At 44.4% G+C, this 60,948-nt stretch overlaps 2 protein-coding genes across 2 annotated transcripts; both read right to left on the reverse strand.

Moving 5' to 3' along the window:
- Nucleotides 1–38,750: 38,750 nt before the first annotated feature.
- Nucleotides 38,751–40,139, reverse strand: LOC311120721 (transmembrane protein 200A-like; the record flags this gene model as incomplete). Its single annotated transcript, XM_084195299.1, has 1 exon — nucleotides 38,751–40,139. The coding sequence occupies one exon, from the start codon at nucleotides 40,137–40,139 to the stop codon at nucleotides 38,751–38,753; it is 1,389 nt and encodes a 462-aa protein (XP_084051425.1).
- Nucleotides 40,140–50,376: 10,237 nt separating this feature from the next.
- On the reverse strand, nucleotides 50,377–57,110 carry LOC311120727 (uncharacterized protein). Its single transcript, XM_084195304.1, has 6 exons — nucleotides 56,920–57,110; nucleotides 55,490–55,656; nucleotides 53,484–53,596; nucleotides 52,286–52,503; nucleotides 51,757–51,828; nucleotides 50,377–51,298 (listed from the first exon to the last, which is right to left on the reverse strand). The coding sequence occupies exons 1-6, from the start codon at nucleotides 57,024–57,026 to the stop codon at nucleotides 50,800–50,802; spliced, it is 1,176 nt and encodes a 391-aa protein (XP_084051430.1). The 5' UTR covers nucleotides 57,027–57,110; the 3' UTR covers nucleotides 50,377–50,799.
- Between the last annotated feature and the right edge of the window lie 3,838 nt (nucleotides 57,111–60,948).

Consider the following 60,948-nt stretch of genomic DNA (forward strand, 5'->3'; position numbering starts at 1 on the left):
ACTAATGTATTTGTTCTCTTGCTCAGTTGTGCACCGGGGCCTCCCACTCCTCTTTCTGGTTAGAGCCAGTTTGCGCTGTTCTATGAAGGGAGTAGTACACAGCGTTGTACGAGATCTTCAGTTTCTTGGCAATTTCTCACATAGAATTGCCTTTATTTCTCAGAACAAGAATAGACTGACAAGTTTCAGAAGAAAGTTCTTTGTTTCTGGCCATTTTGAGCCTGTAATCGAACCCACAATTGCTGATGCTCCAGATACTCAACTAGTCTCAAGAAGGCCAGTTGTATTGCTTCTTTAATCAGCACAACAGTTTTCAGCTGTGCTAACATAATTGCAAAAGGGTTTTCTAATGATCAATTAGCCTTTTAAAATGATAAACTTGGATTAGCAAACACAATGTGCCATTGGAACACAGGACTGATGGTTGCTGATAATGGGCCTCTGTACGCCTATGTAGATATTCCATTAAAAATCAGCCGTTTCCAGCTACAATAGCCATTTATAACATTAACAATGTCTACACTGTATTTCTGATCAATTTGATGTTATTTTAATGGACAAAGAAACTGCTTTTCTTTCGAAAATAAGGACATTTCTAAGTGACCCCAAACTTTTGAACGGTAGTGTGTATATATATATATATATATTTATATGTGGGTGTTTATGTGTGTGTTTATATATGTGTGTGTGTATGTATAGTAAGGGAAAAAAGTATTTGATCCCCTGCTGATTTTGTACGTTTGCCCACTGACAAAGAAATGATCAGTCTTTAATGTTAATGGTAGGTTTATTTGAACAGTGAGAGACAGAATAACAACAACAAAATCCAGAAAACCGCATGTCAAAAATGTTATAAATTGATTTGCATTTTAATGAGGGAAATAAGTATTTGACCCCCTCTCAATCAGAAAGATTTCTGGCTCCCAGGTGTCTTTTATACAGGTAACGAACTGAGATTAGGAGCACACTCTTACAGGAAGTGCTCCTAATCTCAGTTTGTTACCTGTATAAAAGACACCTGTCCACAGAAGCAATCAATCAATCAGATTCCAAACTCTCCACCATGGCCAAGACCAAAGAGTTCTCCAATGATGTCAGGGACAAGATTGTAGACCTACACAAGGCTGGAATGGGCTACAAGACCATCGCCAAGCAGCTTGGTGAGAAGGTGACAACAGTTGGTGCGATTATTCGCAAATGGAAGAAACACAAAATAACTGTCAATCTCCCTCGGCCTGGGGCTCCATGCAAGATCTCACCTCGTGGAGTTGCAATGATCATGAGAACGGTGAGGAATCAGCCCAGAACTACACGGGAGGATCTTGTCAATGATCTCAAGGCAGCTGGGACCATAGTCACCAAGAAAACAATTGGTAACACACTACACCGTGAAGGACTGAAATCCTGCAGCGCCCGCAAGGTCCCCCTGCTCAAGAAAGCACATATACAGGCCCGTCTGAAGTTTGCCAATGAACATCTGAATGATTCAGAGGATAACTGGGTGAAAGTGTTGTGGTCAGATGAGACCAAAATCAAGCTCTTTGGCATCAACTCAACTCGCCGTGTTTGGAGGAGGAGGAATGCTGCCTATGACCCCAAGAACACCATCCCCACCTTCAAACATGGAGGTGGAAACATTATGCTTTGGGGGTGTTTTTCTGCTAAGGGGACAGGACAACTTCACCGCATCAAAGGGACGATGGACGGGGCCATGTACCATCAAATCTTGGGTGAGAACCTCCTTCCCTCAGCCAGGGCATTGAAAATGGGTCGTGGATGGGTATTCCAGCATGACAATGACCCAAAACACACGGCCAAGGCAACAAAGGAGTGGCTCAAGAAGAAGCACATTAAGGTCCTGGAGTGGCCTAGCCAGTCTCCAGACCTTAATCCCATAGATAATCTGTGGAGGGAGCTGAAGGTTGGAGTTGCCAAACATCAGGCTCGAAACCTTAATGACTTGGAGAAGATCTGCAAAGAGGAGTAGGACAAAATCCCTCCTGAGATGTGTGCAAACCTTTTGGCCAACTACAAGAAACGTCTTTATTATTTATTATTATTATTTACTATTATTATTAAGAAACGTCTGACCTCTGTGATTGCCAACAAGGGTTTTGCCACCAAGTATTAAATCATGTTTTGCAGAGGGGTCAAATACTTATTTCCCTCATTAAAATGCAAATCAATTCATAACATTTTTGACATACATTGTTCTGGATTTTTTTGTTGTTATTTTGTCTCTCACTGTTCAAATAAACCTAGCATTACAATTATAGACTGATCATGTCTTTGTCAGTGGGCAAACTTACAAAATCAGCAGGGGATCAAATACTTTTTTCCCTCACTGTATATATATATTTTTTTTTTCTCCAAATGTACTTTACTCAAACAAGTGAATATCACTTATTATAAATGAGATCATTAACTATCAGCTCTTGGAATATCCAGGGCCTATACTCTTCAAATGTAAAACAGCAAATCCAGAATTTGTTAAAAACATCAAGGGACAGGACATCATAATCCTACTGGAAACATGGTGTCGTGGAGACATTGATACTCAGTGTCCCTCAGGCTATAGAGAGAGTTTACTAACATCAATCAAACATATAAATGTTGAACGGGGCCGGGACTCAGGTGGAATCATCATTTGGCATAAGCAGGACTTAGCACTGAATGAAATGAGAAAAGGTACTAACCACATTTGGCTAAAACTGAACAAAGATACAATCTATTGTGACAATGATGTATACATATGTGCAGTTTATGCTCCTCCTTCAGATTCATAATATTATGATGATCAGTTTTTTTGACAATCTCCATACAGAAATCCTTCAATTTCAGGCAGAGGGTAAAGTGCTTCTTTGTGGAGATTTTAATGAGAGTTCAATGCAGGTTCTGACCCTGACTACACTGATGCGGGAGGTAACCACCACATATTTGGACACCCCTCCTTGTACAGTAGCCCTATTATAAATAATAGAAAATGTCCTGACCAAATACTGAACAAAAACGGGAAGGATTTAGTGAGTCTCTGTCGAGCCTTAGGCCTGTACATGCTTAATGGTATAATCTCTTTAGGTCGGTTTACTTACTGCTCAGCTCTTGGGACAAGTGTAGTCGATTATGCCATCACTGACATCGACCCTTCCTCCATTAGTGCATTCACTGTCAGACCACAGACACCATTGTCAGATCACAGTCAGATCAACGTGTTTCTGAAGAAATTAACCAGCAATACTCATTCAAGAAAACAGCCCAATAAATTCTACAACATGAACCAATCGTACAGATGGGCTCCAAACAGTGCAGAGAAATTCATTGAAACATTGAACACAAATGAAATGATGAACTCTATATAGGTCTTCAATAACTCACAATACCAAAACAATAAAGAAGGTGTCAATTCGGCTACTCAAAACATCAACTGCATATTCAAAAAAGCAGCATCAAAAGCAAATTTGAGAAAACCAAAGAAACAAAAAACTAAATGTTTCTGAAAAGTGGTTTGATAACGAATGTAACACAATTAGAAAGAAGATGAAGGAATTTGGAAAACTTGTTTTTATAATCTATACAAAAACATCCCACAAAAAGACTTACAACATAACCAATTAGAAAATCAAGAACAATTGAACATCCTCATTTGGTCATTAAAAACAACAAGAATCCATTAGATTACCCAATAACCCAACAAGAACTAAATGAAAAGCTAAAATCTATAAAACCAAAGAAGGCTTGTGGTCTAGAGAACATCAGAAATGAAATGCTGAAAAACAGCACACCTGAGTTGCAAAATGCTGTGCTTAAATTGTTCAACATAGTTTTAACTTCTGGCTGCTTCCCTGATGTCTGGAACCAGGGGCTCATCTCCCCTATCCACAAAAGTGGAGACAAATCAGACCCCAATAATTACAGGGGAATTTGCGTAAACAGCAACTTGGTAATGGTTTTCTGTAGCATTTTGAATTCAAACCTTTCTTCAAGAAAAACATTTAAGAAGTAAATGTCAAATTGGCTTTCTCCCCAACCATCGCACACTAATTAATAAACACGTACACCAAAAAAAAGAGGGCAAAATCTTTGCTTGCTTTATTGACTTTAAAAAAGCATTTGATTCTATTTGGCACGAAGGGGTATTCTTCAACATTCTCCAAAGTGGGCTTGGTGGTAAGGTGTATGACTTAATAAAATGTATGTGCACAGAAAACAAGTGTGCAAAAAAAAAAAAAGTAATTATTATTATTATTATTTTCGCAACGTCGAGATGTGAGACAAGGCTGCAGTTTGAGTCCAAACCTTTTCAACATTTATATAAATGAATTATCAGACATGTTTTTCCATTCTGCAGCCCCAGGACTCACACTAATTGATTTGGTTCTTCTATCACCAACCAAAGAAGGTCTTCAACAGAACCTTAACATTCTAGAGCAATATTGCCATAATTGGGCCCTGGCAGTAAATTTCAAAAAAACGAAAATCATGATTTTCCAGAAAAAACCCAGATGTCAGAAACAGAAATTTACATTTTACATTTTAGTCATTTAGCAGACGCTCTTATCCAGAGCGACTTACAATTAGTGAGTGCATACATTTTTCATACTTTCACCCTGAACAACACCCTAATTGAACACAATTACTCATACCTTGGTCTGACCATATCTGCATCTGGAAACTTTAATATGGCAGTGAATGCACTCAAATAAAAAGCCTGCAGATCATGGTATACAATAAAAATGAAATTATTCAAAATCAACATCCCAATTAGAATTTGGACCAAAGTATTTAACAGCGTAATCCTACCAATAGCTCTTTATGGAAGTGAGGTTTGGGGGCCACTCAATAAACTGGACTTTAAAATGTGGGACAAACTTCCAATTGAAGCCCTACATGCAGAATTCTGTCGGAAAATTCTACAAGTCCAAAGAAATACACCAACTAATGCATGTAGGGCAGAATTGGGCCGCTTTCCAGTGGTAATGAAAGTACAAAAAATATAGTTAAAATGTTGGCTACACTTAAATTCAAGTCCAAATTCAAGTATCCAATTTAAAGCACTTCAAACCCAAGAGCTGAGCCCAGAAACGAGCCCTCTCAGTCAGCTGGTGTTGGACCTAACCAACCAAGCTGACACCAGCACTGCTTCAAAATAAATAATTCAAATAAACAAAATCATGAACCAATCAAAGGACTCATATTTACAACATTGGAAAAAACGAAACAAAATCCCAAAGTCGACTAAATTGCTATCTGGCTCTGAACAGAGAATATGAATTGGCTGATTATCTCTACTCTGTCAGCGATACGAAGCAGAGACAGATCCTTACCAAGTACAGGCTGAGTGACCACCAATTGGCAATAGAAACCGGCAGACATAAAAAAACATGGCTACCCAAAGAGGAGCATGTATGTGGTCACCGAACGACAGGGGAGGTAGAAACAGAGATGCTTGACTAGGCAAGACACACTTGTCTTTGTACTCCTCACCTGGTTGCCGCCACACACGCTTGACACAATCTGAACCAAATAAGTTTATCTTGGTCTCATCAGACCACAGGACATGGTTCCAGTAATCCATGTCCTTAGTCTGCTTGTCTTCAGCAAACTGTTTGTGGGCTTTCTTGTGCATCATCTTTAGAAGAGGCTTCCTTCTGGGACGACAGCCATGCAGACCAATTTGATGCAGTGTGCGGCGTATGGTCTGAGCACTGACAGGCTGAACCCCCACCCCTTCAACCTCTGCAGCAATGCTGGCAGCACTCATACGTCTATTTCCCAAAGACAACCTCTGGATATGATGCTGAGCACGTGCACTCAACTTCTTTGGTCGACCATGGCGAGGCCTGTTCTGAGTGGAACCTGTCCTGTTAAACCGCTGTATGGTCTTGGCCACCGTGCTGCAGCTCAGTTTCAGGGTCTTGGCAATCTTCTTATAGCCCAGGCCATCTTTATGTAGAGCAACAATTATTTTTTTCAGATCCTCAGAGAGTTCTTTGCCATGAGGTGCCATGTTGAACATCCAGTGACCAGTATGAGGGAGTGTGAGAGCGATGACACCAAATGTAACACACCTGCTCCCCATTCACACCTGAGACCTTGTAACACTAACGAGTCACATGACACCGAGGAGGGAAAATGGCTAATTGGGCCCAATTTTGACATTTTCACTTAGGGGTGTACTCACTTTTGTTGCCAGCGGTTTAGACATTAATGGCTGTGTGTTGAGTTATTTAGAGGGGACAGCAAATTTACACTGTTATACAAGCTGTACACTCACTACTTTACATTGTAGCAAAGTGTCATTTCTTCAGTGTTGTCACATGAAAAGATATACTCAAATATTTACAAAAATGTGAGGGGTGTACTCACTTTTGTGAGATACTGTATCAACAAATTGGCGAGGGCACTAGAACAGTCTGCAGCACCCGGCCTCACCCTACTATAATCTGAAGTCAAATGTCTACTGTTTGCTGATGATCTGGTGCTTCTGTCACCAACCAAGGAGGGCCTACAGCAGCACCTAGATCTTCTGCACAGATTCTATCAGACCTGAGCCCTGACAGTAAATCTCAGTAAGACAAAAATGATTGTGTTCCAAAAAAGGTCCAGTTGCCAGGACCACAAATACAAATTCCATCTAGACACCGTTGCCCTAGAGCACACAAAAAATGATACATACCTCGGCCTAAACATCAGCGCCACAGGTAACTTCCACAAAGCTGTGAACAATCTGAGAGACAAGGCAAGAAGGGCCTTCTATGCCATCAAAAGGAACATAAGATTCAACATACCAATTAGGATCTGGCTAAAAATACTTGAATCAGTTATAGAACCCATTGCCCTTTATGGTTGTGAGGTCTGGGGTCCGCTCACCAACCAAGAATTCACAAAATGGGACAAACACAAAATTGAGACTCTGCATGCAGAATTCAGCAAAGATATCCTCTGTGTACAACGGAAAACACAAAATAATGCATGCAGATTAGAATTAGGCCGATACCTGCTAATTATCAAAATCCAGAAAAGAGCCGTTAAATTCTATAACCACTTAAAAGGAAGCGATTCCCAAACCTTGCATAACAAAGCCATCACCTACAGAGAGATGAACTTGGAGTCCCCTAAGTAAGCTGGTCCTGGAGCTCTGTTCACAAACACAAACAGACCCCACAGAGCCCCAGGACAACAACACAATTAGACCCAACCAAATCATGAGAAAACTAAAAGAGAATTACTTGACACATTGGAAAGAATTAATAAAAAAACAGAGCAAACTAGAATGCTATTTGGCCCTAAACAGAGAGTACACAGTGGCAGAATACCTTACCACTGTGACTGACCCAAACTTAAGGAATGCTTTGACTATGTACAGACTCAGTGAGCATAGCCTTGCTATTGAGAAAGGCCGCCGTAGGCAGACCTGGCTCTCAAGAGAAGACAGGCTATGTGCACACTGCCCACAAAATGAGGTGGAAACTGAGCTGCACTTCCTAACCTCCTGCCAAATGTACGACCATATTAGAGACACATATTTCCCTCAGATTACAGAGATCCACAAATAATTCGAAAAACGAACCCAATTTTGATAAACTTCCTTATCTACTGGGTGAAATACCACAGCGTACCATCACAGCAGCAATATTTGTGACCTGTTGCCACAAGAAAAGGGCAACCAGTGAAGAACAAACACCATTGTAAATACAACCCATATTTATGTTTATTTATTTTCCCATTTGTAATTTAACTATTTACACATTGTTACAACACTGTATATAGACAGAATATGACATTTGAAATGTCTTTATTATTTTGGAACTTCTGAGTGTAATGTTTACTGTTAATATTTGTTGTTTATTTCACTTTTGTTTAGAGAGAGAGAGAGAGAGAGAGAGAGAGAGAGAGAGAGAGAGAGAGAAAAAAAAAATGAGAGAGGACCTTACATACAGAATGAATTTTTCAAAAAAGCTGACAACTATTTAATCCCAAGCAATGAGAAAGAGTGCATGTGGGAATTACTGACAAATGTCATTGTGTGGCTGCGTGCTGTGCGGTAGCAGCTAGCAGCTGGGTGGGTTTTAGGTCTTGTGAGCGGAAACAATAGGCTAGTGTGGCTATTTGAGCATAATGTAGGCCTATCAACAAAACCAATAACATTTTCACATGGAAATATATAGTAGCCTATATGTGGCGTTCAATGCAGGCCTACATTGCATGAGACTTTTAAAAACGTTTTTTTACATTGTGAAGGGCTTGACATTAATTATTTTTTACTTGTTCTGTAACACCGTGGGCCAAATAGCTGACTGTAAATTGCATTGTATGATGCAAGAAACCAATAATATTAATTATTTTTACCATCCAGAGAATTGGACAATGTAGGTTACATGTTGGCTTATTTGCATATTCAAGCCTGTCTCAAAATACAACACTGCCCCATTAAGACATAAGCTTTTTACCTGACTGGCTTTTCAAAGACAGCTTGAAATGTAACATAAGCCTACACTTTTTGTGTTCTTGTAGGAAGCAGTAACTCCCCTTTGCTGACCTATACTTATCTATAACTGGGCTAATAACTCGCTAACTAGCAAAGAATATCAACAAATATGCAAACGCGCGGCTCTGCGCTCTGATCTGAACTGAAAAGCGCATTCACTCGCGGGTGATGGAAAGACAGCTTGTGGGCTGTAATAGATATCTACCCGCCAGTAGAATTCTCCTCCGTTGCACTCTGGCTCTGCCCACAACAAAATCAATCTTGCAAAGTTAGATTTGTTTTGTTTTGTTGCATTGAAAAGGGGCTGATATAAGGATGATTCGATCACAGAAAAAAACGTTGATCTATATAGTGCAAACTAATGGGGTGAACTCAGTGAAGTTCAATCTCTTGTGTCTCTGCCCGGCTTGGCATTTCTTCTGTGCAGCAGTCCTGGAGGAGGTGCGCACAAGCGCAGTTTAGAGGGAACATTGCTGAGGAAGAATAATTGGTAAGTATGGTTACATGCACACAATAATGCGGTTATTGTGGATAGTCAGATTAATATAATAGTTCGATTAAAACGTTTACATGCTTTGCAAGAAGAACGATTTCCCTAATAATCCTGTTTACATGGACACATCTGAAATTACTAGGCTACCTGATGGCACTCTGATAAATGCAGAAAATCGCCAATCAAAATAAACATTCTACCACTGCTACCATGTTATTTTTGGGAAGCATATTTGATTCTGAGTTCGGACATATACAGTTTGTATGTGAAAACTACTTCTAAGACGCATACATTCAGTTGTTCCAAACTCACTGCAGCTAAAGAGGGAGGCTCGCTCGGCTGGTGCTAGCACGTGCAGCAGATCAAATACACCGCTGGAACAGCTAATAAGGTGTTTACATGTCATAATAATTCAAAAGATTGATCAGAAAACCAGGTGTTTTAATCGGCATGTGCTTAACTTCGATTTTGACCTTAAACCGATTAAGATAAACAGAGTAAGGTGTTTACATGACCTTTGCATAATCTGCCTACTGACAGTCAGTTTAATATATAATTATTACTGTGCATGTAAACGTACTCAGTGATGGAAACATGCGTAATGAGACGCTGGTGTGTTTTGCATGTGAACTTCACTGGTAATGGAGGAAAATTGCCCAATTGTGCACTCCACACGCACACACATACACCTCACTAGGATACAGTCAGTAGTCAGAGAAGGTCAGAACAGCATTGAAGTCAGGAGTCTGTGGTGGGTTGTTGTGGGGAATAAGAACTCAAGCAAACTGTTCTTTACTTGTCCTCTGCCTTCATGTTAAGTTCTGGAAATAAAATAAAAAGGTTTAATAACTTCAGATCTATTTTTAAAAGGATTAACTTCAGATCTATTTTTAAAAGGTTTAATAACTTCAGATTATTCTTAAGACTTAATAACTTCAGATTAAATCAAATTAAATTGTATTTGCCACATGCGCCGAAAACAACAGGTGTATACATTACCGTGAAATGCTTACTTACAGCCCTTTACCAACAATGCATGTATTTCTTAACAAAAACAACAACAAAAAAGTGTTGAGAAAAAGAGAGCAGAAGTAAAATAAAATAACAGTAGGGAGGCTATATACAGGGGGGTACCGGTACAGAGTCAGTGTGCGGGGGCACCGGCTAGTTGAGGTAGTTGAGGTAATATGTACATGTGGGTAGAGTTAAAGTGACCATGCATAAATAATTAACAGAGTAGCAGCAGCGTAAAAAGATGGGGTGGGGGTGGGGTGGCAGTGCAAATAGTCCGGGTAGCCATGATTAGCTGTTCAGGAGTCTTATAGCTTGGGGGTAGAAGCTGTTGAGAAGCCTTTTGGACCTAGACTTGGCGCTCCGGTACCGCTTGCCGTGCGTTAGCAGAGAGAACAGTCTATGACTAGGGTGGCTGGAGTCTTTGACAATTTTGTGGGCCTTCCTCTGACACCGCCTGGTATAGAGGTCCTGGATGGCAGGAAGCTTGGCCCCAGTGATGTACTGGGCCGTACGCACTACCCTCTGTAGTGCCTTGCGGTCGGAGGCCGAGCAGTTGCCATACCAGGCAGTGATGCAACCAGTCAGGATGCTCTCGATGGTGCAGCTGTATAACTTTTTGAGGATCTGAGGACCCATGCCAAATCTTTTCAGTCTCCTGAGGGGGAATAGGCTTTGTCGTGCCCTCTTCACGACTGTCTTGGTGTGTTTGGACCATGATAGTTCGTTGGTGACGTGGACACCAAGGAACTTGAAGCTCTCAACCTGTTCTACTACAGCCCCGTCGATGAGAATGGGGGCATGCTCAGTCCTCTTTTTTTTCCTGTAGTCCACAATCATCTCCTTTGTCTTGGTCACGTTGAGGGAGAGGTTGTTATCCTGGCACCACACGGCCAGGTCTCATCGTTGTCTGTGATCAGGCCTACCACTGTTGTGTCGTCAGCAAACTTAATGATGGTGTTGGAGTCGTACCTGGCCATGCAGTCATGGGTGAACAGGGAGTACAGGAGGGGACTGAGCACGCACCCCTGAGGGGCCCCGGTGTTGAGGATCAGCGTGGCAGATGTGTTGTTACCTACCCTTACCACCTGAGGGCGGCCCGTCAGGAAGTCCAGGATCAAGTTGCAGAGGGAGGTGTTTAGTCCCAGGATCCTTAGCTTAGTGATGAGCTTTGAGGGCACTATGGTGTTGAACACTGAGATGTAGTCAATTAATAGCATTCTCACGTAGGTGTTCCTCTTGTCCAGGTGGGAAAGGGCAGTGTGGAGTGCAATAGAGATTGCATCATCTGTGGATCTGTTGGGGCGGTATGCAAATTGGAGTGGGTCTAGGGTTTCTGGGATAATGGTGTTGATGTGAGCCATGACCAGCCTTTCAAAGCACTTCATGGCTACAGACGTCAGTGCTACGGGTCGGTAGTCATTTAGGCAGGTTATCTTAGTGTCCTTGGGCACGGGGACTATGGTGGTCTGCTTGAAACATGTTGCTATTACAGACTCAGTCAGGGACATGTTGAAAATGTTGGTGAAGACACTTGCCAGTTGGTCAGCACATGCTCCTGTTAGTCCGTCTGGCCCTGCGGCCTTGTGAATGTTGACCTGCTTAAAAGTCCTACTCATATCGGCTACGGAGAGCGTGATCACATAGTCATCTGGAACAACTGGTGCTCTCATGCATGCTTCAGTGTTGCTTGCCTCGAAGCGAGCATAGAAGTGGTTTAGCTCGTCTGTTAGGCTTGTGTCACTGGGCAGCTCGTGGCTGTGCTTCCCTTTGTAGTCTGTAATAGTTTTCAAGCCCTGCCACATCCGACGAGCGTCAGAGCCAGTGTATTACGATTCAATCTTAGTCCTGTATTGACTCTTTGCCTGTTTGATGGTTCGTCGGAGGGCATAGCGGGATTTCTCATAAGAGTCCGGGTTAGAGTCCCGCTCCTTGAAAGCGGCAGCTCTACCCTTTAGCTCAGTGCGGATGTTGCCTGTAATCCATGGCTTCTGGTTGGGGTATGTACGTACGGTCACTGTGGGGACGACGTCATCGATGCACTTATTGATGAAGCCAGTGACTGATGTGGTGTACTCCTCAATGCTCTCTGAAGAATCCCGGAACATGTTCCAGTCTGTGCTAGCAAAACAGTCCTGTAGATTAACATCTGCGTCATCTGACCACTTTTTTATTAACCGAGTCACTGGTGCTTCCTGCTTTAGTTTTTGCTTATAAGCAGGAATCAGGAGGATAGAGTTATGGTCATATTTGCCAAATGGAGGGCGAGGGAGAGTTTTGTATGCGTCTCTGTGTGTGGAGTAAATGTGGTCTAGAGTTTTTTTCCCTCTGGTTGCATATTTAACATGCTGGTAGAAATGAGGTAGAACGGATTTGTTTTCCCTGCATTAAAGTCCCCGGCCACTAGGAGCGCTGTCTCTGGATGAGCGTTTTCCTGTTTAGTTATGGCCTTATACAGCTCATTGAGTGCAATCTTAATGCCAGCATTGGTTTGTGGTGGTAAATAGACAGCTATGAAAAAGTATTTGGTTTTGTGCACCAGCTGTTGTTTACAAATATACACAGACCGCCACCCCTTGTCTTACCGGAGTCAGCCGTTCTATCCTGCCGATGTAGTGTATAGCCCGCTAGCTGTATGTTGTCCATGTCGTCGTTCAGCCACGACTCGGTGAAACATAAGATATTACAGTTTTTAATGTCTCGTTGGTATCTAATTTTAAAAGGCTTAATAACTTCAGATCAATTTTTTAAAGGCTTAATAACTTCAGATGTATTTTGAAAAGGTTTAATAACTGCAGATTATTCTTAAGACTTAATAACTTCAGATCTATTCTTAAAAAGGTTTAATAACTTCAAATCTATTTTTAAAAGGTGTAATAACTTAGATCTATTCTTAAAAAGGTTTAATAACTTCAGATCAATTTTTAAAGGCTTAATAACTTCAGATCTATTTTGAAAAGGCTTATTAACCTCAGATATATTCTTAAAAAGCTTAATCATGTCAAATCTATTTTTAAAAGGCTTGACTTCAGATCTATTTTTACAAGGTTTAATAACTTCAAATCTATTTTTTTAATGTTTAATAACTTCATATCTATTTTTAAAAGGCTTAATAACTTCATATCTATTTTAAAAGGCTTAACTTCAGATTATTCTTAAGACTTAACTTCAGATATATTCTTAAAGGTTTAATAACTTCAAATCTATTTTTTAAATGTTTAATAACTTCAGATACATTTTTTAAAGGCGTAATAACTTCAGATCTATTTTTAAAAGGCTTAATAACTTCATATCTATTTTAAAAGGCTTAACTTCAGATCTATTATTAAAAGGCTTAACTTCAGATCTATTTTTAAAAGCCTTAATAACTTCAGATCTATTTTTAAAAGGCTTAATAACTTCAGATCTATTCTTAGAATGTTTAATAACTTCAGATCTAGGCTTAACTTCAGATCTATTTTTAAAAGCCTTAATAACTTCAGATCTATTTTGAAAAGGTTTAATAACTTCAGATTATTCTTAAGACTTAATAACTTCAGATCTATTCTTAAAAGGTTTAATAACTTCAAAAAATAGTTTTATGTTTAATAACTTCAGATCAATTTTTAAAAGGCTTAATAACTTCAGATCAATTTTTTAATGGCGTTATAACTTCAGATCTCTTTTTAAAAGGCTTAATAACTTCATATCTATTCTTAAAATGCTTAACTTCCGATCTATTCTTAAAAGGTTTAATAACTTCATATCTATTTTAAAAGGCTTAATAACTTCAGATCTATTCTTAAAAGGTTTAATAACTTCAAATCTATTTTTTTTAAATGTTGAATAACTTCAGATCAATTTTTTAATGGCGTTATAACTTCAGATCTATTCTTAAAAGGTTTAATAACTTCAGATTATTCTCAAGACTTAACTTCAGATATATTCTTAAAAGGCTTAACTTAAGATCTATTTTTAAAAGGCTTAATAACTTCAGATCTATTCTTAAAAGGTTTAATAACTTCAGATTATTCTCAAGACTTAACTTCAGATATATTCTTAAAAGGTTTAATAACTTCAAATCTATTTTTTATGTTTAATAACTTCAGATCAATTTTTAAAGGCTTAATAACTTCAGATCTATTTTGAAAAGGCTTATTAACCTCAGATATATTCTTAAAAAGCTTAATCATGTCAAATCAATTTTTAAAAGGCTTGACTTCAGATCTATTTTTAAAAGGTTTAATAACTTCAAATCTATTTTTTAAATGTTTAATAACTTCAGATCTATTTTTTAAAGGCTTAATAACTTCATATCTATTTTAAAAGGCTTAACTTCAGATTATTCTTAAGACTTAACTTCAGATATATTCTTAAAGGTTTAATAACTTCAAATCTATTTTTTAAATGTTTAATAACTTCAGATACATTTTTTAAAGGCGTAATAACTTCAGATCTATTTTTAAAAGGCTTAATAACTTAATATCTATTTTAAAAGGCTTAACTTCAGATCTATTATTAAAAGGCTTAACTTCAGATCTATTTTTAAAAGCCTTAATAACTTCAGATCTATTTTTAAAAGGCTTAATAACTTCAGATCTATTCTTAGAATGTTTAATAACTTCAGATCTAGGCTTAACTTCAGATCTATTTTTAAAAGCCTTAATAACTTCAGATCTATTTTGAAAAGGTTTAATAACTTCAGATTATTCTTAAGACTTAATAACTTCAGATCTATTCTTAAAAGGTTTAATAACTTCAAAAAATAGTTTTATGTTTAATAACTTCAGATCAATTTTTAAAAGGCTTAATAACTTCAGATCAATTTTTTAATGGCGTTATAACTTCAGATCTCTTTTTAAAAGGCTTAATAACTTCATATCTATTCTTAAAATGCTTAACTTCCGATCTATTCTTAAAAGGTTTAATAACTTCATATCTATTTTAAAAGGCTTAATAACTTCAGATCTATTCTTAAAAGGTTTAATAACTTCAGATCTATTCTTAAAAGGTTTAATAACTTCAAATCTATTTTTTTTTATGTTGAATAACTTCAGATCAATTTTTAAAAGGCTTAATAACTTCAGATCAATTTTTTAATGGCGTTATAACTTCAGATCTGTTTTTAAAAGGCTTAATAACTTCATATCTACTCTTTAAAGGCTTAACTTCAGATATATTCTTAAAAGGTTTAATAACTTCAGATTATTCTTAAAAGGTTTAATAACATCAAATCAATTTTTTATGTTTAATAACTTCAGATACATTTTTTAAATGCTTAATAACTTCAGATCTATTTTTAAAAGGCTTAATAACTTCAGATCTATTCTTAAAAGGTTTAATAACTTCAGATCTAGGCTTAACTTCAGATCTATTTTGAAAAGGTTTAACAACTTCAGATTATTCTTAAGACTTAATAACTTCAGATCTATTCTTAAAAGGTTTAATAACTTCATAAAACATTTTTTTTTAATAATCAGATCAATTTTTAAAAGGCTTAATAACTTCAGATCAATTTTTGAATGGCGTTATAACTTCATATCTATTTTAAAAGGCTTTGTCACGGTTCAGACAGACGACCAGAGGACCACAATTGCGTCACACCAGAAAGTTTATTAAAACTTAAGGGAAAAGGGAAGTAGGGAGTGAATGAAGGCTCCAGGGGTAACAGGGATCCCGTCCAATGTGCTGGGTCTGTGCCCCCCCCAGTGGCAGCGATGCGTCCTATGAAGCCGGTGGTGGGTGGTCCAGAAGTCCTGGGGGGGGGAGACACAGACACAACAGGGCGGAATGAAACAAGGCAGCAGTACAGTTCAAGGGAAATCCAAAATACGTAGTAGCAAGGCAGAAGGCTGGTCAGAGTTACCGGGATTGAAGAGTAGTCAGGAGTCGTAATGGCAGAAGCAGGTCTGGATCTCCTGGGGCAGAAGAGTATCCAAAAATCAGGCAGGTCCGGGGTCACAAAACCAGGGTGAGCCAGAAGCGCGAGCAAACAGGTTCCGGGTGTGAGCTTTGCAGACGATCTGACACCGGAGAGCTGAAAGACAGGGCCTTAAATACTGGGAGAGGTAGTGGGTAATGCAGCGCAGCTGGCAGAGTAATTAGAGCAGAGCAGAGCAGGGACAGGTGGAGCTAGTTAGGCTGAGTAGAGAGAGTGGTGAGCAGAGTGGAAGAAAATAAAGGTGGTAACCCGGTGGAGTGAGAGGCTCATGACAGAACCCCCCCCCCAAGGGACGGCCCCAGAAGTCCCAAGAGCAACACCACGCCGGGCGGGAGGAGGGGAGCCGGAGGAGGGCTAGAACTCCTCCGAACGGTCCGAGTGAACGTCCTCATCCTCGGAGGAAGCCGGAGGGCCGTGGTCGGGAGATGGGACAGGTCCCGAGACAGGATCAGGCACAGGACAGGAAGCCGAGCGGGCAGGACGGTTAGGGACCCCTCTGGGGCGGCCCCTACGGATTGCAGGTTGATCAGGATGCCGTTGGTGGAAAGCGGTGATGAGAGTCCTATCCACAATCCGACTAGCTGGCACCCAGGTCCTTTCCTCAGGTCCATAGCCCTCCCAGTCAATGAGGTACTGGAGACCCCTACCCCTCCGTCTGGACCGAAGCAGGCGGCGGACGGTGTAAACCAGACCACCATCGACGAGCCGTGGAGGAGGAGGACAAGGCGCAGCAGGGACCAGCGGACTCTCATGGATGGGCTTAATCTTAGACACATGGAAAGTGGGGTGCACCCTCAGGGAATTAGGCAGTTGGAGCCGGACAGCAGTTGGGCTAATCACTCTTATGATAGGGAATGGGCCAATGAACCGAGGTGCCAGCTTCTGCGACTCCACCCTGAGTGGCAGGTTCTTCGATGACAACCACACCCTTTGACCAACATGGTAGGTGGGAGCAGGAATTCTCCGACGGTTGGCCCCGGTAGTGTAGCTGGCAACGGATCTGAGGAGTGTGGCTCGGGCTTGTGACCAGGTGCGGCGACATCGACGGGCAAAAGCAAGTGCAGATGGGCAAGTAACCTCCTCTTCCTGGCTGGCAAATAGAGGAGGCTGGTATCCATAAACACATTGGAAAGGGGACATACCGATGGCAGAGCAGGTCAGAGAATTGTGTGCGTACTCCACCCATGTCAATTGCTGCGACCAGGAGTGGGGGTTGCGTGAAGTCATGCATCGCAGTGCCTTCTCGAGCTCCTGATTAGCCCGCTCTGACTGCCCATTGGATTGGGGATGGAATCCGGAAGTCAGACTGACTGTGGCTCCCAGCAGGTGACAGAACTCCTTCCAAAAAGCGGAGGAGAATTGTGGACCACGGTCAGAAACTACATCCCTTGGCAGTCCGTGGATCCGGAAGACGTGTTCCAGGACCACCTGGGCGGTCTCCTTGGCGGTTGGGAGCTTGGGGAGGGGAATGAAGTGTGCCATCTTGCTGAAACGGTCAACTATGGTGAGAATGACGGTCATGCCACTTGAAGGGGGCAGCCCCGTGACAAAGTCAAGGGCGATGTGAGACCAGGGACGTCTGGGCACAGGCAGGGGCTGCAGCAATCCGGCTGGGGGCTGGCAGGACGACTTGTGTTGGTTGCAGATGGGGCAGGCTTGGACGAATTCCCGTACATCCTTCCTCAGAGAGGGCCACCAGAACCTCTGGGCGAGCAGGTTGTAAGTGCGGGTGGAGCCAGGGTGACAAGCTAGGCGGGAGTCATGTCCCCACTGAACGACCTGGGACCTCAGGTCTTCGGGGACAAAAAGGCGGTCAGCTGGGCAAGTGCTGGGACCTGGCTGGTTACGGAGAGCCTCCAGCACCTGTTCCTCAACAGCCCAGGTCAGAGCTGCAACGATGCAGGGACTTGGCAGAATCGACACAGGGTCCTTGGAGGGGGTGTCATCCTTCTGGAATTGACGGGAGAGGGCGTCTGGCTTGGTGTTGCGTGATCCAGGCCGGTATGACAGAGTGAAATTAAACCTGGTGAAGAACAGGGCCCAGCGGGACTGCCTGGAGTTCAACCGTTTGGCCGTGCGGATGTACTCCAAGTTCTTATGATCGGTCCAAACGAGAAATGGAATGGTGGACCCCTCCAGCCAGTGACGCCACTCCTCCAAGGCAAGCTTCACAGCCAGCAGCTCACGGTTCCCTATGTCGTAATTGCACTCAGAGGGGGACAACCGACGTGAGAAAAAGGCACAGGGATGGAGCTTCCTATCCTCCGCAGCCCACTGAGAAATCACAGCACCAACTCCCACATCCGAGGCGTCCACCTCCACAATGAATTGCCGGTCCACATCAGGCATCTGGAGGATGGGAGCGGAGGTGAACCTCACCTTGAGGGTACTGAAGGCTTTGTCGGCTGCTGGGGTCCAGGTGAAGGGTTGCTTGGTGCTGGTTAGAGCAGTGAGAGGGGCAGCAACGGTACTGTAGTTCCGGATAAACTTTCTATAGAAGTTAGCAAACCCCAGAAACTGTTGCAGCTTCTTTCTGTTCTCCGGAACTGGCCATGAAGTGACTGCTGATACTTTGGCAGGATCCATTTGGATACTTCCCTCTGCCACTATGTACCCCAGGAAGGCCACTGTCTTGACGTGAAACTCACATTTCTCTGCCTTGGCGTAGAGGGAATTCTCCAGAAGACGATGAAGGACTTGCTGGACATGGCGGGTGTGTTCAGACAGGTTTCTGGAGTAGATTAAGATGTCATCCAGGTAAACGAAGACAAACTTGTTTAACATGTCCCGCAGTACATCATTCACTAGAGCCTGGAACACAGCAGGAGCATTGGTGAGGCCAAAAGGCATAACCAGATACTCGTAGTGGCCTGTTGGTGTATTGAATGCGGTTTTCCATTCATCTCCCTCCCGGATCCGCACTAGGTGGTAAGCGTTTCTGAGATCCAACTTGGTAAAAACAGTGGCTCCCTGGAGCAACTCAAAGGCAGAGGTGAGCAGAGGCAGAGGGTAACGGTTTTTCACTGTGATGTCGTTGAGTCCCCTGTAGTCGATGCAGGGGCGAAGAGATCCGTCCTTCTTCCCCACAAAGAAGAAGCCAGCACCAGCAGGAGATGAAGATGAACGGATTAATCCTGCGGACAGAGAGCCATTGATGTAGTCCTCCATGGACCTTCTTTCAGGAGCAGACAACGAATAAAGACGACCCTTTGGAGGGGCTGTTCCAGGGAGGAGGTCGATGGCACAGTCGTACGGTCGGTGAGGGGGCAGAGATGTGGCTCTTGCTTTGTTAAACACCTCTCTGAGACCATGGTAGCATTCTGGGACCTTGGAGAGGTCAGGAGCGGAGTTAGTAGGTACTGGCCGAGGGGGTAGTGCGGCAGCAAGCAGGCAGGTTCGGTGGCAGTCCTCTCCCCACTCCCTGATCACCCCGGTCACCCAGTCGAGCTGAGGGTTGTGCCGGCGGAGCCATGGGTAACCCAGGATGAGGGGTTGGCCTGGAGAGGGGAGCAGGTGAAACTGGATAGTTTCTTGATGGTTTCCGGACAGACCCATCGAGACCGGGGCCGTGACATGAGTGACCGATCCGAGTAAGTGTCCGTCCAGTGCCCGGGCAGGAATAGGAGGTGTCAAACGGAGGTTCTCCAGTCCCAGTTGGCGTGCCAGCTTGATGTCCATTATGTTGGCTTCGGCGCCAGAATCCACCAGAGCAGCCAGGGTGTGAGTTGAGTCAGAGAGGCGGAGGTGAACTTGCAGCAGGGGTTTGCGGTCGGAGGACTGGATGGTCATTGAACTCAACCGGACTCCCCCTATGCCCGGTGAGCTTCGGCCCTTTAAAGGGCAGGTTACCACACGATGTCCATCACCTCCACAATAGAGGCAGAGGTTTGAGGTGAAGCGGCGCTGGCGCTCTGCAGGAGTGAGAGAGGCTCGCCCAATCTCCATAGGCTCAGACTGATCAAGCTGACCTGGGTGAGTGGCAGTAGATGACAGGAGCCCAGTCGGATCTCTCCGAATGCCGGTAGTAGGTGGACCTTGGCGCCCCCTCTCACGACGACGGGTCTGTATCCTTCTGTCGATCCTGACAGTCAGTGCGATGGCTTCATCAAGAGTGGAAGGCAGTTCATGGGAGACCAACTCGTCCTTGATATAGTCAGCCAAACTATGGAAGAACGCGTCCACCAACGATGGTGTGTTCCAAGAACTTCGTCTAGCCAGGGTTCGGAAGTCGATGGAATGGTCTGCGACTGTACGTCTGCCTTGTCGAATACTGAACAGTTCACGAGACGCCTCTGCGGTTGGTGAATCCAGGTCAAACACCTTCAGCATCTCCTCAGCAAACAGGTCGAAGGTTGCACATGCGGGGGTTTGACGTTCGAACTCTGCTGTTCCCCAGAGTCGAGCTCGGCCCGTCAGGTGAGTGATGGCATACCCAACTTTAGCCCCCTCCGTGGCGAAGGTCCTTGGCTGCAAGGAGAACTGAAGTCGGCAGCTAGTCAGGAATGGCCGGACCTGGGTTGAATCGCCGTTGAACCGCTCGGGGTTTCCAATCTTGGGTTCCGGAGCAGCGGCTGCAATGACCGGGGCAGGTAACTCGGGGGCAGGGCTGGTGGGCAGACTGGCTGGGGTAAGGTTGGTGAGGAGTTGAATGATCATGGCGAGTTGTTGTTGCTGCTGCTGGAACTGCTGCTCATGCTCATCGGTTTCCATGTCGGGGAAAGTGTGCGCTGAGTCCATAATGGTCAGATCGTACTGTCACGGTTCAGACAGACGACCAGAGGACCACAATTGCGTCACACCAGAAAGTTTATTAAAACTTAAGGGAAAAGGGAAGTAGGGAGTGAATGAAGGCTCCAGGGGTAACAGGGATCCCGTCCAATGTGCTGGGTCTGTGCCCCCCCCAGTGGCAGCGATGCGTCCTATGAAGCCGGTGGTGGGTGGTCCAGAAGTCCTGGGGGGGGGGAGACACAGACACAACAGGGCGGAATGAAACAAGGCAGCAGTACAGTTCAAGGGAAATCCAAAATACGTAGTAGCAAGGCAGAAGGCTGGTCAGAGTTACCGGGATTGAAGAGTAGTCAGGAGTCGTAATGGCAGAAGCAGGTCTGGATCTCCTGGGGCAGAAGAGTATCCAAAAATCAGGCAGGTCCGGGGTCACAAAACCAGGGTGAGCCAGAAGCGCGAGCAAACAGGTTCCGGGTGTGAGCTTTGCAGACGATCTGACACCGGAGAGCTGAAAGACAGGGCCTTAAATACTGGGAGAGGTAGTGGGTAATGCAGCGCAGCTGGCAGAGTAATTAGAGCAGAGCAGAGCAGGGACAGGTGGAGCTAGTTAGGCTGAGTAGAGAGAGTGGTGAGCAGAGTGGAAGAAAATAAAGGTGGTAACCCGGTGGAGTGAGAGGCTCATGACAGGCTTAACTTCAGATCTATTCTTAAAAGGCTTAACTTCAGATCTATTCTTAAAAGGTTTAATAACTTCATATCTATTTTAAGGCTAAATAACTTCAGATCTATTCTTAAAAGGTTTAATAACTTCAAATCAATTTTTTTAAATGTTTAATAACTTCAGATCAATTTTTAGAAGGCTTAATAACTTCAGATCTATTCTTAAGACTTAATAACTTCAGATCTATTCTCAAAATACGGAAGGTAATAAAAGAGGTGCACGCAAATCACAGCATCAATAATGTATCCATGGTGAAGTCACACACACACACACAAATCACAGCATCAATAATGTATCCATGGTGAAGTCACACACACACACACAAATCACAGCATCAATAATGTAACCATGGTGAAGTCACACACACACACACAAATCACAGCATCAGTAATGTATCCATGGTGAAGTCACACACACACACACAAATCACAGCATCAATAATGTAACCATGGTGAAGTCACACACACACACACAAATCACAGCATCAGTAATGTATCCATGGTGAAGTCACACACACACACACAAATCACAGCATCAATAATGTAACCATGGTGAAGTCACACACACACAAATGCACACAATTTCTTAGCTACATAAGTGTGACCAACACTTGCTAACTTCTTCTCCATATGGGGGTATGGAAGTGATGCAGACAATTACATTGATGGAAGTTACAATCTATCTGCAATATTAAAGCTGATCTAACCCCCCCCCCCCCACCAAAAAAAAAAATTATATATTAAAGATTACCTTTAAAAACTTCTCCCCCCCCCCCCCCCCCCCATGGGCTGAGGAGGAGAGTGAAGAAGAGGAAAACAGTAACGTGTCTTTCAAGGCTCTCGTCTTCATATTGTATCCCATCCAAAATGTATAATGTTATGTAAGGTGTGCGTGTGGAGAGGGGAAGGAGAGGGCTGGAGGGGAGGACAGACAGGGCTGGGGTGGGTTGGGGAGGGGAGGGGAAGAGGGGGGGGGGGGGGGGGGGGGGGGCTGGAGGGGAGGACAGACAGGGGTGGGTTGGGGAGGGGAGGGGAAGGAGAGGGGTGGAGGGCTGGAGGGGAGGACAGACAGGGCTGGGGTGGGTTGGGGAGGGGAGGGGAAGAGGGGGGGGGGGGGGGGGGGGGGGGGGCTGGTTGATGGGGTTTGATTATTCTGTTTGAATAACGGAGGCGCTCACTTCGCCTCTCTTCTCCTCACAACACACACACACCTCACAACACCAGAACAGCTTCTTCGTGACTGGAACTCTGAGACTAATGGTAAACAATCCACCTTCAGACTGCACCGACTGGCCAAACACATACATACATACACACACACACACACACACACACACACACACACAGAAACTCCATAAACCGACCCAATATACACAGATATAGACATAAAGTCAATCCTCTCTAACATAAACATAAACAAACATGGAAAGAAAGACACCCACCCATAAAATATAACGCCTGTTTCACAAACACTGATAAGATCTCGCTACCATGGAAAGGTAAATACCTGTCAATTTGTGGAAAAATCACCTTGAATAACTCTTTAGTATTATCCCAGTTTACCTATTTGCTTATGGTCTTGCCTATGCCTAGCGAACAGTTTTAAAAAATATTCCATTTTATTTGGAACGGCAAGCCAGACAAAATTAAACGGGCCTATTTATATAATGAATATGAATTCGGAGGACAGAAATTATTAAATATTAAAGCATTAGACCTATCACTAAAAGCTTCAGTCATACAAAAGTTATACTTAAATCCGAACTGGTTCTCTAGCAAATTAGTAAGATTGTCTCACCCAACATTCAAGAATGGCCTTTTTCCCTTTATTCAGATTACAACCTCACACTTTCAGTTATTTGAAAAGGAAATCATCTCCCAAATATCACTATTACTAAAACAAGTCATAGAAAGTTGGTTCCAATTTCAATTTAATCCTCCAGAAACGACAGAACAAATAATGCAACAAATATTGTGGTTAAACTCAAATATACTAATTGATAAAAAAAAACATTTTTCTTTGACCAAAAAAAAAAAAAAGGTATAATCTTCGTAAATTATATAATTGGTAGGACTGGTGGAGTTATGTCGCACATGCAGCTAACAAAAACATATGGAAATGTCTGCTCTACCCAAAATTACAACCAAATAATTGCAGCATTACCGCAAAAATGTAAGAGGAAAGTGGAAGGGGGAAAATGGAAGGAACTTGTCTGTCGGCCTTGCATTAAAGAACATAATTGGTTAAAGAAAACTGTGATAAATAACAAAGTATACCAGTTTCATTTAAGGTACAAAGGTTTGACAGCCATCCCATATAGATTGCAAAATAGTTGGGAAGAGATTTTTGACGTACCGATCCCATGGCATAGTGGCTTCCTGTAGCTCAGTTGGTAGAGCATGGTGCTTGCAACGCCAGGGTTGTGGGTTCGATTCCCACAGGGGGGACAGTATGAAAATTTTTTGCACTCACTAAAACTGTAAGTCGCTCTGGATAAGAGCGTCTGACTAAAATGTGTTTATGAACTGATACGCAAAACGACGCCGGATTCAAAACTAAAAAAAAATCTATTTAAATTATTATATAAAATTCTTGCTACCAATAGAATGTTATTTATATGGGGGATACAATCTTCCCAGCTCTGCAGATTTTGCTGCGAAGAGACAGAATCATTAGATCATTTGTTTTGGTACTGTCCATTTGTAGCTTGTTTTTGGACACAGGTCCAGGAATGGCTAAAGGATTTTAATATTTACCTGGCTGGAGCTAACCCTGCAGATAGCATTACTGGGTGATCTGAAAAGTCATAGTCAATCGATCAATAATATAATAATACTTTTATCAAAAATGTTTATTTTCAATTTACAATCTGTAGAAACAATGAGAATAGAAATGTTCAGAACTTTTGTAAAACATCACATTTACATTACATTTATGTCATTTAGCAGACGCTCTTATCCAGAGCGACTTACAGTTAGTGCATACATTATTCTTTTTTCTTTTCATACTGGCCCCCCGTGGGAATCGAACCCACAACCCTGGCGTTGCAAACGCCATGCTCTACCAACTAAGCTACCTCCCTGCCGGCCATTCCCTCCCCTACCCTGGACAACGCTGGGCCAATTGTGCGCCACCCCATTGGTCTCCCGGTTGCAGCCGGCTACAGCAGAGCCTGGATTCGAACCAGGATCTCTAGTGGTACAGCTAGCACTGCGATTAAAATGTAAATGTAAAATGAGAAAAAAAATCCAGAAAATCACATTGTAGGATTTATGAATTTATTTGCAAATTATGGTGGAAAATAAGTATTTGGTCAATAACAAAAGTTTCTCAATACTTTGTTATATACCCTTTGTTGGCAATGACACAGGTCAAACGTTTTCTGTAAGTCTTCACAAGGTTTTCACACACTGTTGCTGGTATTTTGGCCCATTCCTCCATGCAGATCTCCTCTAGAGCAGTGATGTTTTGGGGCTGTCGCTGGGCAACACGGACTTTCAACTCCCTCCAAAGATTTTCTATGGGGTTGAGATCTGGAGACTGGCTAGGCCACTCCAGGACCTTGAAATGCTTCTTACGAAGCCACTCCTTCGTTGCCCGGGCGGTGTGTTTGGGATCATTGTCATGCTGAAAGACCCAGCTACGTTTCATCTTCAATGCCCTTGCTGATGGAAGGAGTCTCACGATACATGGCCCCATTCATTCTTTCCTTTACACGGATCAGTCGTCCTGGTCCCTTTGCAGAAAAACAGCCCCAAAGCATGATGTTTCCACCCCCATGCTTCACAGTAGGTATGGTGTTCTTTGGATGCAACTCAGCATTCTTTGTCCTCCAAACACGACGAGTTGAGTTTTTACCAAAAAGTTCTATTTTGGTTTCATCTGACCATATGACATTCTCCCAATCTTCTTCTGGATCATCCAAATGCACTCTAGCAAACTTCAGACGGGCCTGGACATGTACTGGCTTAAGCAGGGGGACACGTCTGGCACTGCAGGATTTGAGTCCCTGGCGGCGTAGTGTGTTACTGATGGTAGGCTTTGTTACTTTGGTCCCAGCTCTCTGCAGGTCATTCACTAGGTCCCCCCGTGTGGTTCTGGGATTTTTGCTCACCGTTCTTGTGATCATTTTGACCCCACGGGGTGAGATCTTGCGTGGAGCCCCAGATCGAGGGAGATTATCAGTGGTCTTGTATGTCTTCCATTTCCTAATAATTGCTCCCACAGTTGATTTCTTCAAACCAAGCTGCTTACCTATTGCAGATTCAGTCTTCCCAGCCTGGTGCAGGTCTACAATTTTGTTTCTGGTGTCCTTTGACAGCTCTTTGGTCTTGGCCATAGTGGAGTTTGGAGTGTGACTGTTTGAGGTTGTGGACAGGTGTCTTTTATACTGATAACAAGTTCAAACAGGTGCCATTAATACAGGTAACGAGTGGAGGACAGAGGAGCCTCTTAAAGAAGAAGTTACAGGTCTGTGAGAGCCAGAAATCTTGCTTGTTTGTAGGTGACCAAATACTTATTTTCCACCATAATTTGCAAATAAATTCATTAAAAATCCTACAATGTGATTTTCTGGAGAAAAAAAATCTCAATTTGTCTGTCATAGTTGACGTGTACCTATGATGAAAATTACAGGCCTCTCTCATCTTTTTAAGTGGGAGAACTTGCACAATTGGTGGCTGACTAAATACTTTTCCCCCACTGTATATATTTTTAAGGATATATATATATATATATATACATATATACACATACATACAGTGAGGGAAAAAAGTATTTGATCCCCTGTTGATTTTGTACGTTTGCCCACTGACAAAGAAATGATCAGTCTTTCATTTTAATGGTAGGTTTATTTGAACAGTGAGAGACAGAATAACAACAAAGAAATCCAGAAAAACGCATGTCAAAAATGTTATAAATTGATTTTCATTTTAATGAGGGAAATAAGTATTTGACCCCCTCTCAATCAGAAAGATTTCTGGCTCCCAGGTGTCTTTTATACAGGTAACGAGCTGAGATTAGGAGCACACTCTTAAAGGGAGTGCTCCTAATCTCAGCGTGTTACCTGTATAAAAGACACCTGTCCACAGAAGCAATCAATCAATCAGATTCCAAACTCTCCACCATGGCCAAGACCAAAGAGCTCTCCAAGGATGTCAGGGACAAAATTGTAGACCTACACAAGGCTGGAATGGGCTACAAGACCATCGCCAAGCAGCTTGGTGAGAAGGTGACAACAGTTGGTGCGATTATTCGCAAATGGAAGAAACACAAAATAACTGTCAATCTCCCTCAGCCTGGGGCTCCATGCAAGATCTCACCTCGTGGAGTTGTAATGATAATGAGAACGGTGAGGAATCAGCCCAGAACTACACGGGAGGATCTTGTCAATGTTCTCAAGGCAGCTGGGACCATAGTCACCAAGAAAACAATTGGTAACACACTACGCCGTGAAGGACTGAAATCCTGCAGCGCCCGCAAGGTCCCCCTGCTCAAGAAAGCACATATACAGGCCCGTCTGAAGTTTGCCAATGAACATCTGAATGATTCAGAGGAGAACTGGGTGAAAGTGTTGTGGTCAGATGAGACCAATATCGAGCTCTTTGGCATCAACTCAACTCGCCGTGTTTGGAGGAGGAGGAATGCTGCCTATGACCCCAAGAACACCATCCCCACAGTCAAACATGGAGGTGGAAACATTATGCTTCGGGCGTGTTTTTCTGCTAAGGGGACAGGACAACTTCACAGCATCAAAGGGACGATGGACGGGGCCATGTACCGTCAAATCTTGGGTGAGATCCTCCTTCCCTCAGCCAGGGCATTGAAAATGGGTCGTGGATGGGTATTCCAGCATGACAATGACCCAAAACACACGGCCAAGGCAACAAAGGAGTGGCTCAAGAAGAAGCACATTAAGGTCCTGGAGTGGCCTAGCCAGTCTCCAGACCTTAATCCCATAGAAAATCTGTGGAGGGAGCTGAAGGTTCGAGTTGCCAAACGTCAGCCTCAAAACCTTAATGACTTGAAGAAGATGGTGCAAACCTGGTGGCCAACTACAAGAAACGTCTGACCTCTGTGATTGCCAACAAGGGTTTTGCCACCAAGTACTAAGTCATGTTTTGCAGAGGGGTCAAATACTTATTCCCCTCATTAAAATGCAAATCAATTTATAAAATTTTTGACATGAGTTTTTCTGGATTTTTTTTGTTGTTATTCTGTCTCTCACTGTTCAAATAAACCTACCATTAAAATTATAGACTGATCATGTCTTTGTCAGTGGGCAAACATACAAAATCAGCAGGGGATCAAATACTTTTTTCCCCTCACTGTATTTATATATATATATATATATGCGAGAAATAAATAAAAAAACATATGGGGGGATTGGAAGTGATGCAGACAATTACATTGATGGAAGTTACAATCTATCTGCAATATTAAAGCTGATCTACTCCCTAAAAAATAAAAATAAAAAACACTGACAGGAAGCCTCCCACCCTCCCTCTGATCTGACAGGAAGCCTCCCACCCTCCCTCTGATCTGACAGGAAGCCTCCCACCCTCCCTCTGATCTGACAGGAAGCCTCCCACCCTCCCTCTGATCTGACAGGAAGCCTCCCACCCCTCCCTCTGATCTGACAGGAAGCCTCCCACCCTCCCTCTGATCTGACAGGAAGCCTCCCACCCTCCCTCTGATCTGACAGGAAGCCTCCCACCCTCCCTCTGATCTGACAGGAAGCCTCCCACCCTCCCTCTGATCTGACAGGAAGCCTCCCACCCTCCCTCTGATCTGACAGGAAGCCTCCCACCCTCCCTCTGATCTGACAGGAAGCCTCCCACCCTCCCTCTGATCTGACAGGAAGCCTCCCACCCTCCCTCTGATCTGACAGGAAGCCTCCCACCCTCCCTCTGATCTGACAGGAAGCCTCCCACCCTCCCTCTGATCTGACAGTGTGTCTCAATGGTGGTGTTCATCAGCTCAGCGATGGGATGATTATCTAAACTGCCGCATTAGAGGCTCTACTCAGGTGGAAATTAAATGAACTGTCCCTCAGGCTATGGAGGAGATGGATTCATGCATCACAAATGGCACCCTATTCCCTATATAGTGCACTACTTTTGATAGGGCTCTGGTTAAAAGTAGTGCACTACAGAGGCAATAGGGTGGCATTTGTGACTCACCCTCACTGTACTCTCCCTGCTCCTAGTGCAGGCTGACTCATATAGCATCTAAAGAAGAACTGTCTCTCTCCCTCCCTCACATCCTACTGTAGCATCTAAAGCACTGGATGTTTCCCAAATGGCACCCTATTCCCAAAATAGTTCACTGTGTTTGACCAGGGCCCATAGGGTTCAGCTCGAAAGTAGTCCACTACATACGGAGTAGGTGCCATTTGGGACACAGACCCTGTCTCCCTCCCTCCCTCCCTTCCTCCCTCCCCCTCACACATCCACACTTCTGAGAGCAGGAAGCACCTCCTAGCCAGTTAATAAACACTGCAGTCCCAGCCCAGTCAGACGGGACGATGAGGCTGCAAGCAGGCCACTCCAGTCCAGAACGTTCTCCAAGGCAGAGTGGGCAAAGTCCCAATTACACTTGCACACTTCCTGTCATGGACTTAAAAGCATGTGAGTGTGTTTACACCATTGTTAAATCCATGTGAGAAAGTGTGCAAGTGTGCACTTTGAGGGATGGATAGAGAATCGGGAAGCAGAAGGGCTTTTGGCATGCAGATCTGATGGGTGGAGTCCAGGTGATGATATCAGAACAGACAGCATGGGAGCCTGGTTAATTCCAGCGTGAGAGAGTCAAGACTTTGAGAGTCTTCTGCCGGTTGGGTGTCTTGAATCCTGATTGGACAGTGAGGAGTTTCAGAACACTGCAGAGCGCCAGCCCCCTCCTCTCTCGCCCCCTCACACACACTCACACGCACACTCTCATACATACATACATACACACCCATGGGCCGTCTCCAGTTGCTCTCTGTGGGGGAGTGTGTGATGCTCCGTGATAATCATGAAAAATGAGACTCAAGCTGTAGAGAGAAGAGAAAGAAAGCGAGAGAGAGAGAGAGAGAGAGGGGAGAGGGAAAGAGAGGGGAGAGGGAAAGAGAGGGGAGAGGGAAAAGAGAGAGAGAGAGAGAGACAGAAAGAGAAGGGGAGAGAGCGAAGGGAGTATACCAGCGTTTCCCAAACTCGGTCCTCGGGGCCCCAAGGGGTTCATGTTTTGGTTTTTGCCCCAGCACTACACAGCTGATTCAAATTATCAAAGCTTGATGATTAGTTGATTATTTGAATCAGCTGTGTAGTGCTAGGGCAAAAAAACAAAACATGAACCCCTTGGGGCCCCAAGTACTGAGTTTAGGTAACACTGGAGTATACTGTAAGATATTTCTGCCAGGGAAATCCATCTGTGTAATCGGAGAAAACTAAAACAAATAAAAGAGGGGTAATATTATAACACAATCCCGTCTCACGGAACAGGAACAATACCACTGCGAGGGGAATTTCTTACCGTTGATCTGTGACACTAATCTCAAGCGATGGGTTTGACAGTTGGGCATAACCAATGTTCTAGTCACAAAGATACTCTACTTTTACTAGGATTTATTTTCTTCTGTTTTCGTCATGCTGTTATCTAAGGAGTCAGGAGTGACTCTCCTCTTTCCGTGAGCTAAGTCATCGGCTGGCAAGGCTCCCTGCATCCCTGTGCGTGGGCACGCATCATCAAAGAGCGCCAGCAGGCTGTCATACAAGCAATGACTTGTATGGCAATTGTGGATTCGCAGACCACCGCGGACAAGGGTAGGGGTGAAAAGATCTCCATTATAATAAAACCAATGTATTATTTGCGGGCCGAGAAAAAATTGCCTTTTATAAAACGCATTTCATGCAATTCTACATCATTTTACACGACTGGAGACAAGCAGAATCATTTTTAAACCACAACAGAGCATGACAACGAATGAGCGCATGCTGCAGCACTGGAGACGTTTTGATTTCTATACAGGCTATTGTTAAAAAAAGAGGATAGTCTAAGTTTGGAACAGTGCTAAGGTTTTCTATCAACTGTAAAAAATACAAAAAAATACAACAACAAAAAAAACGCTACATACCCAGTTACAACTGAAGTATCTGATCATCAATGAATTTGAGAAAAAGCCATTTGTTGTTTAACACAGCAGCCGCATAGCATCAGGTAGCCCAGATGCACCTGTAACTTTCTTTCATTTGGGAAAACTGTCATTTTCAAATGTATTCCATTTTATTCCATTATATTATTGTAACAAAATATATTAGCGTTTACTGCGATTAGGGCGTGGGAATATACACTGCTCAAAAAAAATAAAGGGAACACTTAAACAACACATCCTAGATCTGAATGAATGAAATCATCTTATTAAATAGTTTTTTCTTTACATAGTTGAATGTGCTGACAACAAAATCGCACAGAAATTATCAATGGAAATCAAATGTATCAACCCATGGAGGTCTGGATTTGGAGTCACCCTCAAAATTAAAAGTGGAAAACCACACTACAGGCTGATCCAACTTTGATGTAATGTCCTTAAAACAAGTCAAAATGAGGCTCAGTAGTGTGTGTGGCCTCCACGTGCCTGTATGACCTCCCTACAACGCCTGGGCATGCTCCTGATGAGGTGGCGGATGGTCTCCTGAGGGATCTCCTCCCAGACCTGGACTAAAGCATCCGCCAACTCCTGGACAGTCTGTGGTGGATGGAGCGAGACATGATGTCCCAGATGTGCTCAATTGGATTCAGGTCTGGGGAACGGGCGGGCCAGTCCATAGCATCAATGCCTTCCTCTTGCAGGAACTGCTGACACACTCCAGCCACATGAGGTCTAGCATTGTCTTGCATTAGGAGGAACCCAGGGCCAACCGCACCAGCATATGGTCTCACAAGGGGTCTGAGGATCTCATCTCGGTACCTAATGGCAGTCAGGCTACCTCTGGCGAGCACATGGAGGGCTGTGCGGCCCCCCAAAGAAATGCCACCCCACACCATGACTGACCCACCGCCAAACCGGTCATGCTGGAGGATGTTGCAGGCAGCAGAACGTTCTCCACGGCGTCTCCAGACTCTGTCACGTCTGTCACGTGCTCAGTGTGAACCTGCTTTCATCTGTGAAGAGCACAGGGCGCCAGTGGCGAATTTGCCAATCTTGGTGTTCTCTGGCAAATGCCAAACATCCTGCACGGTGTTGGGCTGTAAGCACAACCCCCACCTGTGGACGTCGGGCCCTCATACCACCCTCATGGAGTCTGTTTGTGACCGTTTGAGCAGACACATGCACATTTGTGGCCTGCTGGAGGTCATTTTGCAGGGCTCTGGCAGTGCTCCTCCTGCTCCTCCTTGCACAAAGGCGGAGGTAGCGGTCCTGCTGCTGGGTTGTTGCCCTCCTACGGCCTCCTCCACGTCTCCTGATGTACTGGCCTGTCTCCTGGTAGCGCCTCCATGCTCTGGACACTACGCTGACAGACACATCAAACCTTCTTGCCACAGCTCGCATTGATGTGCCATCCTGGATGAGCTGCACTACCTGAGCCACTTGTGTGGGTTGTAGACTCCGTCTCATGCTACCACTAGAGTGAAAGCACCGCCAGCATTCAAAAGTGACCAAAACATCAGCCAGGAAGCATAGGAACTGAGAAGTGGTCTGTGGTCACCACCTGCAGAACCACTTCTTTATTGGGGGTGTCTTGCTAATTGCCTATAATTTCCACCTGTTGTCTATTCCATTTGCACAACAGCATGTGAAATTTATTGTCAATCAGTGTTGCTTCCTAAGTGGACAGTTTGATTTCACAGAAGTGTGATTGACTTGGAGTTACATTGTGTTGTTTAAGTGTTTCTTAATTTTTTTTGAGCAGTGTAAGAGCATCTGCTAGGCTAAATTAACAAACTAGGGATGCATAGCTCAACCGCATGATCCTCACACCAAAGAAGGGCCAAACTCCTGTTTCTAAAAGTGAATTCAAAAGGCACTGTTGAATGACTGTATAGCCTAATAAGGCATTTTGCGTTATTATTTAATTCTAAGTCATAATATATATATTTTTTCATTTTATACAGCCTAAATGTATTGGCATGTTGTTGATGTGTTGTTGTTGAAATGCTGAGCTCTCCTGCCAGTCTGTAGCGGGTCACAATGCTTCACACTTTATTTCTTAAATGGCGGGCTATAGCCTAAATAAGGCTACCTGGTTTGCTCCTGACTGATTTTGAGTTAGTAGTTGTTTAATACACTACCGGTCAAAAGTTTTAGAACACCTACTCATTCAAGGGTTTTTCTTTTTTTGCCTTAGACCACTGCGCCACTCGGGAGATATCCCATATGCATCGGAGTCACGTCTTTCCCCGGAATTTGACAGCTTGTTTTTAGCATTGCGGACTAAAGCGTCATTATAGATCGCTTTATATAAATCAGGTCCATTAAATTTTTTCGAAATCTTAAGCTAACAAGGGGTAGGACTATGCTTTAAGCCACAATACCCTCACAAACCCCTTCAATTCGAGCCCTGTTTTTTAACTTAACACACCAAGCCCTTCACTGACACTGAGATATTTAAGGAGTGCATGGTGACTGAAGGAATTGGCTAACTCTATGGATAGTAGACTATAATTAATTCTGTCAAACAGGTAGGCCTACCTCTTGTTTCTTGAATATGAAGAAATAGGCTCCAACACAAAGCCCTCTTGTTGTTAGTTGCCTAAAGTCTAATTAAAATGAAGACTGTTTTAATGAATTAGGCCTTCTCGAATTAGCCTACTTTCAGCACCCAATGCTCTGTCCATCTCCACGGCAGCCGCTTCATAGTAATGTAAGTTATGTAAATTACCAGAATATGGCTTATTGTGAGGTCAATAACTCGGACATATAGCTTCATTATGGGCAACAAAATATATTGTTTTTATTCAAATCAATTATAGTAGCAGCAATCCCTACCAGGGCAGATCAGGGCTCATGATATCCATATTATATACACACCATCCCAGCAGCGCAAAAACTCAGGAAGGGAGTACCATTTTCTTAGAAATATAACTATGCCCTGTGCTCCCAGCATGCTCGTCGTAAAGCCTAGGCCTATAGTCTATAGTTTAGGTTATGGATCATTAGATTGAGACCACACTAGGAGCACTTGATATAGTGGTCCTCTGTAGCTCAGCTGGTAGAGCACGGCGCTTGTAACGCCAAGGTAGTGGGTTCGATCCCCGGGACCACCCATACACAAAAATGTATGCACGCATGACTGTAAGTCGCTTTGGATAAAAGCGTCTGCTAAATGGCATATTATTATTATTATAGTGCGCCCAGGAGAATCAGGGATGATGGGGCAGCATCGGGCACACATCGAGACATAACAAAGCAACTAATTCTCAAACCCTGAGCAATATGACATTTAAATCAATTACATATTACATGAACCTCAACTGGACCCCCCCCCAAAAAAATAAAAACTTCCCCTAACTGAAATTTAAAAAGCATGACCGTCCCCCTATTTTCCTCCGGGTAACAATTGTGTACGTTTCGACCACTCCTTAAAATGGCACCGTGACCTCTTAGGTCCTAAAGACCACCCTTTTACTGAGAGACAGTGAGTGGTTCTTCCTTGAACCCAGTGACGGACTGCTAGGGGAGGAAGTGGGAGCGTGTCGTGTACGATCATCCATACTACTACAACCATGACTCATCATTACCATTATATAACCAGTAAACAATGATCCATTTGTGAGTGTAAAGAATTGCTCTGGAATCCACAACTCAACCGTAATTAACATATACGTTATTTACCTCAGTTGCTTCACCGATATGCTGTTGTGTAATTGGAAAATCACATAATAGAAAATAAACTGCAGCATACGTTATGTTAGAGACTGGGATAAATGGCCCTACAGAACATATTGTAATTGAGCATGTTAATCTCATGCAGATAATCTCCCACCATGTCTGAATAATGCTGTAAGGCCTTTTAGATACTCTGCTGCGTCTCAAAATGGCACCCTATTCCATTTATAGTGCACTACTTTTCGACCAGAACAGGGAATAGGGTGCCATTTGGGACAAACGCTGAGTCGTTGCAGAGTTTTGCCTCTATTGTTGGAAGCTCCATAATCGCCACATTGTCATTAATCCGTTTCTACCTCGTTTTTGGAAAGCCTGTAAAATCTCCTGGGTTTCAGTTCAGATTCACTGGAAGTAAGTCGAATGCACCCAATTTGTAAGTCGCTCTGGATAAGAGCGTCTGCTAAATGACTTAAATTTAAAATGTAAGTAGCTGGGTGACTTGAAGTGCCTGCTGGAGAGGAATAAAGCTTTTACAGCAGGACCAGAAACCCTGTCTCTCTCCCCTGACACCCTCAAGTCTGATCTGACGGGCATATTTGCATAGCTTCGGATAGGTGGAATGGCATGGCTCAGTCCCAAATGGTACCATATTCCCTATTTAGTGCACTAGTTGGTCAAAAGTAGTGCACTATATAGGGAATAGGGTGCTATTTGGGACACACACAGCCACGCTCACTGAAAAGCTTGTTTTTGAATGAAACACTCCTGGAGGATTAGTTCAAGGACACACCACAGCCTGTGTCAAGCTTTTCCCCTGGTCTCTCCAGTCCTTTGGTAAATTAGTATCCCTTGAAACCATTGTTTTGCATCCACAGCTGGATCCCATTGACTCCTGCATACAGGCCAACGATGCCGTGCCTCTGATTGACTGCAGTAAACACGACTAAAACCAGCTTTAAGCAGTTTACTCAGCTCCCTCACAAACACAAACAAACACACACATTACACTAATTGCAAGGTTCTGTTGGGTTGAGCGACATGTCCTCCCCACCCACCAGCATGATGTCTGAAACTTAATACTGAGTTAAAACTCTAAGTTAATACTGAGTTATGACTGCATTATTCCAACAGACCTTAGAAAATATTCAACAATATTTCAGTCGTGTTTCTAAGTACTCCTCCACACATTTCAGTTTTCTTTCTAAATCACAAAACCCTGATCACCCACAGGGTTACATAAGTTGCTGTAGTTTCCTCTAACATGATAACTAGAAAATACGCAGTGCAATACTTTAGACCAGAGCCATATGGGCCCTGTTCAAAACAAGTGCACTCTAGCACTATAAAGGGAATAGGGCTCTGGTCTAAAGTAGTGCACTACATAGGGAATAGGGCTCTGGTCTAAAGTAGTGCACTATATAGGGAATAGGGTTCTGGTCTAAAGTAGTGCACTACATAGGGAATAGGGTACCATTTTGGACACAGCCTGGTTAATCTCTGCTTGCCAGATGCTAATGCTTCAGGAGGTTGTAATGGGACAGCACCTTATGCCAATGGAAGACAATTTACAGCAACTTCACCAGACAAATCATCTTATGGACGGTTCACAATATCCTTGTTGGCATTGCGCCGAACGTAAATCCTTCCAACTGGAGTGACAGATAGCTTAGCAGATAAACAGAATGTGGAAAGTGGGCCAGCACAATTGCCATTGGCTTTTTTGGTGATGTAACGGTCCCACCTCCTCTCTCCCCCGTGCCCCTCTACCCCCTCCCACATATGTAATCCTCCACCTCCTTGTGATTTTGGCAGGAGAGGGCCCCGGGTCTTGCCTGCTAGCTTTATGAGCTGTTAGAATTTCAGAAGCCATCTTGTAAACAACCAATTAAATGAGAAAAGATCACGAGAGACTGCATACCTGCCTGGAAGGAACCATAAAATCTAATAAGGGGGGGAAAAGGTTGGCCTGGTAGAGGAGCGCTGCATAGAATAATTACAGCTGGGGAATTTCTCCTTCCTCTCCACCCCTCAGGAGGACTGCTCCAACAGGAGGCCGTGATGTGAGGGCAGATCTAAACAGAGAGAGGAGGTGGTCCTCTGTAGCTCAGCTGGTAGAGCACGGCGCTTGTAACGCCAAGGTAGTGGGTTCGATCCCCGGGACCACCCATACACAAAAATGTATGCACGCATGACTGTAAGTCGCTTTGGATAAAAGCGTCTGCTAAATGGCATAATATTATTAAGAGGAACTTGTGGTTTTGTAAAATGTAGGTGACTGTTATCTAACTAAGAGGATGTCGTCTGTCAAAGTCTTTAGATCAGAATAATAGTAGTGGAGAAAGTAGATAGGAAAGAGATACGAGATACGAGAGATTCCAAAAGGCTGTTCAGACTTCCATTTTGTCCCATTTGAATCCATTGTGTAGCGGTAACGCCTACTGATTGGCTGTAGTGTAGTTGTGGGACCGGCCTGGTGACCGCTGGGAGGTTCGCCGCTTCACATCCCAGGCGGACATCCTAGAGCTGTGAGGAAGAATGAGACGCGGAGCCCCTGGTCTGGTGAGGAATAGGGTCATCAGTGTGAGGAATAGGGTCATCAGTGTGAGGAATAGGGTCATCAGTGCTGACCACAGACATAATGACGGCACATACATACCCCAAATTTGAACAAATGAAACCACCGACAACACAAGGATGTTTTTTTTTTTTTTTTTTGCTTGTCCTTATATTTGAAACACAGGCATGGTATGTGGGTCTACAGGCCAGACACAGACAATAATTGTTCTGTCAGACCTACTGATATTGCTTGGTAATACTGTACATTTAGAACACCAATTGTCACACTGACATGCCATACAATACGGGCAACACTTGAGAGAGAGAGAGAGAGAGACTGTGGCATTGCAAACACAGTGGAGCCTTCTCTCCACATCATCCAGCGTGTGTGCGTGTGTGTGTGTGTGTGTGTGTGCGCGTGGGGGGGTGGGGGGGAGTGGTCTTGTCCTCTAGGGAACCAGACATGTCTTAATCACGTAGCCCCACCCACCCCAACTGCATGCAAAAACACTGACCATTTCATTCCACTAAATCAGAGAGAGACAGTGTTGAGACTGACTTGTCTGTCCTCCATTCCCTCACCTGTATTGGATGGAGGAAGGCTTGACCTCTCCTCGTAAACTCTAGGGCCAAATCACACCCTATTCCCTATACAGACGTAAGGAGTAGGGTGCCATTTGGAACGGTAGACAGGAGGAAGTGTGGGGGGGGGGGGTGTGGTTCCTCACCGCTGATTCACCTGGGCTGCGTCACAAATACCACCATATTCCCAGGGCTCTCCAACCCTGTTCCTGGAGAGATACCCTGCTGTAGGTTTTTCGCTCCAACCCCAGTTGTAATAAACCTGATTCAGTTTATCAACCAGCTAATTATTAGAATCAGGTGTGCTAGATTAGGGTTGGAGTTAACACCTACAGGACAGTAGCTCTCCAGGAACAGGGTTGGAGTTAACACCTACAGGACAGTAGCTCTCCAGGAACAGGGTCGGAGAGCCCTGCCCTTTACAGAACACCATGAGTGCTGGTCAAAAGTAGTGCACTATATAAGGAATAGGGTCTTGGAAATAACCAATAGAACTACAGCAAACGGACAACATAGTTGTTAAAGGGTACCTACATAAAGGGATTTATTACACATTCTTAAGCCATACATAATACTTCATAAATGCTTACGTACTGTTTATGAATGTGTTATGAAGTCCTTATGTACGTGCCATTTAAATAAAGCGTTACCAACCTATCATTAACGATCTCTTTTTCTGACACACAGCCAATTGAACCATTATTCTGCATAACTATGTAGATTACACATTACATCTTTATTATGAACCTGTTTTGGTCTCTGGGACATATCTTTTATTTCACTAGCTGTTATCAGTAGCACATATGGCGCTCACCGGATCAGAGTAGTTGGTTTTTAAATTGATTGCAAAGTGAAGACAGTCGCTCATTAGAATGTGTTTCTACCTCCCACATTATGATGTGCTTGCGGTGTCCTGAAAACAAGCAACGCTTTGCCAATGAAAGACAAATTGATTCCTCCACATTGCTGCCAAGTGCCAAGCCTAACTGCCACCCAGTGAACAGACTGGCAAATCATCTAATGACAATGTGTGTATTGTTCCCCTCTTCAGATATGATGTCTGCCAAACTGAACCAATTCATCTGCAGTCCTCCAACGCTTGTGTTTATATATCCACGCCATGGGAAGTCCGAGAAACAAGGTTTCTAAAAGGTTTGTATCTTTAGATTGGAAGCTCCTCATCATTGTACTGTGTATCCCAAGAGAGAGGAATTCAGCGTCACACAGACTGAATTTCACTAGAATAGTTTCTTTTATAGCCTCCCTTCTCGGTTTCAAGAGTCAGTGAAAATAGTGCACAATTATGATCCAACAGAAAAAGCTCCTACTCCCGGTAGTCGATATATCAGCATCCATGAGGATCTTTCTCTATAAGCTGTTTTTTTTTTTTTTAAACAGAGGGCCCTGATATGGGGCCATGTTGAGATATGGGGCCTTTACTGGCTCTCACTGAAAAGGCCCTGAGCCGAAACTGTTATCCCACTGAGAACACTGCTGCTCCAACTGGTCTAGCAGTCTGTCCACCGAGTCCTCCTTATTGTCCAGCTTCAGGTACCTGCGGGCACAGCCCAGGTCTAACCGGGGCCAGCTGCGGTGCCTCTGCTCCTCTACGGGAGTGAGCTCCGGGGGCTCCACACCTCCACCTCCACACCCAACCATGTTCACACACGCGTCTGAGCTGGGCTCCCTCCGCGTGGGCTTGGCCCGCACTATCTCTGGGTCTGCCCCAGGTCCCCTGGGTCGCATGGCCCCTTCCTGTAGACATATTACAGTCTGGGGCCCGTGGGGCCCGTGGGGGCCGGGGTTAGTCCTGTAGCTCAGACTGTGGGAGCGCCTGGGCAGCGTGGCTGTGACCTCCGACCTCTCCCAGTCATCCCCTCCCAGAGTGGACAAGGACATGGAGCTGGCTGACACCAGGTAGTTGTTGAGCTTAAAGAGGTGAGCAGGCTGGGGGTCCGGGCTGAAGCCCCCTACCCCTGGATCACCAGCACCACCGGCCCTCTGCGTGTTGAAGTCAGTCTTGCTGGAGTTGCAGGAGTTGGAGTGGGAGGAGTGGAGGGAAGGGGTGGAGGCTGACTCCTGGTGGTGTAGTGCCTCTGTCTGTAAGGTGGCCTGCTGGTACGTACAGTCAGCTGCCCTGTCCTCCTGCCTGCTGTCTCTGGTCGTCTGCAGCAGGGGCTCTAAGCTGGCCAGCTGCTGCAGATAGAGGATGTTAAGGTGGGCGGCGGGCAGACTGCTCACCCACTGGTAGTGTCTGGCCATGGAGTTGGCTGCTGCCATGTCTGAGAGGTCGGCCGAGGGCACGGCCGCCGACACCGAGCAGATGACGCTCCGCATCTGGGCCAGCAGCACCTGGGTCTCCCTGTCGCGGTTCTCGTACAGCACCGTGTTGGCACAGATGAGGATGAACAGCCCCACACCCATGATGACCGGTCCCAGGAGCTTCATCCTCTCACTGTGGATCAGATTGGCCGTGGTCAGGAGGCTCTTAGCCCCCAGGCTCCAACCGGATGACTGGGGCTCAGAGACACCCCCACCTCCACCTCCACCTCCTCCTGCACCATCTACAGAACCAGAGCCTTGTTGGCCAACTCCTAGCAGCTGGGAACGGTGGGTCCGGTAGGGCCAGTACCCAGCCACTGCCAGGGCCGTGCCCACCAACACCACCATGACCCCCAGCACCAGGAAGGCTCCTGGCATGGAGCGAATGCGCAGCTTGCCGCGGATCAGGCCCTCCTTCTTTTGTCCCCGCAGGCTGAAGCCAGACATCCGTTGGTGGGGGGTGGGGGAGCTTGGCGTCGGGCCCCCGGGGGGGTCGGCCTTCTGGGTCTTCATGGTGCGGCTCGGTCCAGTGCCCTATCGGAACACTGTGGAAGGGGGGGCAAAGTTCAAGGGTTAGGAAGACACATTTCCTATGGACTATCTTTTTTTTATATATACTGTTGTTTATATTGTTCACCTTTCTCCCACACCCTTTTTTTCTACTTTGTTTTGTTCCTCTTTTTTAATCTTCTAAAGTGTGTTGTGAGCCCACTTTAAATCAACTTTTTGACTTGACTTAACTGATGCTACACTGCATCCTTATCCTGTAAACACTGAACTCTTCAGCCTCTTAGAATTCATTATAACATGTTCTCACTTTCATACTGCCGATACTTTGCTGTTCTATTGTTCTATTGTAAAAATAGCTTCTGATGTGTGACACGACCAAATGTTTCCCCTTCTGAAATAATTTGTTAAAAACATTTAATTTACAAGAGAGATACTGAAGTTATTTTGTGAATATTTGTATTCCTTGCATAGATTTTACATTTGTTTATGTTAATATTCACAGAAAACAATTCAAGTAATAGCTTACTCCTCTAACAAACTGTTCCAAACCATTGATGTCGGTCGCGAGCCGGGGAAACACTCACATGACCATAAACAAGGTGAAAGCCCACATGACCATAAACAAGGTGAAAGCCCACATGACCATAAACAAGGTGAAAGCCCACATGACCATAAACAAGGTGAAAGCCCACATGACCATAAACAAGGTGAAAGCCCACATGACCATAAACAAGGTGAAAGCCCACATGGCCATAAACAAGGTGAAAGCCCACATGACCATAAACAAGGTGAAAGCCCACATGGCCATAAACAAGGTGAAAGCCCACATGACCATAAACAAGGTGAAAGCCCACATGGTCATAAACAAGGTGAAAGCCCACATGGCCATAAACAAGGTGAAAGCCCACATGACCATAAACAAGGTGAAAGCCCACATGACCATAAACAAGGTGAAAGCCCACATGGCCATAAACAAGGTGAAAGCCCACATGACCATAAACAAGGTGAAAGCCCACATGGTCATAAACAAGGTGAAAGCCCACATGGCCATAAACAAGGTGAAAGCCCACATGACCATAAACAAGGTGAAAGCCCACATGACCATAAACAAGGTGAAAGCCCACATGGCCATAAACAAGGTGAAAGCCCACATGACCATAAACAAGGTGAAAGCCCACATGGTCATAAACAAGGTGAAAGCCCACATGGCCATAAACAAGGTGAAAGCCCACATGGCCATAAACAAGGTGAAAGCCCACATGACCATAAACAAGGTGAAAGCCCACATGACCATAAACAAGGTGGGGTGAAATGGAAAAACTGCTTCAAACACTTTGACTGCAATTAAGCTGCTAAGCAACAACACCTTTATATCCTTACCCCTATACCAAGCTGATCTGATGACAGCACCTAACACTCAAAAACACATAAAAGTCTAATAAACGTTAAGATTATTTTGTCACACACCATCAATATGTCCCGTCCATTGTCAAATGTAGCCTGAAGTCTCGCTCCAGACGACACAGAGAAAAACAGAAAGGCTTTTCTTCCATCTTCTTGACTTCACAACATACAGTACGTCACATCAATTCTGTGGTCTCTCTTTAAAGGCATGTCTTCCTCTTCACGGTTTGATAAATATTCATACACACAGACAGACAGATGGGGGGCCACAGGCCTCATCCTTTGGCTGGAGTTCATCAAAGCCCTTTAGATATGGTTTAGAATGAATGATGAAGCACGGGCCAACTTCACAGGGTCCAAACTGGTCTCCCATAGGACTTCTTTATTCATACAGTATACACTACATGACCTAAAGTATGTGGACACCTGCTCGTCAAGCATCTCATTCCAAAATCATGGGCATTAATATGGAGTTGGTCCCCCCCTTTGCTGCTACAACAGCCTCCACTCTTCTGGGAAGGCTTTCCACTAGATGTTGGAACATTGCTGCGGGGACTTGCTTCCATTCAGCCACAAGAGCATTAGTGAGGTCGGGCACTGATGTTGGGGCGATTAGGCCTTGCTCGCAGTTGGCGTTCCAATTCATCCCAAAGGTATTCGATGGGGTTGAGGTCAGGGATCTGTGCAGTCAAGTTCTTCCACACCGATCTCGACAAACCATTTCTGTATAGACCTCGCTTTGTGCACGGGGGCATTGTCATGCTGAAACAGGAAAGGGCCTTCCCCAAACTGTTGCCTTAAAGTTGGAAGCACAGAATCGTCTAGAATGTCATTGTATGCTGTAGCATTAAGATTTCCCTTCACTGGAACTAAGGGGCCTAGCCCGAACCATGAAAAACAGCCCCAGACCATTATTCCTCCTCCACCAAACTTTACAGTTGGCATTATGCATTCGGGCAGGTAGCGTTCTCCTGGCATCCACCAAACCCAGATTCGTCTGTCGGACTGCCAGACGGTAAAGCGTGATTCATCACTCCAGAGAACGCGTTTCCACTGCTCCAGAGTCCAATGGCGGCAAGCTTTACACCACTCCAGCCGACGCTTGGCATTGCGCATGGTGATCTTAGGCTTGTTTTATCAAACAAAACTATGCTACATTTTATCTCTGGGACCCTCAGGATGACATATCAGAGCAAGATTACTGAATGTAAGTACATTATTTACCTTCAGAGGTGAATGTATCAGACCAGTTTCCGTGATACGTTTTTGTTGTTGTGCACTCTCCTCAAACAATAGCATGGTATTTTTTCACTGTAATAGCTACTGTAAATTGGACAGTGCAGTTAGATTAACAATAATTTAAGCTTTCTGCCCATATAAGACATGTCTATGTCCTGGAAAGTTGGCTGTTGTTTACAACGCCATTCTAGTCACATATCTCATATTGAGCAGCAACCATCCCGGTATAGGGACGCCGAGCCTGTAGAGTTTAAATGTACACGGAGAGCTAACATTAATAATATGCATGTCAATCTCTCATTACTCAAAGTGGAGGAGAGATTGACTTCATCACTACTTGTTTTTGTAAGAAGTGTTGTCAAGCTGAATGGACACCATTTTATCCCCCACAAGACATGCCACCAGAGGTCTCTTCACAATCCAAGTCCAGAACAGACTATGGGAGGCGCACAGTACTACATAGAGCCATGACTACATAGAACTCTATTCCACATCAGGTAACTGATGCCAGCAGTAGAATCAGTAGTACACTTTATGGAACAGTGGGTACTGTGAAGAGACACACACACAGGTACAGACACACACACACACACAAACGCTAGAACAAGCACTCTACTCACACATACATTGTAATATTGTTGTATCGTGGTATTATACATTTTGTATTGTAGATATGTAGTAGTGTAATAATTTTATATGATGTACTGTTTTATCTTTTGTTTTATGTGTGATGCAAGTGCCTTAATGTGTTTGGACCCCAGGAAGAGTAGCTGCTGCCTTGGCAGCAGCTAATGGGGATCCCTAATATATACAAATACAAATGCCTCTGGCCTCCATGCCCCTGGCCATCTTGCCCCTGGCCACCATGCCACCATGCCCCTGGCCACCTTTCCCCTGGCCACCATGCCCCTGGCCACCATGCCCCTGGCCACCTGGCCTCCATGCACCTGGCCACCTGGCCACCATGCCCTTGGCCACCTGGCCTCCATGCCCCTGGCCACCATGCCCCTGGCCACCTTTCCCCTGGCCACCTGGCCTCCATGCACCTGGCCACCTGGCCACCATGCCCTTGGCCACCTTGCCACTGGCCACCATGCCATCATGCCCTTGGCCACCTGGCCTCCATGCCCTTGGCCACCATGCCCTTGGCCACCTGGCCACCATGCCCCTGGCCACCTTGCCCCTGGCCACCTTGCCCCTGGCCACCTTGCCCCTGGCCACCTTGCACCTCTGATGTATTCTCTGGGTTTGAAGAACATTGAGAAGAGAAAAACGAACAAACTGTCCCCCAGAAGAGGAATGACTAGATGTGGCCAATTCAACTGGTCTGAAATAACAAACTGTACTCTGGCAGGAGTCACAGAGCCAGGGTCCTCTCTACTCTCAGAGCCTGGGTCCTCTCTACTCTCAGAGCCAGGGTCCTCTCTACTCTCAGAGCCAGGGTCCTCTCTACTCTCAGAGCCAGGGTCCTCTCTACTCTCAGAGCCAGGGTCCTCTCTACTCTCAGAGCCAGGGTCCTCTCTACTCTGGCAGGAGTCTCAGAGCCAGGGTCATCTCTACTGTGGCAGGAGTCACAGAGCCAGGGTCCTCTCTACTCTGGCAGGAGTCACAGAGCCAGGGTCCTCTCTACTCTGGCAGGAGTCACAGAGCCAGGGTCCTCTCTACTCTGGCAGGAGTCACAGAGCCATGGTCCTCTCTACTATGGCAGGAGTCTCAGAGCCAGGGTCCTCTCTACTCTCAGAGCCAGGGTCCTCTCTACTCTCAGAGCCAGGGTCCTCTCTACTCTCAGAGCCAGGGTCCTCTCTACTCTCAGAGCCAGGGTCCTCTCTACTCTCAGAGCCAGGGTCATCTCTACTCTCAGAGCCAGGGTCCTCTCTACTCTCAGAGCCAGGGTCCTCTCTACTTTCAGAGCCAGGGTCCTCTCTACTCTCAGAGCCAGGGTCCTCTCTACTCTCAGAGCCAGGGTCCTCTCTACTCTCAGAGCCTGGGTCCTCTCTACTCTCAGAGCCAGGGTCCTCTCTACTCTCAGAGCCAGGGTCCTCTCTACTCTCAGAGCCAGGGTCCTCTCTACTCTCAGAGCCAGGGTCCTCTCTACTCTCAGAGCCAGGGTCCTCTCTACTCTCAGAGCCAGGGTTCTCTCTACTCTCAGAGCCAGGGTCCTCTCTACTCTCAGAGCCAGGGTCCTCTCTACTCTCAGAGCCAGGGTCCTCTCTACTCTCAGAGCCTGGGTCCTCTCTACTCTCAGAGCCTGGGTCCTCTCTACTCTCAGAGCCTGGGTCCTCTCTACTCTCAGAGCCAGGGTCCTCTCTACTCTCAGAGCCAGGGTCCTCTCTACTCTCAGAGCCAGGGTCCTCTCTACTCTCAGAGCCAGGGTCCTCTCTACTCTCAGAGCCAGGGTCCTCTCTACTCTCAGAGCCAGGGTCCTCTCTACTCTCAGAGCCAGGGTCCTCTCTACTCTCAGAGCCAGGGTCCTCTCTCCTCTCAGAGCCAGGGTTCTCTCTACTGTGGCATGTAATTTACAACACTGCTTTGGATCCCGTCCTGATTTGGTTTGGCTTATTTGACCTCAATGGAGATGCAGGGCTGGTTTAGACAGCAAAAGCGTCCTGAATGTCACCCTATTCCCTATGCTCTGGTCAAAAGTAGTGCACCATATAGAGAATAGGCTGCTATTTGGGATGCAGACAGCGTGATTCAGATCAGTCAGAAAGATGTTGATCAGATTAAACTTTTAATGATCCACCAAAACCCGTACACACTCGGGTTGTACAACTGATGTACAACACATTTGACACAATGGCTGTGATACAACTGTTGCTTTTGTGATAAAAACACAGACATCGGATGTTTCTCAAAATGTATACCGCCATGCTCTTCTCGAATGCCAACTCTGTACATATTTTGAAGCATGCATCTATGCAAGCTTCAACGGAAAGTACGCACAGAAATATGACGAAACCAGGTAAAAATTACACTAAATTTCTTGAAATCAATGACGGCCATTATTTGAGTTGAAGCGAGAGAAAATACACTCCGACTTCAGAATGAAATGTTGCCTAATCACATCTCATATGTTGCCTGACTACATTATTTGTATCTCGATACGTTAATAAATACATGCTGTGTTAATTTTGCCACGTTTACCTGCCTACACCGTAGACCCACTGTAGTGTGCGTAAATCACAAGGTCATAGTAAGTCAATAGGGCTAATGACTACTGTTAGCTAGCCAGATAGCCACAAAGAATTGACATCTACCCTTTAGTTTTAAGGTCATTTTTGCCTGTTCAACAATCTGGTTAGCTACATTCCCACGATTCACATATAGCTAGCTGATAGTTTTGAAGTAAAACGTTTGCTTAATGTATATCTTGTTTCGTCTCTATTGCCATTGTCCTGTCTGGAAGACGTTTCAGTGAATGGGTAAATCCATAGTAATTCAATAGGGCTAACTGGCTAGCTAGCTAGCCACAAAGAATTGGTAGCTAGCTACCCACGAACAGTTTACGTCTACCTTGCACAACATTAGTTTTGGTTCATTTTTGACTGTTTAACTAGCTGGCTAGCTAGATTATTTCAATTCACATATAGCTAGCTGATAATCATGAAGTAAAATGTTTGCTTTGTGTATATCTTGTTTAGTCTCTATTGTTGTCATGGTCCTGGCTGGAAGAAGGTTCAGTGAATGGGGAGGTGCAGCGTGAGGTAATACAGTAGGGAGAAGTGCGAGCGCTTCTCAAATGTAATGTTTTATGAGTTCTCCACACTCTCGTCCTCACAAGAACGTACTCAAGAGAACGTCTTCAGAGAATGCACTAGGAGCATAGGAGTGTGGAGCGCGGTAGTATGCATATTGAGAAACACCCTTTGTCTGCACAAAAATGTCTACACAACCATTGTTTCCACAATGCTTGTGTAGGGCCTAATACTCTTTTTGCAGAAAAACTCACAACTATTGTGTCAAATGCGTTGTACATCAGTTGTACAACTTGACAGTGTACGGGACGAAGGAGTCTACTATGACCAGTGTCAGGGGTTGGATACCAGACTGTGTCCAGACCAGAGGGTTGTAGGTTTGAATCCCATCTGGGTGATCTGAATAGTTAAAAGCTGCTGATACTGAATTACCTCAGCTATAGTCCAAATGAAAGCATTACAGCAGGTAAATAGTTCTGAGAATAGTTGCCTGGAGCAAGATCATTCTCTCTAATTGCCTGGCTGCCTGGAGCAAGATCATTCTCTCTAGTTGCCTGGCTGCCTGGAGCAAGATCATTCTCTCTAGTTGCCTGGCTGCCTGGAGCAAGATCATTCTCTCTAGTTGTGGTTCTCTGTAGCTCAGCTGGTAGAGCATGGCGCTTGTAACGCCAAGGTAGTGGGTTCGATCCCCGGGACCACCCATACACAAAAAAATGTATGCACGCATGACTGTAAGTCGCTTTGGATAAAAGCGTCTGCTAAATGGCATATTATTATTATTATTATTAGTTGCCTGGAGCAAAGATCATTCTCTCTAGTTGCCTGGAGCAAGATCATTCCCTCTGCTCATATGGCCACTGATATGGTTGTCATAAATGAGCAAGGCAAACCAGACCTCACCTTCCATTACCCAGTCAGGAATGTGGAGTATGGCCAAACACTGGCATTAAGTCACAAGCAGTACTACATAACATTGGAATAAGATCAATCTACGGGTTTGAATTCTATATGAGATATATTAGGTTATATAATTAGCTAAAGTGCCTTCGGTCCCAAGACAGCCACTTATAGCAGGGAGAGAATGAACCTTTGCATGGGCAATCTGAACGTGACAGTCTACTCTCAAAATTGAAGTCGTCACGGTTTCTGCGTTTTAATGTTTTACTTCAATGTTTTATTTCCCCATGTCGACATACCCTCTCAATCCTGTTCCTAGACGTGCACGACGCTGGGCAAATCATTATTTTGATGATTGCCAAGATCATTGACTATGCAAAAGAGGTCCACATACTATGTCGGAGTAAATGCATGCGTCATGCTTGCAATATTTTCCCGTTATTATATTTTATCTGCATTGATTATCCTATCAATAACTTAGCCTACACATATTGCGTGCAAAATGGTATTACGCGCACTCCAAATTAACTATATGGTATTCGACTACTTGACCAATTATCCTGTATAATATCATACCTATCCCATAATGGTAAAATGTTACAGATATGCAACACCCCACCCCGGCAAATAACGGTTCTATGTCGGTCGCGTCATAGCAGGCTACGGAAGGAACAAAAACGATGGAGCAGTGTTGCATTCCTTCGGTGCTGACTGTTGATACATTGCCTGTCTCAATTAGCTGATTAAGTTTTGCGCGGGAAAATGCGATCTTAATTTCCTCTAAATACACAATCTCCAAAATAACCCACAGTTGAAATAGTGAGGGGAAACCAGACCGTGACAGCTTCACTGATTGTCTTGAACTTCAGCAGATGCGCGGTGTGACAAAATAAAATATTTCTCTCTTCTGACCTTCCAGAAAAGGCTGCTACAATGTTTTAACGTCAATTGTCTGAAGTTGACGCTCTCATCGTAATAATCATCGTTCAAATACCGGCTGGGTGAGAGCCTAGGCTACTTTTGAAGGTTACCGGGGAAAGTTATAGGCTACTTGCCTTTGATGCCGTATTCTTCGGTTGTATTCGTTGTCCCCCGACACATATCGATACAGTATCGTTTGGTTTGTTCCCTCATGTGATTTCCGTCAAGCAATTTAATTTGCCTATAATTTAATCCAAAACAGATGGATCAAGGATGTGCGTGGTTCTGCTGCTCGCCGTCTCCTATGGGCTCCGTCTCTTATTCAGTAAGTTTCTATAGCCTATTTAGTTGTCGTTTGTTACTGCGGGGAAATTGGCATTTTCAAAAGCATTAGCCAAAAATTACGCTACATGCGGCCGCCCCCCTCACAAAACTGGCCGAATTCCCACTGCTACTTTTCCTTGGCGCCTCCTTTCCTTCACGAACCCTGATGCGATGCGCACTGCTCCTCCGTAGAAATGGAGCATTTGAGTAGGCTGCGGTTGCCTAATGTCTACCCGTGCATTTTGGATAATGATGTATGCAGCAGAGTAGTCTTTATTATCCCCAGCGGGCAATTCATTTTGCAGCGCGTAGTAAAAAAAAAACGGGAACACATAACAATATATATATACAGCAATATGCGCACAACTACCAGTACTACAGCGTATTGAGAAAGCTGATAGCAGCAGGCATGAAGGAGAGTTTAGACTTATTAGTGACCTAATAGGTGAGATGCTCACTGTTGACTGATTGACCGACCGACCATCTCAATCGTAGCCTATTAGAAGTGGTCTCAAAAGTATTTTAAAATAGGCTACAGACATGCATCCATCCATGGACGAATATGTTAGGCTAAGCTTATTTATACAATCTTAAAACAATTCACATTTCTACATGCTTTGCGTGACATGAAACAGAAGAGGCCTCCACTCATACAGGTCTTTAAATATAATTGATGGTGAAGTTGTGGTGCCTGGTTAAATGTGATAAATATGCCAATTGTATATGTCCCTAATCAAGAGTTAATTGTGAGAACTAAAACATAGGTTGAACTTGGACATCAATTATATTCCCATGGTTACTCATTATTCTCATCGCTAAGGAATACTTATTTCATTGACAGTGAGGGACTTTTTGTCAACATGGATGGAATACTGTCTAATTAGTACTATGCCATCTTGTGGCTAAGCAGGGGCACATACACCAAACCTTTATGGTCCGCCATAGGTAACCATTTCAGTTGTTGTTGCCGCGATAATTGTGTGGTAGCCTGGTCGCCAGTCTGATTGTTCGCGTACCAAATCCTTATCGCTCATTGTCACGTCAAACATGTTATTGCATTGCGTTTGGCATGACTATAGAGCCCCACAGAGGCGTCATAATACCCATAAAACCTAGCGGTCAAACAGGGAAATTGTTCCAATAGTTTTTCCACCATTCATTTTTCCCCATAGGGAATTTTTTACACTTAAAATAAGGGCTGTGTTTCGTGTAGGCATAATATTTCGGCTCCATTTACTCTGAATCGAAAATGCTAATTAGTGTTTCATTTTTTGCTGTTGAATACAAGCAAATATATTGATGTCACCTTGTCCTCCAGAGATTTACACTTATCAAAAACGTCACACCAGGGTAAAATCCCCTATTGGAAAAATGAATGGTGGAAAAACTATTGGGACCATTTCCCTGTTTGACCGCTAGGTTTTATGGGTATTATGACTCATACTGTGGTACTCTGAGTGACAAGAAGTTGACATGATAGCACATCTGGGACCAAGCTAGTGGTAGTAAGTTCCAACTGCACTGATCTCAGCACCCAGAACCAAATGTCTTCTGTGACAACTGCACTAATGTCAGTGACAAAACTACAACAATTTGGCAATTTTCCTTTAACTTCAAGACATCCTCCAGCTATTTTTGAAAATGTACTGTAGAGAAGCGATATCCATGGTGTAAATACAGTAAATTACACACACTAAAGGGTAAATACTATTATTATTCAAATCTTATTTAAGCAACAAGACAAAGACAACTCCAAATCATTCCAGATCAGGCTTTTTTATTTATTTTTTAAGTAACTGATTAAAGGATTTCCCACAAAGTGAAAAGATGCAACAATGGAATAAAAACAACCCCCACCCTGCACAACATTGACAGCACGGTATGCTAGTATTGATACAAAGGTTAAGACACTTACTACAGAACATTTCCTTTTCAACTTATAAAAATCTATCCAAGCAAATACCCTCAAACTTATTTCACACATTTAATATTTTACAAATACCTCGATTTAAGAGACAACTACTGGAAAAAGATGCAGAATGACCGACAAGCACTGTATATTTATAAGAAATGAGGAAGAGTGTGTGCCTGTTTTTTTTTTCCCCTACAACTATTTATCAAAAAACAAAAAGGGCCAGACGCAGGGGGGGGACACGATGGATGGCTGATGTTGCCATCCCAGCTCAGGACTGTGATCGAGAGCGGGAGCGAGAACGAGACGCGGAGCGAGATTTGGAGCGGGACTCTGAGCGGGAGACTGAGGGGGAACGGGAATGGGCTTTGGCCGGGGAGGGAGATGGAGATTTGGACTTTGACTTGGATTTGGCTTTGGATTCGGCAGGGGTGTGGGAGCGAGAGCGGGGGGCTCCCGTCTCGGCTGCAGCTCCCTCATCGTCGCTCTTGGCCGGCTCGCGGGTCTTCGAGCCGGACTTTCTGGAGCAATCCTTGGCTCCTGATCTGGAACGAGAGCGGGAACGGGACCTGGACTCATCCTTCCTGTTCCTCTTCCCTTCTTTCTTGGTGCTCTTTTTGCTCTTGCTGCGGCTCCTGCTGCGCCCCTCGTCTCGGCCCCCGCGCCCCTCCTTGGCCTTGTGGGTACCGTTGGTGCGCTCCTCCTCTCTGCGGCCCTTGGTCTTGTCCTTCTTGCTGTGGGAGCGACTACGTGAGCGGGAGGCAGCACCCCTGGGAAATAGGAAGGCGCAGACATACAACCAGTTAACTAAAACGTAATTGAACTGCAGCAATGTAAAAATAGCCACCGCCCCTAGCACTAGCTGGTCATGACATCTGTCAGGACATCTGGGAAGCTACATAAGGTCCATATTTAGGCAAGAGCTCTTGGTAAATAGATTTTTTTTTTTTAAGTTACTGTTGATGTCACTTGAGTGCAACAAGTATCCAAAAGAAACGTCTACAATGACTTCCCTAAAAAAAAATGACTACGTGTGTTCCAAATAGCACCCTATTCCCTATATAGTGCACTACTATTGACCGAAGCCCTACAAGCCCTGGTCAAAAGTAGTGTGCTACATAGGGAATCTTTTTTTTTTTTTTTGGGGGGGGGGACACATTAAAAAGGTCAGGGGTCACCCTTGGGTATGGGTCTATGAGTTAAACGTTGACTGCACTCCGGGCCTCACCTAGAGCGGGAGCGGCTGCTGCTCTCACTGCGGCTGCGGCTCTTTCGGGACCTACGGCTCCTGGAACGAGACCTGGGGACAGAGGGAGGACCACGTATGTTCAAGGTAAGCCATGTACCTTGAAGAAGCTTGAGGGGTTAGGGGTGACATGCAGTCCAATGTAATTGCGAACCTTAATTGTGAACTGGTGGGAAAACAATACATTTGGTGGCGGGGGGCAACTAAAATCACCACATCCCTTTGACTACATAGTCCATGTTTAAGAGGAGAAATTCTACTCAGTCGCCTGATCAAAGAGACCGATCTACAAATCATCTTGCATAATTTCATACAACTACTCATTATGATTTGTAGATAAGCCAGTCTGTGTGCTCCAACTGGCACTCTACTCCATACATAGTGCACTTCTCGACCAGAGCCCTATGGGACACGCTATGGGCCCTAGTCAAAAGTAGTGCACTATAGAGAACCGTTTGGGACGCGGGACGCAGCCCGCCCCCCCCCCCCCCCCCCCCTCATTCTTATTTACCGGGAGCGGCTGCGACTGCGAGAGTAGGAGCGCTTGCTGCGCTTGGCCCCCGGGCGGTCCTCAATCAGCCGGATCTTCCTGCCGTTCACCTCGGTGCCGTCCAGCTTCTCCAGGGCTCTCTTCATGTCAGAGTACAGCCTGAACTCTATCACCCCTTCGTTCCGGCGCCCCTTATTGGTGTCAGCATATGTCACCTCACCCGCCTGCCTCATGTAGTCCTGGTGAAGGAAGGGAACGGTTGGGCTTAGGTGAGAAAACCAAAAGATCCTATTGAATTTATATACGTCATTTAATATTGTATATATTAGACATGTTTTCATTCTATATATATGCATTCTATATGTACTTGTCTGGGGAAAACTGCAGGAAATCTGAGATTTATGCATCGCCATAAAAAGTTTGCTCAAGCATGACAATAGCGGAGGTCCAAAAGATGGCAGCCCCCGCCATACACTAACCACAAACTGCCAGTCTTGCTAAGTTCGCTGTATTGTCCATTGCTCTCCTTCACTCTGTTTTGGTACTGTCATTAGCAGGGTATACACATGAACCCAACTTTAGCTCCAAGACGCCAGAAATAAAATGAAAAAAAGTAGTTTGTGCTGATTTATTGGCACCGTAGTTTTAAAAACTCAGTGGATAGTGCCATGGATCTTATGCAGTATTGGAAACGTTACTTTTAAAACTCATTATGTTAACTTCCAATAGAGGTAACTTGTTTACGTTACTTACTGTGGAAAGTAACACATTACATTACTTTTGCATTACCAGAAACCCCTCTAAAGATATCTTGTGTGCGTTGATCATTCTTATGTTCAGTAGATGGTGCCTACTACCTTTGAATTGCATAGCCTCGTCCGTAATCTATAATCTATAACTGGCTGTACCAGCAATTAATAAGGTACAAATATTGTCTTTTTACTTTACCTTCTATAAAAAGTAACTAAGCAACAGATTACTTAAATTGAAAAACGCATTAAGTTACTCGTTACCACAACAACAAAAAAAAGTTATCAGAGTACTCTACCGCGTTACCCCAACACTGACCTTATGACTAAATGTACATGTAAAATGTAAAAAAATATTGGAAAAGGATCATATGTTTTTCTCTCTTCGAACATTAAACGTAGGATGCAGAAATCATAAGGAAGAGAGAGTGTTATCATTAGCGTTGCTGAATAACCCGCCGTCACCATACCTTCAGGTCCTGCCAGCTGCAGCGGCTGGACAGATTCTCAACAATCAGCCGATAGTCTGTCCTTGCTGGTGGGCCATATCGGTCTCTGCCACCACGCCCATACCCTCCCCCGCCTTCAAGGTAACAAGGACAGAGCAGCAACAATTAGGGCAGGGGACACACTGAGAGGACAGCCTCAATACTAAACTCCAAGCTACATTCTGTAAACAAATGACCACTTATAAAATGGAGGGGGGGCGGTAAAGACAAAATAAGCTATCCATAAAAAGGGAAAGAAAATCAAACCTGTACATTACTCTGGTCTAGAAAACTCTGCACATTTTCCATCAAGAACACTGACATTACCTATCCCTTCTCTTCAACAAGATCTAAACAACTAAATCATTACCTGATTCAAGTTTGGGTAGAACTGAATACAAAACTCTACATACGAACTTAAATCAAAATGAAAAGCTACATAAAAAAAAAAAAAACTATGTGACTGACTGAAGACAGTACTTACGGTGACACTAAAAGTTTAAGTTTTTAACTAGCACATCTAAATATATAGACATTTCACATTTGTTTCAGGCACCGATAAGAGCTCAACCCACATCTGTTCCTAACCCAATGGCATCCTCACCACCCGGCCTGGGACTAATGGGACAAGCGGTCTTCATTCACAATGGCTCCCTTTTTTGGTCTGCCCAGGGACCCAGAATGGTCAAACCACACTCTTGGTTGGAAAGGGGACACCATGGCCAGGCCAGCAATAGGGGCAGGCAGTCAGCAAAGGACTCTTTTAATTAAAACATTGGAGGTTCTTTGTTAAATCTTTACCTTTATTATTCAACATTCATTTAATTAAAACAAAAATAAAATATTCCTGAATAAAACAGTAGATTACACAAGATTCTCAAATTACTCAAAACAAATTAGCTAGTTAATTTATTATATTCAAATCACATTAGAACATTTTCCTAGCAAATATTCTACGGTAGTAAATCTCAAGCTAGTTTCCCCCGACAATTTGAATGAACACAAGTGCATTTGTTTCCCCTGTAACAGTTTCAATCAAGCGAATGAACACAAGTGCATTTGTTTCCCTGTAACAGTTACAATCAAGCATACGGGCTCCCAAGATAACGGCATGTCATTGGTGGCAGTGGTGCATGTAATTTGAATTCCCTCAACAACTCGGGTGTAAAATGTCTTCTCTACACCCATTAGTCAAACAATTACTGTGGAGTACCATGAAGGCCTCGGTCTGTACTACGAGCTCCGTGAACGCTAGAGAAAAAAGGTGGTTCCCTAACCGGCAACCTGTCCAACACACCTGTATGCTAAGGAGACGACGTGTGGCCTATTAAACAGAGTGGGGACAGAACAATGGCAACCACTTCTCCCTGAAACCAGTTGAAATTACAGCAAATGGGAGCGATCTTTATGTAGAAATGTCCTCTAAAAACAGAAAAACTTTGGCGCAATTTGTCATAATCATAAAAGGGGTGCAATCATCCTTTTACAGTGTAGTGGGACCGTGGAGAGAGCCAAACACAACCCAGATTATGGATGACAGTGCCAGCTGTGACCATGGATACCAGTATGGTACTGCTTGTGTTTATTTTACTACGTTTCCATCACTACTATCACCAAGGAAGCAACAAGCCTTTGAACAGATGGCACTCAGACTCATCTTCTCAAGACGTAAAACCACTTAGGTAAAGAATGGACGACATCTGGTGCACGTGGCAGGTTTAACTATATTTGAAACACATAAAATTGTGTTTGTCTTACCTAGCTACCTTAAGATGAATGCGATGACTACATCGGCCTGGATATGAGTGTCTCTTAAATAACCAAAATGTTAATGTAAAGGAACCCAATTATATGAACTACAACCACCAAGGACAAACTTGAGATGTCATGCAGTAGTCGCCTATCCCACGTACTATGCGGCTGCCATGTTGGCCTCCTCAATCTCAAATCCCCACTAATGTTAAAACACCACTGCATTGTATACTTACTTCTTCCACCTCCGCCGCCACCGCCTCCTCCTGAGCCATAGCTGCCATCTCGCCGTGGCCCCTTTGTGTGCTCCACAATAACCCTCTCCCCACACAGGTCTTTCCCATTCAGGTCATACACAGCATCATCTGCATCGCGGGGGTCATCAAATTCAACAAACCCATACCTTTACACATAGGAGACAGTATGTTAGGCCAGAGATGAGGGGGCCACATAGGAGACAGAGGATGTTAGGCCAGAGATGAGGGGGCACAGATTTGGGATCAAATGATGTGACTAGTTAAAACTACTCACGCCAGACCCAAATGACCATTTCATATACCATAATGCAATATTTTATAATCTTCTCATATGTGCCACAGATCTAAAATGTGCCACTACTGCTGCAGGGTGTTAGAGGGGCCACATTAATTCCACCTGTAAGTATGGTGTAGTTTAGAGTAATGTTAGCTAGCTAAGAGAATATTTAGTCAAGACAGTGCTTTGACCCATGCATCTACAGTATATAGTTAATGACTTTGACTGTCATTCCTACTGGTGGCTAGAGTGCTTGTAACTGGCCTTGTAAATGTTGTCTCGTCCACCAGATACCATAATATGAGAGTTGCTGGAAGTTCGACAATGCCAGTAGCATTGCACTATTATCGTTGGCTGTTACGCAAACTACTGTAGCTAACTTAGCTATGTTACATAAACAGTATATACACGCCGCCAGTTAGGGGGTAACTTAAGATAGTTATCGTAACGTTATCTAAGTCAATTTAGCATGCCCAACTGTTGTTTGAAGATGCTAGTTAGCTAGCTTAATTATGAAGATTTCATGAACGTGTAACTAAAGTTACCTAGCTAGTAGTCCCGTGTAGCTCAGTTGATAAGAGCATGGCGTTTGCAACGCAAGGGTTGTGGGTTCGATTCCCACGGGGGGCCTGTATGAAAAATGTTTGCACTAACTAAGTCGCTCTGGATAAGAGCGTCTGCTAAATGACTAAAATGTAAATGTAGTTACCTCTTCTGACACGTGGTTGCGATTTCATTCAAAGAAAAAATCGCCTAGTAAGTTCTAACGCTAGCTGGCTTGTTAACTAACAACATGGCTACTCCGTCTAGACACAAACACGACAATGAAGTGCGCTAGCACCTTAGCTAGCTAACTAGCAAAACACGCTTGACGCTAACTACAGCAGTAACTCCTTAACCCAAGTTAGCCAACTTTGCTTCTGTAGCAAACCGTTTTTGAAATTCTTAACTAGCTAAGTAAATAATATATAATAACTAGGTCATCAAACTAAAGCAATTTATGAGAATCTTCAATAAACGTCCGTTCAACGCTGGTTCAAGAGGCTTGGGGCCTGGTTACGAGGACTAGGCCACATTCACAACGCTGCTAGCTACCACTGAGCTACACGAGCCGAGGCGTTAATTTTGTTACCCGTTTTTCAGGTCAACTTCAAGTATCTTCCCATAGCCCTTGAAGAACTTCTCGACGTCCTTTTCCCTTGCTCGATAGCTCAATCTTCCAATGTAAACCCTCGACATTTCCCCGGTGCTGATCTTCACAATCTCAGGAACACAGTGGGCGCAGGGAAATGTTCTGCCAATGTCAATGACCACTCAAAACCCGCCCACAAGGCCTAAAAACGAGCCCTTTTTTCTGCGGCAAGAGAGGAGTTGCCACATTCATCCAATAGGTGTCTCCATAATGACAATCTAAATATTCTCGGCGTTTCTCCCTTTGTTATTAGTTCATCACACCAAATGATTGAATCTGAACTATAGAAGTGATTGATAGTGAATGGTTAAGACGTATGTTTTTTTTCTCCAGAAAACATTATTATGAAATGGTGTTAACACAATGTGAAATATTGTGAAATAGTGTTAATACAAGTCACATTGCTCTAAAATAATCATAAAGCATCAACAATCGAAAAACCCCAACAGTTTGCTTTTTGGTTTATTTGATTTCATAAACATTTTAATTAATGTGTGGCTGCAGGCAGCCTGATGGCCCAGTCATCCATCCCTCTAGATGATGGAAAGAAATGAAAGAGAGGAGATCCATCATGAGTCCAGTACATCAAGAGCATTTCATTCTACTATTAATCAATCAATCACTACTATTATATCACTACTATTATAATTTAATAGTCAGTAATGGAGTTAATCGGTTCCTCTCTGTATTCACCTCTGGGCCGCTGCACACCACTCTCTCTCTCCTCTGACTTTAACTTTCTGGCCAATGTTAGCTAGCTAGCTTGCTACTACATACATGACTCGAGAATAATGTTTTTCATCACAGTCACAGAATCGTCCCGAAGTGCAATTTAAATCGTCCCAAACTGAAAAGGAACCATCCCAAATTAAAATACTTATTTTTTTAATGGTTTGATATGCCAACATGGGTCTACTCTATTACCTAGGTCCACTGCACTGCACTGAGGCTAGGAAACACTGTCACCACCGATAAATCTACGATAATCGAGAATTTCAATAAGCATTTTGCTACGGCTGGCCATGCTTTCCACCTGGCTACCCCTACCCCGGCCACCAGCTCTGCACCCTTCGCTGCAACTTGCCCATGCCCCCCCCCCCCCCCTCCCCCCTCCCTCTCCTTCACCCAAATTCAGATAGCTGATGTCCTGAAAGAGCTGCAAAATCTGGACCCCTACAATTCAGCTGGGCTAGACAATCTGGACCCTTTCTTTCTAAAATTAGCCGCCGAAATTGTAGCAACCCCTATTACTAGCCTGTTCAACCTCTCTTTCGTATCGTCTGAGATCCCCAGAGATTGGAAAGCTGCCACGGTCATCCCCTCTTCAAAGGGGGTGACACTCTAGATCCAAATTGTTACAGACCTATATCCATCCTGCCCTGCCTTTCGAAAGTATTTGAAAGCCAAGTTAACAAACAGATCACTGTCCATTTCGAATCTCACCGTACCTTCGCTGCTATGCAATCTGGTTTCCGAGCTGGTCATGGGTGCACCTCAGCCATGCTAAAGGTCCAAATTATATTATAACCGCGATCGATAAAAGGTTTCTCAAATGACTGCCTCGCCTGGTTAACCAACTACTTCTCAGATAGAGTTCAATATGTCAAATCGGAGGGCCTGTTGTCTGGACCTCTGGCAGTCTCTACGGGGGTGCCACAGGGTTCAATTCTCGGGCCGACTCTATTCTCTGTGTATATCAATGATGTCGCTCTTGCTGCTGGTGACTCTCAGATCCACCTCTATGCAGACGACACCATTTTGTATACATCTGGCCCTTCATTGGACACTGTGTTAACAAACCTCCAAACAAGCTTCAATGCCATACAACACTCCTTCCGTAGCCTCCAACTGCTCTTAAACGCTAGTAAAACTAAATGCATGCTCTTCAACCGAATACTGCTTGCACCCGCCCACCCGACTAGAATCACTACTCTCGGCGGGTCTGACTTAGAATATGTGGACAACTACAAATACCTAGGTGTCTGGTTAGACCGTAAACTCTCCTTCCAGACTCACATTAAGCATCTCCAATCCAAAGTTAAATCTAGAATCAGCTTCCTATTTCGCAACAAAGCCTCCTTCACTCATGCTGCCAAACATGCCCTCGTAAAACTGACTATCCTACCGATCCTTGACTTCGGCGATGTCATTTACAAAATAGCCTCCAACACTCTACTCAGCAAATTGGATGTAGTCTATCACAGTGTCATCCGTTTTGTCACCAAAGCCCCATATACTACCCACCATTGTGACCTGTACGCTCTTGTTGGCTGGCCCTCACTACATATTAGTCGCCAAACGCACTGGCTCCAGGTCATTTACACCAAGTCACTTGGCTCTGTCATATCCTCACATGGCCTCTCCTATCATTGCTACGCAGACGACACACAACTAATCTTCTCCTTTCCCCCTTCTGATAACCAGGTGGCGAATCGCATCTCTGCATGTCTGGCAAACATATCAGTATGGATGACGGATCACCACCTCAAGCTGAACCTTGGCAAGACGGAGCTGCTCTTCCTCCCGGGGAAGGACTGCCCGTTCCATGATCTCGCCATCACGGTTGACAACTCCGTTGTGTCCTCCTCCCAGAGTGCGAAGAGCCTTGGCTAGCTGCTACCATTCAGCTGTTTTTCTAACCTCATTATCCGAGACATTAACGTTAGGTGGTTGGTAGCTGCTGTACTTAATTACAGCTACTGATAACAGTCTGCTGTAGTTTACAACAATTCTAATTTCTAAAGTGTAAGTTGGGAGAGTTTTACTCGGGTGGTTCAGTGAACCAATTATAGTTTCTGAGGTGGAAGTTGGGAGAGTTATATATATATATATATATATATATATATATACATATATATATATATATATATATATATATATATTTTTTTTTTTTTTTTTTTTTTATTCAAATTGTTTTTGTTTTGTTTTTTGGGGGGGTTTTTTTGGTGAGGGAGGCCTGCTCTCTCCTTTCCCAGATGTTTAGTTCATTTCATTCCGATCTCCTCTGCATTATTGTAGCCATCTGCTGCAGCCTGTCAACTATGCCTCTGCCTATCCCTGTTCTCTCCTCTCCGCACAGGCTACACAAACGCCTCACACCGCGTGGCTGCTGCCTCTCTAACCTGGTGGTCCCTGCACGCACCACACACCTGGAGTTCCAGGTCTCAGGCAGCCTCTGGAACTGCCGTTCTGCCGCCAACAAGGCTGACTTCATCCCAGCCTATGCTACCCTCCAGTCCCTCGACTTCCTGGCGCTGACGGAAACATGGATTACCACTGAAAACACTGCTACTCCTACTGCTCTCTCCTCGTCTGACCATGTGTTCTCGCATACCCCGAGAGCATCTGGTCAGAGGGGTGGTGGCACAGGAATCCTCATCTCTCCCAAGTGGTCATTCTCAATTTTTCCCCTAACCCATCTGTCTATCTCCTCATTTGAATTCCACGCTGTCACAGTCACTAGCCCATTTAAGCTTAATATCCTTGTCATCTATCGCCCTCCAGGTTCCCTTGGAGAGTTCATCAATGAGCTTGACGCCTTGATAAGTTCCTTTCCTGAGGATGGCTCACCCTTCACAGTTTTGGGGGATTTCAACCTCCCTACGTCTACATTTGACTCATTTCTCTCTGCCTCCTTCTTTCCACTCCTCTCCTCTTTTGACCTCACCCTCTCACCACCCCCCCCCACTCACAAGGCAGGCAATACGCTTGACTTCATCTTTACTAGATAATAATAATAATAATATGCCATTTAGCAGACGCTTTTATCCAAAGCGACTTACAGTCATGCGTGCATACATTTTTGTGTATGGGTGGTCCCGGGGATTGAACCCACTACCTTGGCGTTACAAGCGCCGTGCTCTACCAGCTGAGCTGTTGCTCTTCTACTAATCTCACTGCAACTCCCCTCCATGTCTCCGACCACTACTTTGTATCCTTTTCTCTCTCGCTCTCCTCCAACACTACTCA

This window comes from Coregonus lavaretus (assembly GCF_964263955.1).
Source record: "Coregonus lavaretus genome assembly, contig: HAP1_SCAFFOLD_563, whole genome shotgun sequence".
NCBI classification, from domain to species: domain Eukaryota; kingdom Metazoa; phylum Chordata; class Actinopteri; order Salmoniformes; family Salmonidae; genus Coregonus; species Coregonus lavaretus.

Bases quoted from the DNA above. Each gene is read 5' to 3' on its own strand.
- LOC311120727 (XM_084195304.1), bottom strand. From the start codon at position 57,026: ATGTCGAGGGTTTACATTGGAAGATTGAGCTATCGAGCAAGGGAAAAG. The intron at 53,597-55,489 runs GTAAGTATACAA...GTTACCTTGAAG, and splicing joins TGGCGGCGGAGGTGGAAGAA to GCGGGGGAGGGTATGGGCGT. The intron at 51,829-52,285 runs GTAAATAAGAAT...CTCTGTCCCCAG, and splicing joins CGCAGTCGCAGCCGCTCCCG to GTCTCGTTCCAGGAGCCGTA.